The 72,089-nt window shown below is 47.0% G+C and overlaps 1 protein-coding gene and 2 long non-coding RNA genes across 3 annotated transcripts; all 3 read left to right on the forward strand.

The window, feature by feature from the left end:
- Positions 1-16,537: 16,537 nt before the first annotated feature.
- Positions 16,538-24,049, forward strand: LOC144100491 (uncharacterized). The gene is made up of 3 exons (XR_013307686.1): positions 16,538-16,787; positions 20,185-20,374; positions 23,922-24,049. It is a non-coding gene; the product is annotated as an uncharacterized LOC144100491 (long non-coding RNA).
- An 8-nt stretch (positions 24,050-24,057) lies between these two features.
- LOC144100490 (uncharacterized) lies at positions 24,058-40,563 on the forward strand. The gene is made up of 6 exons (XM_077633431.1): positions 24,058-24,157; positions 26,817-26,963; positions 29,802-29,949; positions 31,716-31,809; positions 34,187-34,389; positions 40,476-40,563. Exons 3-6 carry the CDS (start codon positions 29,871-29,873, stop codon positions 40,535-40,537), a joined length of 438 nt encoding a protein of 145 aa, XP_077489557.1. The 5' UTR covers positions 24,058-24,157; positions 26,817-26,963; positions 29,802-29,870; the 3' UTR covers positions 40,538-40,563.
- A 17,272-nt stretch (positions 40,564-57,835) lies between these two features.
- LOC144100844 (uncharacterized) lies at positions 57,836-68,815 on the forward strand. The gene is made up of 3 exons (XR_013307862.1): positions 57,836-57,934; positions 66,037-66,133; positions 68,716-68,815. It is a non-coding gene; the product is annotated as an uncharacterized LOC144100844 (long non-coding RNA).
- Positions 68,816-72,089: the final 3,274 nt, after the last annotated feature.

Consider the following 72,089-nt stretch of genomic DNA (forward strand, 5'->3'; position numbering starts at 1 on the left):
GATACCTTCAAGTATTTAGGCGTCACAATTGCACATAATCTGCAGTGGCATAAACATATTAATAATGTGTGCTCGACAGCTTCCCAAAAACTTTACTTTCTGAGGAAGAAATTGGAACATGCAACAAAAGATGTCAAACTGATAGCTTACAAAACATTCATCCGCCCATCCTTGGAGTACGCTTGTGTCGTCTGGAGCCCGCACCAAAAAGTTCTAAAAGATAAACTGGAACGAATCCAAAGAATGGCTGCTCGGTTTATATCGTCAAGATACAGAAGAAGGGACTCAGTGACGGAAATGTTGAACTCATGTGGGCTCGAGTCACTGGAAAATCGAAGGAAAAAATCAAGACTAAAACTTTTCTTTCAAATAATTCAAGGGCACTTCAAGATAAAATCAGATAGATATGTTCAGCCTCCGGGAAGACGGAGCGCGAGAACAAGCCACACTCGATCGATCAAGCCTTACGACTCACGTATTGATGTTTTTCGTTACTCTTTTTTTCCTGATGTCATCGAAATTTGGAATGCTTTGCCTGTTGAAGTTGTCGAACAATCGGAAGTGCACAAGTTCGAAAGTTCTATCGATATTTTGTGTCGGGGGCACCCAACTTGATGTTATGAGACATGAATTTTTTCTGTTGTACATTGCATTGTATTCCCTCCCTGTAACGACCCTCAAGCGAGGGTCAACAGTATCTATAAAATAAAAATAAAAAATAAATATCTGCGGAGTGTCCCGTATCGTATCAACTCTGAGAACACCTATATAACACTTTTGAAGCGAAAGCTTCACTACGCTAGGTAAAGCCAAGTGAGCCTTAAGTCAAGTGTGGTTATAGGCCTTACCATATGTGGTCCACCATGGTGCCGCACCATTTGACATTTGACCTTTAGATTTGAGGGCAGAGGGTGGTAGAATAGGCCGCAGCGTTCATTAGGTGACCAACCTTTCGCGATCAACCAGTAACTGCCACCTGCTAGGGTCGTAGGTTGGGCGTGCCGCCTATCCAGTGTGCGGAACGCACTCAACGTTATAGACGCCAAAACGCGACTACTTGCCCGATACACCACAGCTTTCGCTCTCTAACCAGGTTCAGCAGTAGTTAAACCGCAGCTAATTTTTCACATTTGCCGTTTTGAGCGCAGCCATATTTCCACTTGGCTGTGTGCGAGCAGCGTTCTGATTGGCGGGTTTTATGCAGGCATCTACTGCGCATGCGCACCACAGTCAAACACGCACGCGCGTTGAATCAGGCCTTAGACAGTGAAAAGTTCTACAGGTCCTTGGCGCTCAAGTATATTAGTCAAAAGGCACATTGTTTATACTTTCTTTAGCACAGTACACATGCCTTGCAGCATAAGGAATGATCAAATTGACGACTTTTGCCATTGAAACCCACCCGCCGCGGTGGCTCAGTGGTTAGGTCGCTCGACTACTGATCCGGAGTCCCCGGGTTCGAACCCGACCGCGGCGGCTGCGTTTTTATGGAGGAAAAACGCCAAGGCGCCCGTGTGCTGTGCGATGTCAGTGCACGTTAAAGATCCCCAGGTGGCCGAAATTATTCCGGAGCCCTCCACTACGGCACCTCCTTCTTCCTTTCCTCTTTCACTCCCTCCTTTACCCCTTCCCTTACGGCGCTGTTCAGGTGTCCAACGATATGTGAGACAGATACTGCGCCATTTCCTGTCCCCAAAAACCAATTATTGTTAATTATTATCATTGAAACCCCGCCTTAAATAACGGAGTCTGGGACTAACACTGGTTACGGCTATCAACTTTGCTGTAATAAGTGGGAACGCCGTACAAAAAAAAGGAAAAATTGAATGTGAAAAATCAGTCGTAACCAAAGTACGCGGTATCACACCTTAGAAAAACGGTCTGTAGACAGTCTATAGACTTATTATACACTATTGCCTTGTTATTTATCCTTTTTGTCTATTCATAGTCTATAGACTATTACCTATAGATAAAATTCTAAAAGTGTACGGCCATACATTTATAGATTTGCCTATAGACTGTCTATAAGATTTGTATTGCCTAAAGACTGTTCTAGCCGATATGTGAGACAGATGCTGCGCCATTTCTTTTTCCCAAAAGCCAATTTAATTTAAGAAGAAGTTTATGTTCCACCGATGTACGAGGGGCCCCTACTCTCCGCCCCCGGCGCGTAGGCACAATGGACAGGGGCCATGACCTCCGCGACTAAAGACAGGCGAAGTTAGTTTCTTCCCGGCTTCCGTCGCTAGGCAGACGACTTGTTGCTGGTCGGCGGCGACTCGCTATATGGAAGAAGCCTTTGTCCTCCTGTGGACGTAGATAGGCTGCTGATGGTGATCACACTACAAACCTGTTGGCGTCACGAGCCTTACAGGTTTAGTTGCGATAATCAATATTGCAAAACCTTGTGATCACCATATTTCTACGCGCACCTATACGTTATCAATTTCTCAATGCCACGAGCTGGTCTTTTAAATTTTATCCACACTTTTAGTTCGTTCTTACTGCCATTGCACCACAAAAATGACACATCATCGTCATCAAACCGCTGATGTTGGTTCCACATAAAAATCCAAATTTGGCTGGCCGTAGCAAACAGTGCTCTGTCGCAAGCAAAGCCAACGCGCGCTTCTTGTCATCGCGAGGCTTGAAAACCGCTTACGCTTGGACATTCTCGGCCATTGAGATAAGCAGGCATCCGTCATGCACGGATTTCCAAGCACAAGGGACAACCCCGCCAAGGCGCCCTACTCTACGCTGGAAGAGGAAGACCGCAGCGTCCCGACCGACAGCAAGCGTCGCTGGAGACCAGCAGATCTGCGCTACCTCATTCTACTTGCCGTGGCTTTCTTAATGGCTGGGGTTCTTGTCGCTGCGGTCGCCTTCCTCATAGCCGACAAGACGAACAAGACTGGAAGTGTCGATGGACACGCCGACAACTCTGGCCATTTCATAGTGGACGACTTCTACTTGGAACTGGACCAGAAGCACCCGACAGATGCCGAACACGTCGTCACCGTGAGGCGCAACCTCAAGGGGTCACGTGGCGGCGGAAGGCTGGGTTCCGTGATAGAGACGCGAGAACAATCAGGCCTGCCTGCTGGCGACAGTTCGTCTTACGCCGATGATGACGACATGCACGCTGATCGAGCACAACCGATTCGGAGACAATCTGCGGATTCTTTTGCAGTTCCAGGAAAGGAAACTGGCTTGCACAAGTATGGAATGAGGTCGACGGGACTTAGCCTGCAGGACGCTCCCACTCCATCACTGGGTGCACTTGGTTCATTACTCAGGGGTCACAGGAATGACGCCCAGAATGCGTCGCAGAGTGAGTGGGCGCGAAACGTCGACCAGATCATCAAGAGCATGGAGGGGGGCAGCATGAAGCGAACTTTTTCACGAATAAAGAAGTAAGTTACTTCAGGCACATCAGATTTGAATCGTAATATCGAGAACGTGAATTATAAGCGCCAGGAGTCAAGAAATGTAACCCAATTCGATTTGTGCAAATGTATTCAGGCTACACCTAAGCTCGGCATTAATTTATGAGTCCCATAGGCGGCCTGGGGTCTTCTTTGTTTATCACTTGTTGCTGTTGCGACTAAAGGAAGAATGAAAAGGGAAGTGCACGGGCCTGCCCACTGTCTCGAGATGAGCCACAATCGCTTAAAGATGTGAGAGGAAAAACTGGAAGACCAGCAGATCTGCGCTACCTCATTCTACTTGCCGTCGCAACAACTGCGTCATGTGAGGCGACGACGACGGCTTAGTAACTGATATCCCCTGTGACAAGGAGCCCTCACCACATGTGTGAGAGCCCCTAGATCTCAGCCCCGTAAGGACAGGAAGCCACTGCGTTTCGTTTGTGGGCGATTCGACGAACGGCGAGCAAGCGGTGACACCGAAGGTTGTCATTAATGTCTTTATTCCATCTCGGCAGCCGTGCAGAAAAGAGCAACGCAGCGCTCTGCCGTGGCGCTTAAATAGCCCGCATATTAGCGCCGCGAAGTCAGCGTTTTTCATACGCGTCATCATGAACAAAAAATCAGCAATACGGTCCGCGCGACAGAGGGTGTTATCACCAGAAGAACGTAACAACCGCCAATCACTTCAGAGATACGGACACTGCAAAACGCAACAACATAAAGAGCAGTGTCTATCACTTCGCAGAAACGAACACTGCTCTTTATATTCTTGTATATTACTTTATAATATTATTCTTTTAATTTTTGTTGTATCCTATTTATGTATCGATATTGTTTGATCTTTTTGAACCACAGACAGCCTAGGACTCCCTTTAAACAAGTCGACCGAATGTTCGTGGGGGTCGAGTGTTGTCCCAAGTGGCAACGGTTCGAGTGCCGGCTGGATCATTTATCTTTCGAGTGGAGGATTTCCTTTGCATTCCGCATCTTTCTGCAGAGGCACTAAGTAATGGTGGTATTGGCCTCACAGACTTGTTTAACAGTGAAGAATTATGAAGCGACATCATCACTGTTGTAGTACATTGTGATCCTTGCGGGGTGTTTGGTCACTTGTGTCATATCATGTGTTTGTGGCATCATGGCCCTCTCGACGAACCTTGATTGCTCGACATTAGAATATATAATTAGGGGCGGTTTTGCAATATAGCATCACGCAGGAATGACACAACAAGAAGGAACGATTTATTCAGGCAGCCCCTTTTATAGCCCGCCGGTGAGGTGACGTTGTGATCACGTGGTCAAGCCAAGGTTTGCCGACGACGCATCATCTCTCCCCCTTTAAAGAGGAAAGCGTACAGGTGGCCGTCGCTGTCTGGTTGATCTTCGCAAACCAGGCGGGCCAGTTTCCGTCCCGGATGCTTCTGGGCTATCTTGCGACGTGGTCGGAGCGTCGTCCGCAGGTTCCCGCTTGCCAACTTCTCCAGGGGCTCTGTCTTCTGATTCAATCCGACGTCTCAGTTGGTCCAAGTGCCGCCGCTGAAGACCTTGCTCCGAGTCAACGGAGACCATCCTGGAGCCCTGTTGACCATGCACTACTCCTGGAATCCACCTGCGACCTGCTCCGAAACTGCGCATCCAGACCGGTTCTCCCACATCCAATTTAGTCGCACCTACTCTTCGCTGGCTTTCTGCCGACTTCTCACCGGGCGTGATGCAATCCATCTTTGTTCTTATCTGGTAGCCGAATAAGTGTTCCGCGGGCGACTTGCCATGCTTAACAGGCGTTCGGCGATATCGGAACAAAAACCGAGCTATACGCATTTCCAGGTCTTTTCCAGGGTTTTTCTTTAGCCCTTCCTTGAGCGTGCGCACAGCTCTTTCGGCTAAACCATTCGATTGTGGGTGATAAGGGGCTGTTGTGAGTTGCTTTACGTTGTTTCGTGCCAGAAACTCGCGAAAAACGGCGCCCACAAATTGTGGACCGTTATCTGAAACGAAGGTTTTTGGAAGGCCGAAGCGTGCAAATATTGACCGTAGTGCGTCCACCGTTGTTTGCGATGTGGCAATTTTCATTGGAATTGCTTCTATCCATTTTGTTTCAGAGTCTACGACGACCAATACCATATGTCCGTCCATTGGGCCTGCGAAATCTGCGTGTAGTCTGCTCCATCTTTCCCCGGTTGCAGCACCCTCTTCAGCCTTGATACATCGTCCTTTTTTCAGCGATGATAATATCATCCAGGTACACCTGAACTCCTGGAATATCGCCCAGCAGCGCGTCCATCCGCCTCTGGATTATAGCTGGAGCAGAACTTATGCCAAAAGGTAATCGGTTAAAACAGAAGAGGCCTTTCTGAGTGTTCAGCACTGCTATCTTTTTGGCATCCGCGTCTAAAGGTAGCTGGTTGTAGGCTTGGCGTAAGTCCAACGTCGTAAATACTTCTCCGCCATTCAGCTCAGCAAAAATGTCGTCCACTCGAGGCAACGGGTACTGTTCCATCACTGTGGCTGCATTCACTGCCATACGAAAGTCTCCGCACACTCGGAGAGACCCATCGCCCTTTAAAACGGGTACCACTGGTGTTGCCCATTCGGCGGTTTTCACAGGCGCCAGGACATCTTGCGCAACCAGTTGGTCCAGCGCTTCAGACATCTTGTCCCTCAAAGCGTAGGGAACCGTACGGGCCTTAAAAAACTTTGGACACGCATTCTCTTTCAGCTGCAATGTGACCGGTGGTCCCTTGCATACGCCGAGTCCTGGAGCAAACACGTCAGCATATTCGTTGAGCAGCTCTTGCAGTTCCGTGCTGTCAGCTTTTATCTCGACTGGTTGCACACTCGCGACCACACGCGACAGCATTGCCACCCCAGCCTCGTTGAATGCCTTGATTGTGTCTCTGCCGCACAAAGATGGTCCGACGCTGTCGACCACTACGACCGTACCCGGAATGCCTTTCCCGTCGCATGTAGCCGTCATACTGAGCTGTCCGACAACTGGAAGTTCGCCCAAGAGGCAGGATAGCTTAAGCTGTGATTTGCGCAACGGCGGCCACAGCGCCTCGTACTTCCGGAACGTCGCTACGGAGATGACACTCACGGGTGATCCTGTGTCCACCAGCATAGTAAGAGGGACGTTATTCCAATTAATGTCCTTGTAAATTGGCCGAACCTTGCGGATGCTGGCTTCTTGGTGGAGAACCGCTGCAATAGTGTACAGGGCTTCGCTGTCGTCCGAGCTCGTGTCCCCTGCTGCTGCCATTGCGTAGGAGCCCTGGCGTCGTTGGCCTCCCGGGTGCGATGCGTGCCGAAGGAAACTTGTGCTGGACTGGCACATTCGGCGCAGATGTCCTCGTTTGCCGCACCGGTAGCACACCGCGTGAAGGTGTTTGCATTCCGCCTCGGTGTGCGACTCGCCACCACACCTGCCACATGTATCGCACTTCTCCAGCCTTGGGCGCGGCTTCGATGAACGACTCTTTTGACGGGCAAAATGTACCTCTCCTAGCTCTGAAGAGTCCATGCTTTTGGCGTTCTGGGAGGCTTTCTGTGCCGAAACAACAAAGTCGTCCGCCTCTTCTAGTGTAACTTTCCGTTGAGTCAGTAAGTGTCGCCGGACGTCTTCATCTTGCACACCGCACACAATTCTGTCCCGTAACATGCGCTCCAGTGACGTTCCGAAGTTGCACTTCTCCGCTAGCCGCCTAATTTCCGCAATGAAGTCCTGGGCAGACTCCCCGTCTTTTTGCGAGCGCCTGAAGAAAGCATAACTTGCAGCGATCTCGTTAACTTGCGGAGCATAGTGGTCTTCCAAATGCTGGACGACTTCTTGGTAACTCAGCTCATTCACTTGTTTTGGATGACACCGCCCCTGCACCACTCGCACCGCACTGTCTGTGAGCGAAGCTATGAGCAGCGCTCGCTTCTTCGTTGGTTCCGCGATGCTATGGGCTTCGAAGTAAGCCTCCAGCCGAACACGATACGTAGGCCACGTACCTTCTGCATCCGTGAATTCCGGTGGCCGCCCGGCACTCATTCTTGCGCACGTAAGTTCGCCTAGCGCCGGCGCGCTATCTCGTCGCCACTGCAATATAGCATCACGCAGGAATGACACAACAAGAAGGAACGATTTATTCAGGCAGCCCCTTTTATAGCCCGCCGGTGAGGTGACGTTGTGATCACGTGGTCAAGCCAAGGTTTGCCGACGACGCATCAGGCTTAACTAAAATGACAAAGGAAATGAAAATTGGTTTTGGGGGAAAGGAAGTGGCGCACTATCTGTCTCACCTATCGGCCGACACCTGAACCGTGCCGAAAGGGAAGGGATAAAGGAGGGAGTGAAAAAATAAAGGAAGGAAAAGGTTTTGTAGTGGAGGGCTCCGGAATAGTTTTTGTCCACCCGGGGTTCCTTAACGTCTGACTCTTGTAGCTACGTGGGGAGATACGCTCGAATTCTGCCACCCTTAAGTTGGGGCCAATCGTTAACGGGCAATGACATCGCACAGAACATCGCCGTCTTTTGCGAGTCACCTTCATCGAAACAAGGCCGCCACGTTTGGATTCGAATCCGGGTTTTCTGGCTCTTTAGATGAGCGCCTTAACCACTCAGCCATCGTGGCGGTCATTTAACTACTGCTGAACCTGGTTAGAGTGCCCCCTTCTACCATCCTCACACGTGGAAGTTAAATTAATGGTTGACCGCAAGAGGTTGGTCACCCAATGAACGCTGCTGATTATCGCTGCAGTGCCGCGTGTCTGCCACAATGTTGTCAGCGCCGGTTAATGCATGAAGCCCCCATCTCTCTCTAACCACCGCCACGTACCCCAAAGCGCGACTGAGGCGCCCACTGACCCAAAGAGCCAGTCATGCGCCCTTCCTTTCCTCAATATGATAGGTGTCTATAGAACGTTGTCAACCCCAACGCCCGTGAATACAATGAACGCCGACGGCCTATAGCTTCAGTGCCGCATTTCTGCCACTTAGTCAATGCCAACGCATGCAGAGCACATCTGTCTCTACCGCCACGGAGCTCAACCCGCCGCGGTGGCTCAGAAGTTAGGGCGCTCAACTACTGATCCGGAGTACCCGGGTTCGAACCCGACCGCGGCGGCTGCGTTTTTATGGACGAAAAACGCTAAGGCGCCCGTGGTGTGCTGTGCGATGTCAGTGCACGTTAAGGATCCCCAGGTGGTCGAAATTGTTCCGGAGACCTCCACTACGGGCACCTCTTCCTTTCTTTGTTCTTTCACTTTCTCCTTTATCCCTTCCCTCACGGCGCGGTTCAGGTGTCCAATGCTATATGAGACAGATACTGCGCCATTTCCTTTCCCCAAAAACCAATTATTATAATTATTATCACGGAGCCCAACGGGCGACTGAGGTTTACACCGTCCCAGGGGGCCATGAATGAATGAATGAATGAACTTTATTCCCGTCATCATGGGGCCTCACGGTCGGGGCGCCGCCATTAGGAGGGGATGCCTCCCGGCCGGCTCTCAGCACCGGAGACCGCGGAGAGAGTCTTGTAGTAAGCTGTCTCCGCCTGACGGATGAGGAGTCTTTGCTGATCCGGGTGGTGGTTCCGGATCACCTCTTCCCAGGTGGCAAGGTCTGGGTTGCTTTGTGATTTAGCCCCAGGAGAATCTTGACACTCCCAAATTAAGTGATTTTGCGAAATCATTCTGTGGCAGCTACGGCAGAGCTCAGGCTCTCCGCGTCTTCATCGTGTAGTATTCAGTACAGAAAGAATCTGCTGACCTGAAGCCTCCTCCAGGCCCTGCACTTCTTTGGACTGAGTGACCTAGTGACCTACCCGGAATTGAAAGTGCTCTCTTATTAAGTCTAGGTGTTTCGGTTATTTCTCTATACGTTATGAGAGGGTCTTTATTCCTACCCAGGGACACTTCCAGAGAAGCTCAGATGTAAAATTCTCGAGCAAACCTGTGAGCAGCCTCATTCCGCACGGGAAAGTTATGTGCCTTTGTTTTGGTTTCGAAGCTCCCGCTCTTTATGTCACGTGGTTCTTGTGGGTTCAAGGTCATATGGAACACACGCCGAACAAGCTACGGAAGGCAGGAGTAAAGCTTTCGCTTTAAAATGTGTGAGAGAAAAGTTTTATGTGGTTTTGCGCTTTCAAGTACTGACATTTTTCCAGGCAACGATATGTAAAACTCCATCGGTTGCTGCCATCACCATCGCTCCTCCTTAGCGAAAGATCCTAAGCCTCGATCGAATGCATGGCCTTAAATAAGAGTGGGGAGGTGCAGCAGCACAATGGCTGGCTAGGTCACTCAAGCTTCGCGTTTCGATTAGTTTCAAGATTACCCGCCGCAGTGACTCAGCGGTTACAGGGGCTAGCTGCTGAATTCGAATATACTCGGGAGCAAATCCTGCCCGCGGCGACTGTTTTCAAGAAGATTTTGAGCCATTGGTTCAAAGGAGAAGTGTGACACTCCTGATAACCAGGATGGCCCAAGAAGAGCCATTCACAACCTACAACGAAATCACAAGAAACTAACCAAAAGAACTCTCCCAACCCCACATAAATTACTGAACAGACACTAACAGGTCACCCGGAGAGAAATAGAGAGACTTACCCTAACTCGACCTATTTTGCTAAATTTATTGGTGGAATAAATCCTCTCTGCTGCTTCCGTACCCTCAGCCTCAGTACCCGCGTTCGTAGCCGACCATGGTGGCCGCGTTTCGATGGAGGTGGAACGCAAAAGCCGCCCATGCGCTGTGCGAGGTCGGTGCTGGTGGCCGAAATTATTCCGGAGCCCTCCACTACGGCACCTCTTTGTTCCTTTCTTCTTTCACTCCCTCATTTATTCCTTCCCTTACGGCGCGGCTACCCCGCCGCGGTGGCTCAGTTGTTAGGGCGCTCGACTACTGATCCGGAGATCCCGGGTTCGAACCCGACCGCGGCGGCTGCGTTTTTATGGAGGAAAAACGCTAAGGCGCCCGTGTGCTGTGCGATGTCAGTGCACGTTAAAGATCCCCAGGTGGTCGAAATTATTCCGGAGCCCTCCACTACGCCACCTATTCCTTTCTTCTTTCACTCCCTCCTTTATCCCTTCCCTTGCGGCGCGGTTCAGGTGTCCAACGATATATGAGACAGATACTGCGCCATTTTCTTTCCCCCCAAAACCACTTATGATTATTACGGCGCAGCTCGGCTGTCTAGCTAGATATGCGAGACAGTTGTATGTAAGTGGTTTTTATTTAAAAAACAATAAAACGGAAGGAAAAGATTTTTGCTAGCCCTGGCATCTGCCATCGATACTGAAGCACCTGAGCTGGGGCAGCGGAAATAAAGGATAGCAGGCAGAATAGAGAAATGAAATGCAAGATGTGAGAGGACAGGAAGAAAGGATAGGTGGAGAGGTAATATACACAAACTAGTTACACAATAAGAAATATGTCCAGGTTGTGCGCGTGATTAGTTCATGATCGAGCAATAAAAACACACGCGCACAGCACTCTGTTGACAACAACTGGAGTGGGGCATCCAGTTGTTAATTGCCTAGTTATTGCGTCATTAAGAGAATTCGGTTCTTGCGAGTCCCTCGCCCACCAGCAGCAAGCCATCCGCCTGGCCGCTAAAGCCGCGAAGAAACACTGTCGCTTCGCCTGTCTTTAGTCGCGGAGACCCCGGCCCCCGTTTTCCATGCCTGCGTGCCGGGGATGGGGAGTAGGGGGTCTCCTACATCGGTGGAAAATAAAGTTCTTACTCACTCACTCGGTTCTTGGGGGAAGGAAACGGCGCAGTATCTGTCTCAGGTATCGGAGGGCACCTCAACCGCGCCGTAAGGGAAGGGGTAAAGGAGGGACTAAGAGAAGAAAGGAAGAAAGAGGTGCCGTAGTGGAAAGCTGTGGAATAATTTTGACCACTTGGGGATCTTTAACGTGCACTGACATCGCACAACACGGGCGCCTTAGTGTTTCGCCTCCATCAAAACGCGGTCGCCGCGGTAGCGTTCGAAACCGTGTACTCCTTTCTCTAAAAGCAATTTTTTTTTAGTATAAGGGGACTTCTATTTGACTGAAAATTCTTCGAAAATATATGGGAATAGCCGCCGAGCATCACCTTTCACTGAGTACCCGGCCAGTTAGATGTGAAGCACATATTTGCCTAGTCACCTACTGTTGTTTAATTATGATTCTGACCCTGTATGGTTGTTTTCTGGATAGATTAAAACAGGATGTATGATGGACGAATTAGCAGGTCTGTGAATGGTTGCATGCGTGTGTGTGTTCTCTTTAAGGCAAACTTGTCTTCTATAATTTTTTTTTAGATTTCTCGCCACCTGGAGCGTGGAATTTCGCCTGTGGTGGCGACAGACTGAATAGGGGACACAGTGCGGAACATAGAATCGTTGCGTATAACCTGAAACCTTAAATCCGCGCGCGCACGACTCCGCGTCTTCCCAGGCCTGTGTACCTGAGGCGGGGAGCGACACGCCTCTTGTCTGATGGAAATAAATGTTTCAGTCTTCAATCAATATCACACACCTTGTTAAACCGCCTAGCGCGTTCCACTCTCCTATAAAGCTGACCCTAAATTTACACACGTGATTTAGTGTTCACGATGCGTTTTTTAGTGGCCTACTTCAAACCACGTCTTCGTGCGTACAGATCAATATTTTAAAGAATTGCAGAGTACCAAGTGATTGATATAGGGACGAAATTCTCACAACAGGAACAGATGATCCCTATATAGGGTGACTGTTACTACAAAGAAACATTAGGAAAGTAGGGCCGGCTTGCGTGAAGCAAATGTCATTGTGTAATCATACTCGTGGTCTGAAACCTCTCTCGGGTTTGAGAGAGAGAAAGACGCATAGCTAGTGCACTTCGTTGGCGGACACCTCAAGCGCACCACGAACGCCGAAATCTTGAAAACTCAGTTTTTTTTAGTAAGCGTTCGTGGCGCACATGAGGCGTCAACCGACAAAGTGGACCAGTGAAGCAAAGCACCTTTATTTTTCCCAAAACCGAGAGAGGTTTTAGACCGCGAGTAAGATTAGACTGGGAATAGACTATCTTAACTGCTTCGTGCAAGCCCCCTATTGTCGTTGTTGTTCCTTCGCCCCAGGAGGCAGAGGAGACCACCATCGCCCTATCCCTTGCACATTCGGATGCCCAATACATCTTCAGCGGCTCCAAAACGGCTCTGTCCAACTTAGGCAAGGACAGGATTCACACGCCTGCCTGGCAATGGTTGAACACTCGTACCCACAATTTACCGCATAGGGTAGAGCACCAGTGGGTGCCGGCTCAACCTGGGAACTCTGGAAACGAGGCTGCCGATAAATTGGCCCTAGGTTTGCTTTGCCGGGCTCAGGACAGTCACGATCTAGGATTCTCGAGGGAGCGGGCGCACACCTTTGCAGAGCTCACGCAAATACCCCGTTTGGACCGTCGGACTTAAGCCTCCTACTCACCCCTGTCTTACGCACTACCAACAGATCCTCTTCAGACGCCTCCAGACCCGCTATATGTCGTCCCCTAAGCTGTCATCCCACTATTGTGGCATATCCCCTGCATGCTCCCTATGCGGTGACCCTCACTCCACACTCTCCCACATCCTTTTCGGCTGCCCTGCTGACCCTCCCCCGCAAGGACAGCACGCCATCTCGAGCTTGGAGCACTGGGAGGTCCTGCTCACGTCTGCGGACTCGACATCGCAGCTTGCTGCGGTGGCTCGGGCTGCCGACGTCATGTCCCAACATGACCTGCATGATGCAGTGCAGGACCGCGCAGTGGCCCAGGGGGCCAGCAGGGTCTTAAACTCACTTACGAAATAAAGTTTTTCTGGCTGTCGATCTGTCTAGGCTTACCTTAAGTGGCTCATAAAAAAAATTGAGGAATCTGCGAAAACACCCGCCGCGATAGATCAATCGTTAGGGAGCTCGGCTACTTATTCGGAGTACCCGGGTTCGAGCCCGACCGCGACGGCCGCATTTCGAAGGAGGCGAAACGCAAATCAACCGTGTGGCGTGGGTTGTCAGTGCACGTCAAAGATCCCCAAGAGCTCAAAATTATTTCGGAGACCTAAGGCCCTGTCGGTGAAAGCTCTGCAGGAGTAGAAATAAAGTTGTTACCAACCAAACCTCCACTACGGCACCTCTTTCTTCCTTTCTTCTTTCAGTACCTCCTTCATCCCTTCCCTTACGGCACAGTTCAGGTGTCCGCCGAGATGTGAGACAGATAATGCGCCATCTCTTTCTCCAAAAGCCAATTTTCAATTTCAATTTATCTGGGAAAACGAATAACAAATTTTGGGAGATTCGGAGGAGATTGGAACAGAAACTGAGGTAACGAGGGATGAGGGTTAAAATAAATTCTTCACTTTGTTGTGTTGGTTGTTTTAGTTCTTGTTTCATTTTAGTGGATTGTCTTGTCTTTGTAGGTGTGTACTTTGTAATTGGCTTATATAAGAGTCACGTGACTAAAGGGTATAAATATTGGTGCCCTCGTCTCGCAACGCGTTCTTCGTATACCGCTTGTGAAATGAGCCTCGTCTCCGTGTGTTCAGATGCTTCTGCCTCCACCGCGTTGACTAGTTAGGCCTCCGTCCCCAGTTTTATAATTAGGTTGTCGCAAATAATATTCCTTGGGTCCGTATGCTTCGGGTGCCACATCAAGCTTCGTCGGCACAACTTCCACAGCAAATGTGAGTCCTTCATGTCATCTTCCTTTGTTCGACTGGATTGAGCGTCGCCATCCAGCAGGAATCCAATTGATCCATTACAGGGATGATCCGTTTCAAGTAATTTGCTTATCTGCATTCTTTTTGTCGGACTCTTTTATTCTTTTTCAAGTTTTCGAGGTCCCTTGGCACACATCGTTCGTACTCGGTGGTAAATCTCAGTGCGAAGGCATCACTTCGAAATCCATGAACATCGATAAGTAGAGCCGATGTGCACCATGAATTGCATAAAGGACTCAGAGGATATACAAAGCCTACTGTCTAGCTACAAGTATTTTTAATAGAAACCCTGAAATTAATGTCGAGTGGTTCGTTTCAATAGCCAGCGTCCGTGGACACGTTTACTTCACGGCGCACAACGTGGCGTCTCATGAGAACGGGCATGCGAGATCCCAGTTCTTCAATCCATACGCATCGACAGAAATTACAGCTGAGCGGCCTTAATTCGAGGCATAATGGAGGGGAAATTAGAAGGAAAGGGCCATGTACAGAATAGTTTTGTGGGGAACCAAAAAATGTTTTTGTAATATTAAGCGGAAAGTGATCGACGACGGCGTCCACTCCCCGACGGGTAGGGAGCGCATGGCGGCAACGGTCAGACGCGAGGCCTAACGGAACCGAGGCAGTTCTACGCTGCGTAGTAGACTCAGAAACTCAGCGTTCATAAAAACAGTGACTTTCCCTTTTCTTTTTTTCTTCGAGGAATACTCCAGAGTTTCTAGAAATGTCTCAGTACGCGGTAATACCGGAATTCCACATCAGCCGCCACCGGCGTTCTTACTGAGGCCGGGCAGGCCTTAGGTCCCGGTTTCTCATCAATTGGTACCAAAGGTCCCTACATGGAGGGTCACGACTGCCAGCAGAGCACAAAGGTGCACTCATTTATCCCCTCAATGATTATAGTGGTGTTATTTATAATGCAGGAAAAGCTATTAAGCCACCATTAGTTTATTCAGCCTTCGGTTTAGTGGATTAATTGTCTTCTCTTTTTAGACGTGCACTTTTCAAATTGGCTTATATTTTTTTTCTGTTTTACTTACTTTGTTTCTAATTTCTTTTTTCTGTGTTATCTTTCTGCGTTTATTTTTATATTTTTTACGGGCACTGGAGCCAGAATCGCGTCCGATGTTGCTAGCGTAGGCTGGTGTGGCCTATGCTGGCGTAAGGGTTCTTTCGTCTACCGCTCGACCAGTGAGCTTTGTCTCCCTCGCTCCCTTCGAGGACTTTGGCCCCCACCACACCTTTTTTTTTTGCTTCAATAAAACTTATTCGAGGAAAGACAAGAGAGTTAGCCTGAGCATGACGCGAGCAAGCGAAAGGGATGGAGTGGTACACTGGGCCACATGCTATCGCGACGTGTGGCGTTCATCCCCACCACTCGGCGCACTCTATCCTCAACTCGGGAACATATTCCGTGGTAGACGCTCCCCAACAAAAATTTCTGAGGGCACTTCTCTGCTTACGTGCGTCTCCCAAAGCATGGAACTTTCTAGAACGCAGGTTTTCTTCCGCGACGCCTGTACCCACTGTTGTTTCTGTTTTACTTACTTTTTGTTCTTGTTTTATTTTTTATTTTTTTCCGGTTATGTTTTTGCGTTTATATTTTCTATTTTTTTTGCCCTGCTTTGGTAAACTTCTGGCTGACTCTACCTCGCTCTATTCGTTGCTTCCTTCTATTCCAAGCCGTGACCATTAGATGTGAGAAATTTATTACCCCCTTACTCCCGTCTTCGTTTCCATCCAGTTTTTATTTTTTTACTTGTTCTGCGTCCGTTATATTTTTAATGGTTTTGTTCTTATTTATTATTTTATTTTTGTGCTTTTTAACGTTTCAGTTTATTTTATTTCATTCCGTTCATTGCATTTTTGCTTATTTGTTTCTTCTCTTTATTCCAAGCCGTGATGTACGAAATTTATTAACCCCCCTTACTCCTGTCTTCCTTTCTATTCCGTTTTTGATTTTTCTTATTTCTTTGCGTTCGTTAATATTTTTGTTCTGGTTGCTTTTATTTATAATTTTATTTTTGTTCTTTTTAACTTTTCAGTTCATTTGATTTCATTGCATTTTCAGTTGTTTGTTTTAAGTCTGCTTGCGTGCAGGAATGCCAAATCATGGAACTTTCTAGAATGTGGGTTTTCTTCCACGACGCCTGTAGGCATTGCTTTTCCCATTCTAATTTTTTTAATTCGTTTCCTTGCTTTCATTCTTTTTGTTTTTGCTGTTTGTTTTGATGACGTCTTTTGATTGACAGGTGAGACGGACACTTCCTGCTAACTGGCACTTCCGGCGGACCATATGAGCCATTAAAGGTTTTCATCTAAAAAGTGCGGAGCAAGTGTCTTCTTGAAGACATGGGCGGTGCTGTTGAGGTCTTCGGCCAGTTGGAGACTACTGGACCTTGGAGGTCTGGAGGATAGAGCGTCGGCATTTGGAACCACAAGACCACCACAGGAACTCGGGATTCTTGAGGTCCACTGAACGGAACATCGGCACACTGGGTCACACTGGGCCGCCGCAGCTTCGGGTCGGGGCCTCGTACCTCAAGATCCCTTTTTGCTGAAGGACCTCGGAGCCATACAAAAACCGGTCACTAGCGACACCCTCCAGCTACGTTGACCATCGCGAGTGGACACGTCATCGCATCAGGTGAGCATTGGTGATCACTACCGAAAGGGCTACCGCGATCACACGCACAAAAGGGTTTAGGCTTGTTCATGGGATATGCTCAACATGGCCCTCTTAGCCAGTCATTACTGCCTGTCGTCGGTTTCAAATAGGTCGGTGCCTATTATTAACTGAGGACGTTCATACATTATGAGGCGATGCAGTCCCACGCAGGATATGTGAACAGTGGGTGCATATGCAAGTATTGTTTTGTACGGAGTAGTCACGCAGAAATTTTCGCTGTGTTTAAACTGGGCTCCTGGTTATTATGCATCGAGTTTTGCCTCTTCGTGAATTAACTCGAGCAGCAACACGCACTTCCTGTTGTGTCCGTCAAGCTGTGGTTGCCATTACATTCGCGTGGCTACCAATATTACTTTTATTCGCGGTTGTGTACAACACTGTAGCACTTTCATGAATTCGCTGCTGCAGCTTTAAGCTTGCTGCTTTCCCGATTGAGTTGCTCTTATCGATAGAAGCGCGTTCCTACCAGTTGTGTTTTTTTTGTGAAACCGACAATCATCACACCCAGCAATGTCCACCGCAGTGGGTGGACGAATTCTACCTAGATAAAATGCCAGCATACTGGTGGGAGTGACGAAGGCTGTCATCAAATTTAGTATAAAAGATTAGCTACGGTTCCACTGCTCTTAAACCTGGTTAGAGAGCGTAAGCTGTGGTGTACTCGTCAACTAGACGCGGCTTGAGGCGTCTATAAGGTTGAGTGCGTTCCGCAACTGGACAGCCAGTGTGCCCACCCTGCCGCCCTGGCAGGTGGCAGTTAAATTAGTGGTTGATCGCGAGAGGTTGGTTACCCAATGAACGCTGCGGCCTATTGTTGCAGTGCCGCGTCTCTGCCACGTTTCCATAATAACAATAATTGGTTTTTGGGGAAAGGAAATGGCGCAATATCTGTCTCCTCGCCGTAAGGGAAGGGATAAACGATGGAGTGAAAGAGGTGCCGTAGTGGAGGGCTCCGGAATAATTTCGACCACCTGGGGATCTTTAAGGTGCACTGACATCGCACAGCACACGGGCGCCTTAGCGTTTTGCCTTCTAAAACGCAGCCGCCGCGGTCGGGTTCGAACCCGAGAACTCCGGATCAGTACCCGAGCGCCCTAACAACTGAGCCACCGCGGCGGGTACAACGTTTCCCGTGCGAATGCATGCAGCCCACATCTCTCACCACCGCCATGTACCTCAAAGCGCGATTGAGGCGCCCACGTTCCCAGGGAGCCAGTTATGTGCAATCATCAGATTCTGGAAAGTTGTCAATGCCAACGGCAGTGAACACAATGAACCCCGACGGCAGTGAACACAATGAACCCCGACGGTCTATAGCTTCAATGCTGCGTTTCTGCTACAACGTTGTGAATGCCAACGCATGCAGCGCACATCTGTCACTACAGCCACGAAGGTTAAAGCGCGACTGAGGTGTCCACTATTCCAGGGGGCCAGTTATGCGCCTTTCCTTTGCTTTAGAAGAAAACAAGATATTCCAAGAAAATTGAAGATTGGTTTTGAGGAAAGGAAAAGACGCAGTAACTGTCTTTCCGGAAGACGAGGGAAGGGATAAATGTCGTTGAGCTGAAGGTCGTTCAAGGTCACTCTCCGGCGCACGCGATGACCTAGCGTAGGGAAGCTTTTCGCTTCAAAAGCGACCTCATCTGTACCAGAGAGTCACTGGATAAGTTTTTACAGTGCGTCGTTCCTTTTCTCCGCCCCTTCTAGCTTGAAAGAAATACAGAAGAAATATGAAATATCTATTCGCAAGGTGTTGCTCCAACGAGTTTACTGTTTCCCCTTTATTGCGAGCATCCGTTCAATGTATCATACATAACAATTCTGGACAAAAGCATTTTTAAGCAGGAAAACTGTTTATGAACGCATTTTTTCATATGTAAAATTTCGCTATAACAACACATCCGCAGGTCACCCGACGTCAGTGTTGCATTCTTTTGCAATTGACGTTTTTGCTATCGTCAAATCTTCCCTATTTGTTTTCCATGGCCGTCTATACTGTTCGATGCGATCTATGGAAACGCTTTAGATTTTGCTACATATCAAAATAACGGACTATTACCTTCAATATTACCGTATCAGTATCTTGAAATTTTCCAATTTTCAGTTTCTGTCCGAAAATGCGCTACCAATTTGCTAACTATCAGGCTTTTTATGTAATTTTATGTAAACATTTTAACTATTACTGTTAGGCTCTTTAGTTATTGAGAGACGTGCAGCCTGCCGTAAGTAATACCCATATCAGTTTTAAAATTTCGAAAATGCGGTTAATATCTGCGCTGTGACCCAACAAATGTTGGCTACGCCAAAATGCATGCGCATTTTAGAAGCTTGCAGGCAAAGCCGCCCCTCCAGTGCACGTAGTCTTCGGAATAGTCAAAATCTGTTGGGCCACAGCGCCAAGAGTGACGGTGTTTTCGAAATTAAACTGATATCGATATTACTTACGGTGGGCTACATGCCTCTCGATAACTAACGAGCCGAGTAGTAATAGTTAAATACTGGACCATTCAATATTAGTTATGAAGCCTGCTAGCCAGCACAGCTTAAAACTCGCGGAGACCTGCCGTAGTAAAGCTCTAGCTTTTTAAAAGAGAGCCGTAGTGAAGGGGGGGGGGTACAATTTCGACCGCCTCACCTTTTTTAACGGGTGCTTTCAACACACAGCCCACGGGTGTCTTTAGCTTTCCGAATCCATTTAAATCCAACCCTCGCGTTCGGGATTGACCCCGCGCCTATGAGCGCAGTAACCAAGCATGTGCAACCACTGAGCCACCGTGACGTCAAATCTTTCTTCTCATAAGCAAATGTGGAATGAAACTGTCACTACTCGGTTCGCATCTGAAAATTGCGTTTGGTCAGAGGAAAGCTGCAGTAATCGCCTCACTCATTGGTGGACATCAAGACCCCACCGTGAGTTGAGTTAAGGGTTCAGATTCCATAGCTGTGGTCTCCGGAATAATTTCCGCCACGTTGCGATTGCACATAACACGGCCGCCTTGTCTGACGACAGTGGACGCTAAAATTACGGGGGGCAATTGGGACTATACTTACGCGATGTGAATGCGAAAACATTTGTGTCTCATCGTGGGCTGCTACTTAACTGTACCTGTTAACTATTCAATACTAGACTAATGTCTCAAGTGATTTTACGATAAATGCCTTTAGGTCAAACGTCTTTCGGGTGGAAGGTTTGCGTTAAATGTCTTATCTCAAGCTCTTATTTGTTATATCCGTCGCAGAAATACTCCCCTACACAACACTCGTCGGCACCTAGCAGTACTATGTTTTCGGTTGCTTCGACACGGACAAATTACTATGCTTACAAACGCGCTAATTCATTCCTGTTCGCCTGCAGGACTCGAAGAGGATGCGGTTTCTTGGTTGTCGTGGAAACAGGCTACAAATACACGTGGTGAATCTCCGTGGAGATCACGGTGGCCTCGATACATTCTCGCACAAAGAGGCTGCATTCTGCTCAGCACGAAGAACATGTCCAAGCGTGCCATCTGCGGCAGCCCGCGCAGCAACTCGGCAATTTGACGTTGGTGAGTATGGGGCTCTCTGGACAAATGTGGCTTCTGCGGGTCTCTGACGATGTCATTGACGTTTAAAGAGGCGAGACTTTCCGTTGATGGGCAGAGAACGTCCGGTCGTGCCATGGCGCCCGCAGAGGAGGAGAGATTTCGTCCACTCTTGGCGTTGGCTCGAACCGGTCGCTGATGTCCAGCATTCTTTCTGTGCAAGTCAGCTTTTCTTCCCATTGCGCTCGACGCTGGTGCATCTTGTTTACAGTAAAAGCGCTGGTGAAACACTTACCAGTGTTAAGCGCGATGTAAATGAAAGTTTCGATACTGGAAATAGCGTCTAATGACATGAAAGACAGTTTAACTACTGCTGAACCTGGTTAGAGAGCGAAAGGTGTGGTGTATCGGGCAAGTACACGCAGCTTGGCCTCTGTAACGTTGAATGCGTTCCGCGCACTGGATAGGCAGCGCTCTCACCCTGGCAGGTGGCAGTTAATGGTTGATCAAGAGAGGTTGGTCACCCAAAGAACGTTATACGTGCGCTCCTCACCGCACTCCTCGATGGCGTCACAACAGCAGTTGCCATCGCACGACATCGCGCGTTTGTCACGTGACTATTCTACCACCCTCTACTGGCGAATCGAAAGGTCAAAGGTCATGACAAAGTGGTCCGACACCATGATGGTCCACAAGGTTAGGCTGAAGGGCTTAGCTGTGTTGCGACTTATAGTAATGTATGACCTCTAAATCTGCGAAGGTCAAATTTAGTGCCCCGCGAGGCCCGGCTGTACCCAGCGTAGCAAAGCTTTTCCTTCAAAATGCCTCTGCGGTGACTCAGCGGTTATGGCACTCGGCTATTGAACCGACCGACGCAGAGGGTTCAATTCCGCCCGTTGCTTTCCAATTTAGATGGATGCGAAATTCTAGAGTCCCGTGTGCAGTGCGAAGTCAGTGCACGTTAAAGAAGATCAGTTGGTCGAAATTTCCGGAGCCCTTCACTACGGCGTCCCTCATAGCCTGACTCGCTCTGGCACGTTAACCCTCCCCCCCCCCCAAAAAAAAAACAGTAGGTTAGGAAACAAACAGGAGATAAGGATGTGTGCCTGCTTATATCGAAATATAGTACGAAACTGATGACAGCAGTCGAACAGAAAATGCATAGTCATCGGGACTATCTTCCAAGAGAAAGGAAGTGTAGCACGTTGTGGCAGGGAATGCGGTGAGCGCGTTCGTTTAAGTACTGCACTGTGGAAAAGCTGTCTTCCTCGGTATGCATCAATATTTGCGTCTGTGTTACGCTATCGTGGCATGTGGGAGAAAAATATCAACGAGAGAATCAAGGGACAGTATTATCTGCACTGAAGCACTAGACACACACAGAGCAGTGCATGCACTAGTAATGCAGTCTTAGCATTACTTCCTGATAATAATCCGTAATAAAGCCAGAGTCACAACAGAGGGAAAAAAATTACAGGACTGCACTTGTCTGCTTAAAAGCGGAAATTCAAAAGCCTTTCTCTTTCCTCTTTCTTTTCTACTCTTTTCATTTCTTGTTTTATTTTTGAAATTTTGTTTGCATAATTTTTATTTTGTACTTTATTTTTCCTTCTTATGTGCTAATTAAGCCTTCTCATGCATTTATATCATTTTTCATCGGATCAGTCACACGAAACCTGCTTGAAACGCAGCATTTACTTTATTTCATTAAAATTTAATTAACTTACTGCAATTCATCAAGCAAACTTTTCCCATTTCAAGATCTCCTCACGCAATACCTGAGAGAATTAAACTTCTGCACATTTATCTCCGCAGAACGACATAATCTTGCGGACAAAATTTGCAGACACTTTTTTGCTGACGCGACATAACCATATAATGCTTTCACATTAATATCTTGAAATATCGCTGGGTCCCCATTCAGGTCAGAATTGCTGACAACGAGCGAACGGAAGTGTGCACTGCACAAGCACGCAACGAGGAACACATGAACATAAATGTGGCTCACAAGATTGCTTGCAGTACATGATAGTCGTTGAAGTTTATGGTGCAGGAACTTCCATGATTATTAGGTAAATAACAAATTACGTCTAGTTAAGCCCATAATATAGCAGATTATCGTTTCATGCAGCAAGCTCGAGTCACTTAGGACGCTTCTCTCACCCTAATAATCAACGTCCCCTATCGCAACAGAGAATACTACTTGGAAGAAAACGCACTCGATGGTGGCACTTCCTGTGTTTTACTAGTTTATAAGAACCACACCTTCTGTATTCACGTTTTATTAAACCTTTAATTATTTTACACAGTGCAGAAACAGCCTTGCGTTTGTCCCGTGAAGGTTTGTTTCTTATGCCCCATGATGCGGTACCTGCCACTTCAATCAGTGGCCTGAAGCAGGGTAGAGGGTTCTCCTAGGGCCTAATTTCTTCGGTCAGTTCACTCCCCATTCTGTTGTGTAATACTGGTTTGCACGACACCGAGCATCTCGAGTGCGAATATCAAGCAGCACGCTAATCCCGCACGTATTCGTCGCATTTCATGAGAGATGGTTTCAGTTAACACGCGCGGTTGAGAACAAGGGAGTTAATTATAAGGAGGTGCTGCTTGACGCTGTTTCAACATGCTCTGGTTTAAGGAGCTACAATTTCGTGTCCTTTATGCCCCTTTAGGCGCATGTTTCTTGAATTAAAGGGGTTATTGTTCAGCACACTAACCTTTATTTGCATGAAAGACGTGGTGGGAGGCTTTATTTTATATGACCTATTTATCTGCTTTGCCGCACACAAAACGATCCTGTATGGTTCATATGGACTGCTCGCTTTGCTCCTCAAATATCTTCCGGCCATTCGCCATTGTAGCAATTCGTTTAATATACTGCACTTCACAATAGCGCAGTCAGTGCAGGTACACAATCGTCCACTCTTAAAACGAACACGCGAGCGTTTGGCCGCGCACTTTGCAGCCGCACTGCATCCCACATGGCCACGCATCGAGGAACAAATGGTGTAGGGCAACATCGAGGTGGCGCTCAGTCCGTTACATCGATTTGATGCGTGGCTCGCTCTACAAAGGAACACCCGTGCTTATCTGAAATATTCGTGTTTGCAACAGGAGCATAAATATATACACACATTAGCTGCCACCTTGGACTGTTTCGTATATTTACGACCACCACGTATGTACCGAGGCGCTTTTAGAGCGAAAGCTCTACTCTTGGTACTACAAGACCCAAGGTCAAATCTTGAGCGCGTTTGACCTTGAGCTGGCGGGGCGGTGGTGTGCAATTGACGTCATACCACGTGACTCGCTATGGAGGGGTGCCGCAGCTGCGCTCGCTCGGAGCCTCGCCGCTGCTGTAGTACCACGTGACAAGCGGAGAAGGGGGGGGTATGACAGCTGTGCTCAGTCGTACAGTCTTGCCATCGATGAGGCGCTCGCCGGACCGACTCCGGCGCCAAACCATGCGTAACCATGCTTAATCGAGCTTTCGCTCCTATCACTAGGTTTAACAAGCGCTAAGCCGCTGCCAGTTTTCAATCTTTTTCTGCCTATCACGCGCTCTTCGCAGCCCGGGTCATTGGCGCGGCTTCTTCGTTGTCTTGGAGACGGTGTCGGAGGCAAGGATACCAGAGACTTACCTCCTCTCCTGGTGCGTGCATGGAGAGGCTTTTGCGGCGGCCAAGCTCGTCTCAGCATGGCGTCCAAGCTAGTCTCAGCATGGCGTCGCTCGAGCCAGCGCAGTACGGTGAACATGTCCACGTCGAGCGAGATCTGCCCTTCGCCCCAAAGAGCGGATTACAAGCGGTGAGCACCTGCATCCCTGGACAAATGTAGCTCAGAGCGGAGGCACTCTCCTCTTTATTCTTGCAAGTACTCAGACCCTGCGAGAGCATATTTGATTATTGGAACACCGTGAAAAGATGGTTGCACCGTAGAGCTTAGGGAAGGGTGCGTCAAGCAGTGTTCTCTATAGACTGTCACCTGGAGCCTGCTGATATCTTGAGTGACTGGCGGAAGCACTCTCGCTGAACCAAAGCACTATTTCGATGTGATGCAATAAGACGTTGAATATTCTGTGAGCACTTTCAAAAGGATGGCAGCTGTGTCAAGTCGAGCTTTCTCTGGCAAAATTTGGAATTTGGAAAATTGTAAGACACTGTTATGGAAATATTGAAGGTAATGGTCCATTATTCTACTATGTAGCAAAATTTTTTCCTTAGTGTTTTTCGTCGTTTCCACTGATCAGTTAAGACTTCCATAGAAAACCAATGGGGAACGCTTTTGATGATAAGAAAAACGTGATAGAAAAAAATACAAGATTGCCGTCGGGTTATCCGCGAATATATTGCTTGTTATCGTGAAATCTCATGTGAAAAAAATTGCGTTCATAAACGGTATCCCACTCAAAATGTTTTGTTCCAGAATTTTTGGGTATGAGCTTGAAGACAAGTTGCTGCAGATTGATAGTTGACAACAGCGCGGTTGACAACACGGATTTGAAAGGAAGGCAGACTGGAGTAGGTCTTTTCTGGCATGGCTGTTCGTGGCTTTGTTGATGTATCTACTGCGGTAAAAAATCATGCGTTCATTGCCGAGACAATCAGGTTTTAAAATTTTCCCGCCCCTTGGTTCAAACTCATGACTTCAAGGCCTGAACAGACTTCCACAAGTTAATAGCAATGCAGTCTTGCCTGCAGGATCCGTGCAGCAAAACACTATCTTGACAGCTTGCTTCTGAAACCTCCCGAATGTGGCGACACACATATTTGATGTTTGCTGCGCAGCTATTAGGCGCCCGTTCCTATGTGTAGCGCTGGTGGCATTGTTATGACTGTAAGAGCTTGATGGGCAGAGCGCCAAAAGGAGCGTAAGCAGCGAGCATTGGAGCAAAACACGCAACGCGAAGAAAACCATACGAACACCAACACTGACTACGCACTTTGATGCATGGCAGTTAGTAATTGAAAACTAGCTATGCCTAACACACAAGAGCCGCATGGCAAAACTGCGTCAGCATGAAGAGGCCTGGCCGCGTAAACTGCACAAACCTGAAACCGGATATACAGAGGAAGATTGTACCTATTGTATCAGTGGTGGGTACCCGGCGGCACTGGGGATCGAACCCCGCACATCCCGCATGCGAGGGGGATGCTCAACCACTACGCCACTGCTGCGGCTGTCCAGGTAAAAAGGCGATCAAAATAAATTCGAACAGTGGAATGCGTAGACGACGTATTGTTCGCGTTTCTTTCCATCGTGATAGTATAAGCGACACGAAGGCCCTCTCGCTGAGTGCTCCTGTACCAGCAAAAAGTTACCCGGAAAATTAACTCGTTTCAGCGGCCATTCATTTTCAACCCAAGCTCTCACAGCATGTCACTGGAAACTCTCAAAACTCTCGCTTCATTCAAAACCGTTTACATGTTAACATCAGGAAACACCTGATGACCGGGAAAGAGCTTCGACGGTGGAACCTTTTCCTATGTTAGCATGACAGTTTGCTCAACATGATTGCTTAACCGCGGCATATACCTTGAGGCTACATGCCCACAAATTCTGTACAAGCACAATTTTCAACCAGAAGTTTTTTTTACACGTCTTTTTTTTCGCATACTCTTAAGTTTCTTATAATTGTCATATATCTACAGATCTCCCTTCTGTAAGCTTGCATTTTTTTGCTACTAACGTTATTGCGACAGTAAAACGTGTTCGTCATACTATTGATGCAAACAGAAGCTTTGGCATTATGTAAGCATTATATGTGAATAATTTATTACATGTAAGCGTTTCTAAGTTAATAGCCAGAAAACAGCCTTCTAAACGCAAAACAACACGTTATCTTTGCGTTTCAGGAAAATATATTTAGTTATTATTACGCCTGCAACGACAGTTTATACAGTCTACACACTACCATACAGTGACTCGCCTGTCTGAATCGTCAAAGAAGGCGCATTTTCTATCCTGCTTCTGAAAACTATATCATACTTTGTAGTTTCAATGGCTACCTACCCTCCTAGTAGGTCGCCACAAAGTGTGCTACGCCGTCGTGGTGGCTGAGTAGTTATGGCGCTCGGCTTGCTGACCCGAAAGACGCGGGTTCGATCCCGGCCGCATCGGTCGAATTTCGATGAAGGCGAAATTGTAGACTCCCGTGTGCTGTGCGATGTCAGTGCACATTAAAGAACCCCAGGTGGTCAAAATTTCTGGATCTCTTCACTACGGCGTCCGTCATGGCCATAGTCGCTTTGGGAGGATGAACCTCCGTTAACCGAACCTAAGTGTGGTACTACAGCTTCAGAGCCATCTCCTACATGCGATGTGTATATGCACGCTTGGCAAACTCTCTACGCGCTTGTTATTATACTGCACGTAATGGAAGATTTGGCTAAGCAGGCGCCCGAAGAGCTTTACAGCTGCTGTCCGGATGGGACGAGTCAGCTTTCGATTTTGTCTTTTTGTCCAGAGGCACCAACGCCAGCGGCGACGGCTTAGAGCAGCAACAGCGGCGGTGGCCTCGAATGGAAAACATGCATGGAAGTGCAGTCTTCACGTGGGTGCAAGGCGGGACTCCGCAGCAACCATACTCAAGGCGGGCTTAAAGCGGGGATGGGTGAGCACGACAGACTCATCTGTTGTTCCCTTACATAAATGGTCTATATACAGTCTATAGACTTCTTATAGACTCTATTTCCTTCCTACAGAAATTTTTCAGTCTATTCGTAGTCTATAGACTGTCTGTAGACAAGTCTCCTAAAAGTGCATGGCCATACATCTATAGATTGTCTATAGACTGTCTATGGGATTTGCATTGGCTATAGACTGTTATCTAGGGTTTGTTTATAGAGTTTAAAGTCTTCGTAGACAGCAGTCTATGAATAGTCAACAGACTCTATAAAAAATATGTAAGGGTTAAGCTCCTGCCCCATGTCTTTACTCGTAGTGAAAATGGACGAGCAGTAAGCATATAATAAGGCAGTGCTGCCAGAGTGCAGATATAGGAAGTTTTATTTAGGAGTGCAGTTTTCATAAGCTCAGCGAAGCAGTAATTGCGAAGCTTTGTTTTTGCATTCAAAGCGTCCTGTTTTCATTCTTACGGTCTTCCCGACGTTTTCCTGGACCTGTTTGGACTTCGAGGGTATCGTGTAGGCGTGCACATTTCCCGTTTAGCAAAGCACTGCGAAACCTGTTCCTTTAACGCCAAACTCCTTGCCTTGTGGAGATGCACGAGTGACACTGTGTGACCGTGTGTGATGCACGGTCACACACGCCTGGCACCGTCATGTGTGAAGCACGCTTAGCATGAACATATACCTACGCCCGCGCCCCTACGCATACCTTATATATGACTGGTTCTGCATAAGGCTGCTCCAATACTCATTACTATAGGGACGTTCACTATAAATTGATCATAGCATCATTAATGCCATAGACAAAAAAAATCGTAAACATAGCTTTTTTGCACTCTCTTTTATGTGAATAGTACGCACGAGTCCGGCATTTTATGCCATCTGCACAATGCACAGTCAAGTTGTTCAATTTTGCAGGCAATTTACACCTACTTTATTGTCATTGGAGGTTACTCAAGGTAATAGCAATCCGATACCTTACCATAAAAATTTCTGATCACGACATCATAGACTGTCATTTATATTCATCCATCACCTCAGATACTTAATACCTGCTTCAGAGGTTCATTACCGTGGCAGCACACAGCCACCTATTCATATTCCACCTCACCAATAACTTGACGCGAGCGGAACCACCTGTCTGCCGCACTACCTGCTATCACAGACACCGATCATTTCCGCGGCGCACTTGGAGATGCAATGATGCAATATACACCAGTTTCAGTCCTTCAACTATGAACTGCGCTTATATCACGTTACAGTTCGTTGCTGTCATTTTCGGCCTTCCATTTTTATTTGTATAAACACAATTAAAACACAATTAAAAGCGAAATTAAAAATTGCCGCCACCGTCTGCAAGACGTTGAAGTAACGAGCGTTAGTGGTTTGGTTTACTAGAATAGATATGAATTAGATTAAAGTGAGGTACCCCAATAGAAATACGAATTCGACGTCGTGCATTATCAGAGATGGCACCAATCAATCAACAATTCTGTATGTAAATGACTTCAGTAATCTATCACCAATTGGATTGCTATATCAATTTACTACAGAGGCCGCCATCTGGTAATCCATGGACTTTGAAAATTCCACGCCGAAGGGAGGTGGTAGCACATCCAAAGAAATCGAGAAACGTGACGCGTAAGAACTAACGCTCTTGAAAGAATTCGCCTAATGCATTTCTACCGCATCGATCATCTATTTTTTTTGTTTAATGGTATTTTCTTTTCAATATCTTGAGGTTCTTCAGCCCCTGCCTTCTATACCTTCCTGTTAACCGTGAGGGTGTATCTAAACCCCTGGTAGTCGAAGCGAATTCTCGAAAGCCTCCACTAAGGCGCCTCTTTTCACTGCTTTTTAACTGCTTCATGCTTCTTTAACGGAACAGTTAAGGTGTTCACCTATAGACATTATTCAGGTGTTCACCGAGACTGTTACTAAGCCTTTTCTTTGCCTGTAACCAATGTTCAACATCGCTGATACCTGTTATGTACAGTCGGGAACTTAACTAGGGTGCACCGCGCACTGCTGCGTGACTGTCTTACGATGTTTTTCGGCTTATTCGCCGGGCAGGAACAGTGCACGGGTGAAATGAATGATGCGCCTCTAGATAAAAATGGCAGGCAATCTGCCTGCCATATCGCCATATTTGGTGCTGCGTGAGGGTGGCACATCGATGCTACCTAATCTAAGCTAGCGTGGTAAGGTAAATCGATGTGTGAAGAATGTGGAGATGAGCTCACGGTAAACCGCATACAGCTAATGTCGTGTTCTTTAGTTCCTGAAAAGCAGTGCACCCAAACAGGCTATAATATGCAAAAATAGTTTCATACAAGCTTGTTCACACTGCAAACACAATAAATCTCGCGTTTGGTGCATGGCAGTCTTTGGTGTTTGTGTCATTAAAGATACCACAGCCGCCGTGGTGCCTGCTGGCCCGAAAGACGCGGGTTCGATTCAGCCACGGCGCTCGAATTTCGTCATCGGCGAAATTCTAGAGGCCCGTGTAGTGTGCTATGTCAGTGTATGTTGAAGAATTCGCAGTGGTTGAAATTACCTTAGCCCTTCACTACGGCGTCTCTCATGGCCTGAGTCGCTATGGGACGTTGAACCCCCGTAAACCGAACAAAAACAAAGTGTGTTACTACGGCTTCAGAGCCGTCTCCTACATGCGAAGTGATAATGCACGTTTGCCAAACTCTCTAACGGCTTCTCATTATCATGCACATAATGGAGGATATGGATGAGCAGGCGCCCGAAAAGCTTTTATAGCTCCTGTGCTGATGAGACGAGTCAGCTTTCGCTTTTGTCTTTTTGTCCAGAGGCGACATCGCCAGCTGTGACGGCCTCGGAGGAGCAGCAGCGGCAGTGTCTTCGAATGTAAAACATGCATGGAAGTGCATTCTTCACGTGGGTGCGAGGCGGGACTTCACAGCAACCCAACTCAAGGCGGGCTTACAGCGGGGATGGGTGAGCACGACTGAAGCATCAGTTGTTTCCTTACATAAATAGTCTATATACAGTTTATAGACTTCTTATAGACTCCATTTCCTTCCTACAGATATCTCTTTTTGTTTATTCGTAGTCTATAGACCAAATACCACTAATAGTGTATCACACATTAATCAAACATTAAGCCTCGCGTTTGGGGCAAGATAGCCTTTGGCTTATGTGTCACTAAACCCAATACACGCACTTGAACTCCAACCAGTACCTCACTACATGCAGGTCGAAATCATTACTACTATAAGACAGTGAAAAAGTTTTTACTTTTTAAAATGCAATGTTCGTAAGGGCAAAACCTTGTTAAGGCTGTCCATATGTACTAGAATTACGATCCTTTCGCAGAAAATGTTACCGCTCTTGACTAACCAGTCGATAAATAAGCCATTGACTCACGCGTCGACCCGCAAGCCACGAGTTTGTCAGAAGTGCCCCGAAAGCTGGATCCAGTCACGATGGAACTACAGTGCTAGTGTCTCATCTAACTGAAAAATCTATGAAAAAAACACTTGCTGACACACGGCATGTTCTTTTTAACGAAGTTTCCTGCTTTTCTGCGTGGTACTGCTTGTGCGGTAGGTATTTCTTCTGCAAAGGAGTTTTGTAGAACGCTTGGCTTGCGAGCGGTAGTAATTCTTGCAAATCATGATAAATAAGATAATTGGGCGAAATTTGTCATTTAGTACAGCACTAAATTTGTCCGCTTGACACGGGTAAGTGTTTTCCAACCACGGTCAAGGCGTTCGCGTGTCCTGCAGTGTGGTGTCCTCTTTGTCGACCGTGCATTAAAGCAACAAATCTTGCATTCTTATAGGCGAGATTGAATGCTGGCCCTGAGAGCTGAGCTGACGCACAACAGATGTGGCTCCAACTAGCTCTGCAGAAAAGGAATTCAGTGCGTGGATGCATACGATTTTGCCTTAACTGTGGAAAAAAAGCTGCCGCCACCGTCTGGAAGACGTTGCAGTAACGAGCGTTAGCTGTTGGGTTTACTAGATTTCATATGACGTCATAATCACGTGGTTTCACTTCTGTACGCCACATTGCATTTTGACGCAGTCATTGGCGCCCGAATTTTCCCGCCATCTTGGATTATGACGTCGCCCAAGTCGGCCACCATATTGGAATAGTTACTGAAGTCATCAATTAATTACCATTATTGGCCGACATCTTGGATTTATAAGTGACGTCACCAATCAATCACCAATTGGATATATCAGCGACATTATCAATCACCAATTTTGCATACTAATGACGTCACAAATCAATCGCCAGTTGGGTTGCTATATGTATTCACTATTGGGGCCGCCATTTTGAATTCCTCTGACTTGGAAAATTCCACGCCGAAGAGAGCTGGTAGCAGAGTCCAAGCAATCAAGAAACGTTATGAGCAAGATGTAACGCTCAAAAGAAAACTTTTTATTAACCACCTGGGATCATCACAGCTGCCATCACACATAACAGTAAGCAGCTGTCGACTGTGAATAATTTCCAGGGCAGCAGCTAGGCAGCATTCTTTAGTTGCCAGCATTTATATTATGGTGCCTCAGCACCGTCCCAGATTTTTTTATATATTTGAACGCGCTTAGGCATAATTAACGGCGTACCACAGAAAAGCGACAGCTCTAATTTTTAGGAACAAATTTAATTCCACGCTGGCTAATGGTAGGTGAAAGGCAATAGGCAATTATACTTCCATGTAGACGCAAATTTCTTTCAATGCCTTCTCGCAGTCGGCGCTCTTCTGGGCACCGTGCATCGATGCCAACCTCATCCCGGGACCGAAGGCAATGCCTTGGGCCTGCTGAACATCCTCCTCAGGCAGAGGTAAGTTCTCTCCTCTTATTCAACTGAGTCAGGCACAGCTTACAAACAGGAGTGCGGTTGTTCCTGGTGCAAGAAAGAACCGTAACTGTATCGGCCCCTCCTGCGAGTCTCCTGCAAAAATTAGCACCTGCTCAGTCTGTGCCATTCTTTGGGTGCACACAACAAATCATTCAACATGTTTGTTTAGCGGCTGCCACTCAAGCTAGAATAGGCATTGGGGTGACAGGTAATAGCTGTAATAGGTCTCGTATTCACATAGAGACCTGCCGCAGTTAACATCGAATTCGAGCAAGACCAAAAATTTTAGCGTCCACGTGTGTCGGTAAAAATCGTACCGCATGTGATCGCCGACGCTTCAGAGGCTAGAGTGAGTGTGACGTCATGCATGCGCCGCCCACTAAGGTGCAGCCAGAACCGAAACTAATAGCAACAATAAATAATTCACAGTTCGATTACTACAGCGTAACACAAGATTCAGCGAAAACTGTTTAAGACCACTGGTGTAGTGGTCACATGACGCACCCCTGCACTGGCAGGCGGCTTGTTCCAAACAGAGCCACCTGGAGGCTTATGCGACCCAGGGTGACCGGCGAAACCGGTGGGTGCTAACGCATCCTTCCTCCCATCGCTTACGCTGACGACGGCGGACAACTATGACGCAGAGCCAAGGAATGGCCGCCTAACAGCTATCGCTGGAAAACTCAGCACCGTTGACGCCCTTACTGGAAGTGACGTCGTTTCAGCTCTTGTGACGTCGCTCTCCTCCAGCAGATGTCATTTATCCACTCTGGTGACATTAATTCCCTCCAGCCATTGAGAAATATTCGGTCTGGTGAACTCGCCAGACGGGAGCATTCCCATTGGCTGGAGGAAGGGATGTCATCAGACCAAAGTGACATCACGGGTAGAGGCATTAACACATGCTAATGCCACCGCATTGCCAACACTTTGGACCACTAGCTGTTAAGACGTCAGCTGACATCGAGCACCGTAGTGCCGCTTTTGCATTTTGCGTACGTGGCCGAAGCGCACCAGTCAAAAAACGCAACACGTCCCCCCCCCCCCCCCCCCCCACTCCAATACTTCCGGCGGGAATAGCAAGTAAAAAAGCAGCGTCGATGTCAGTCAACCTATAGCTTATGACGTTATCTGGTGATGTTGCTGGGATATTCGTACAGAAAGCAATACTCGACAGCTTACAGTACACGTCCGGTCTGTGTGGTCGGACGTGACAGTAGGCTGATGGAAATAAATTTCGCCGGGATTGAGCAAGCATTCACGGCGGGGCATGACTAACGGTCGTTGCTGGGCCGTCCGTTTGAGGCGCCCTTGTTGAAGCATCTGGGCTACCTGCACTGAGCTCAAAGGTTACCCGCGTGACAGCCGTGTGCCTTAGACTAACAGAACCAAGAAAAGGGAGACATCGCGACTTCTCGCTCGAAAAAATACTCAACCATGGCGGAAGTAGGTAGGAACAGGGACATCATGACACCTGTGCTAGAACAGAGCAAGAAACTCATAGAGGTCATCGAGAAGAAAAGCGAAACGTTCCACGTAATGCCCGATTTAAGAAAGGTTCTCCCGGACTTGGGGACTGTGGGCGCTGCACACATGGAACCTAGAGTTTGCTTTAGAGTGTCGCCACGATGACCACTTTGCGTGGTCGGCCGTTGTTCTGATCGCTTCAGACTAAAAACGGCTCTGTTGCATATTAAGGGGCCAGCTCGAATTTGTCAATGGGCCATCGCAGAAAGCCTTGTTGCTTGGGAAGAATTTCACAGATGTCGCCGGGGGTTAGCGAAACCAGGAACGTGGTCTGGGAACAGTGGGCAGTGATCTATTTACATGTACGATTTATTTACATGTAAGACGGCGTACGGCACGGCGCGTCCTTTTACATTCTCTCTCTCTCTTTGGAATGCAGCATGTAAAATCGTCTGGCATGCTTAAAATAGGCTACACACTTTGTGCTACAGATAGTAGTTTTTTTTTATTCGCCTCGGTTGTAAGCAAACTTAAACTACGCTTTACCATAATGATGTTAGTGCAAGTGCATATGAAGTAACAACGTGCTACTTTTGAATGGCAATAGTTTTTGAACTGTAGAAGAACTGAGAATTGGGTGAGTTGGTTGTGATCCATCGCATTAAGAACCAGCGCTAAAAAACACACACGGAGGACGAGACGAGACATCAGCGCCTTCGTGTGTCTCGTGTCGTCCTGTGTGTGTGTTTTTAGCACTGGTTCTTAATGCGATAGTTTTTGATACGGATAGGTACTACACATCAGGCCGCACGGTATTGCATGTTTATGACAATGACATGAAGCAATACAGAGGCACTTTAAAGGTTTCTCTGCATATCAGCCACTCTTGCAGCAGCCCAGGCGACCGGCGCGGCTTTTTCGTCGTCATGGAAGCAGTCGTCGGAGGTACCAAGTACCCCAGGTGTACTCCGGCACCTGGTTCTGGCCAGGAGAGGCGTGAACACCGACACAGCTTGTTGCGTCGCTCGAGCCAGCTGAGTTCGAATAACATGTCCGCGCCTATACATGCTGTTGCGCCGAAGGAAAGAGCGAATGGTGAGCCCTTGCTTCTCTACCAAAACATAGCACAGAGCCGACGCGCTCTCCTCGTTGCTTTGGCACCAAGACGCTAAACTACCAGAAGAGTTTCATTCCGTGAGCGCAGCGATGGTCTAGTGGTTGAGCATCCGGGAGGTGCGGGGTTCAATCTCCAGTTGCACCGGGTACCCACCGGTGATGCAATGGGTACAAGCTTTACCCTGGCTTGGTGCTCGGCTTCTGCAGGGTGAAATGCCTGAAAAATGGGTCTTTGACCCTCCCTTGAGTAATCGAAAATGCCTTCTGCCATGGAGCTCTTTGGATAGAGATGCCCTTGAGCCATAAAAACCCATCATGATCATCATCATCGAGTTGCATTTCATAAACCCCATATCACACACATATGGGGCACCAGAATGTGCAAAGGATCCTATTTCTTCGCCAACACGTGAACTAAGCTTAAGAAAACAAAACAACGCAGAAGCGCGGGACAAGAAAGAAGCAATTCGTATTTATTTCGCCAGAAGCGAAATATATACAGCTGAAAAAAAAACGAGTTGCTGGTCGGCGCGTAGTGCTGCCGTATTGTTTCTCGTCCCGTGTTTCGCCGCAGTTTTTTCTTCTTAAGTTTGTTTAGGCAATCAAGAACCTACCGCATTGATCCGGTCATGTGAGCAACTTTTTGACTGAGATGCGTCCGGTCAAATTGCATTTGGGGAAGTAGGAAAAAAAACTGCTTGATTATTTTTTTTTTCGAAACGAATATACGAACTTGTGTCTGATGAGGATAATAACAATGCTGAAGGTCATGGCGTAAATTTTTTGGGCGAGCTCCTTCCGTAGCATCCGCAGTGCGGTACGGAGTATTCCGTCGCTGTGGACCCATTTCTAGTCCTTTCTGCTCAGAATAACAACACAACGACCGCGACTGAAGTCGAGCCAGAAAGGACCGGTACCAAACCTTGAATAACGGTGATCCTGTGAAGAAACCCTGCAGGAGAAAAAAAGTCCGCCACCGTCTAGGAGACGTTGAAGTAACGAGGGTTAGTTTTATTGGCCGCGCATAAAACGAGTCTTTCCGCATCTAGCGGGGCCAGTGCAGAAAACCCTGAGCGGTTCGGAAAAGTAAACCAACTTTTCCACCTAGCGAAGGGATCGGTGCCTAGCGCCATCGGCCAGAGAAATTACGATCCACATCTACCCGTTGTCGAGTTGCGCCCCCTCAGGATACGTCCCAAACGAAATCTGCTTCGTTTGGGGGGGTCAAGCTGGAACTAGAATTCGGCTTGCGGTGCGATATGGTACCTCTTCAATTAGTAATTGCCTGCATACAATGTTTACTTATTACTAAACTGTGGTTTTATTTCTATACCACAATTCATAGGGCTTCACTTGCCTACCAAATTCGGCACACAGCTGTCCCCAGATGGGTGCCCCTTGCTGTCGGAGTATGTATAGCGGAACGAATTTAAGAATTGTCAACGGCTCTACAAGTCTCAATGCGAGATGTGCTGCATTCAAGTTTCTGCCACAGATAGCGCTGTGATCTCAGGGTGGCAGGAGGCCCCCACGAAATCTCGAATCGTGATGAGCGGTTGCTGCAACAGGTGGCGCTGTGATATCAGGATGGTAGCAGACACCACGAAATGTGCAAACGTGATGACAAAGAGCTAACGTTCTAAAAATTACTGGTCATAGTTTTTGCTACATAAGCTTGAAATAAATCGAATTTAAGCGAATTGCAGCAGAACTTTTACCACTCCTCTAGCAGACACGGCGCTTGTCACTTTACAAACAGGGAATAGAATCTAAACCTGTGTTTAAAGCGGATAGCAGGTGCTTCTGAGAGCAAGAAATTAGTGTTTAGTTCTGCAAGCATTGAATGTCTTGGTTACCTGGGAGTTAGATACCTTTGGCTAAGCATCTCGAATCTATTAAACCTTTTCACTAAGACATGTAGTACAAAAACTTTACGTGGGTGAAAATGTACAGTCTTAAGTACCTCGATGTGTTTGGAAACAGGTTGCTTTAGACTGCCGATTGGTGAGTGCAATGAACAGAAGGAAAATCTGAGCGAAATTCTTGAATCCTACTGTAATGATGTGCTTAAAAATCGTCAAATGTTTTCGTTCTGGCCCACGTTGAAATCACCTTGCTGCCCCGTGTCAGTCACGACAGTGCAATCGCATCTGTGCAATGACAGTGCAGGCAAAGAGACCTCCGCTCATTGCAGACCGCTAATTATTTGGGGTGAAGTAGAGATCGGAAGTGAAATTTATTATTTGGCATAGAGCAATGTAATCTGGCATGCTTATTGGAGTAAATTGAATAATTAAATGCAAAGGTTGACTTAAATACCTTGAGTAGCCTCACATTATTAATTCTTCTGAGCTCAATTCTCATACAAGTACAAATCGGATGTTTTCTAAGATCTGAATTGTTTTCCGAGACTTCCGCCACTTGATGCCCACGTCATTTCAAATCCAGAACCTTTAGTTATTATTTATACCTCAAATGGAGTTTTCTGTCATTTTTACGTAAGGTTTCTATGGATATTTATTGTTAAGCAGATGTCATATTGTGGTGTAACCACCTATTCTTAGGATGCAGCGACCATATCCCAAGCTATCTTATTATTACCCGCCATTCTAAATTTCCCCAGCCAGGTGTAGGCAGCGCATTGACTGGGCAGTTTTTAAATTACTTATGGAGGCTGCTTGCACAGAGGGCTTCTCTACCGGTCTTGAACAAAAAATTAAGGAGGCCATGGAACACGCCACCTGCCCCTTTAACCTTGTCACTAAATACATAGATTTTGACTTCGAATTGCAGCGACTACGATCACAACGGCGCAGGGCAGAGCGCAGATACCGACGCACAAAGTCGCGCCTAGATCTAAGAGATGCTAGGCGCATACAGAAGAAGATTCAGCGCAGAATTCAGGCACTACAAACACAACGCTGGAGGACGTTTTGCCAAACACTTGATCCACGGAAGCCTTTGTCACGCGTTTGGAGTCTAATTCGGTGTCTTCGCATGTCCCCTATACAGCGCTACCCGTTCAAATCCGTAGCGCTCCACCAAAGGCGCAGTGTGGTTGAGGTAGCCGAAGATTTTTGCGCAAGAATAACAGGCCCTCCGAATTCAGGCGCAACGCTGCACTGCAACAATGTTCCACCCTCAAGAGATTCTCGGATCGATGCACTTTTCTCCATGGAAGAACTTGATGCTGCGCTTGCTTGTTGTAGAAGGTCATCCTCACCAGGGCCCGATGGTGTGACGTACTCCGCACTTGCCAACCTTGGCCAAGAAGCTCGATGGGCTCTTTTGGAAACTTACAACAAGTCATGGATTGCTGGCATAGTTCTCATGATTGGAAGACCGGTCGTCTGGTTCCACTTCTTAAGCAGGGGAAATCACCGCTCGACCTTTCATCATACCGTCCAATTGCACTCACCAGCTGCATCGGCAAAGTCATGGAAAGAATGCTGCTCACACGCGTGGAATGGTACTTGGAGCGATATCAGATTTATCCAACCTTCATGTCTGGGTTCCGACGGGGCCGCTCTTCTATCGACAACGTGGTTTACCTTGTAACGTCGGTACAACACAGCAAAAGTTTGAAAAGATTGACCGTGGCATTGTTTTTGGATATCAAGGGTGCGTACGACAACGTAACGCATCAGGCCATTTTGGACGCAATGGAAGCTGCTGAGATCGGAGTCCGCACGTTCAGCTGGATACATAGCTATTTATCAGAGAGGTCGTTTTTTGTCCTGACAGCGGACGGACCAACATCCTTACACCGAAATTCGCGCGGAGTCCCTCAGGGTGGAGTGCTGAGCCCAGTTCTCTTCAACCTTGCTCTCATCGGCCTGGTCGACGTATTGCCTCAATCTGCTCAGATCTCTGTATATGCAGATGATATCTGTATTTGGGCATCAGAGGTGAGCCGTCCTCAAGTTCGTGCAAGACTTCAAAAGGCGGCATCAATATTGACATCTTATCTTCGATTGCAGGGCCTGAACATTTCGACCGAAAAGTGTTCACTTGTGGCGTTAACACGCAAAATGTCACGCTACACCATTCGCATTAATGGTGCAGCCATTCACTATGAGAGAAGCCACAGATTCCTTGGTGTTGTCATCGACAGGAACCTCTCGTGGAGTCCACATGTCTACGACATGAGAAAGAGCCTAATTGCGATTGTCCACATCCTCTCCTTCCTCGGGGGAAAGTCCTGGGGCGCATCAGTGCGTTCTATGCTGCAACTGTACCGTTCCTTATTTCTGGGCTACATGCGGTACAGCCTTCCGATATTCAGTTCCATTAGAAAGACAAATATCAACACTGTTCAAAGTGTGCAAGCGCAAGCTCTCCGTATCTGCATTGGACTGCCTAAATGTGCATCAATAGCAGCAACTGTTCTTGTTGCCCGGGAACATCCTGTTACTACATACATTGCTGTTGACAACATGAGAACACATATTCGGCACCTAACACGGATTCCCTGTCATCACCTCGCAACACTCCCAATAATTAGGCTGCGTACTGCATTCGTCAAAGTCATTGAAGCTCATCGCGCATATCTTCCATCGGAGTTCACCCTGCGTCAAGACCGTGCTCACCCTCATGGAGTCTTCACGAACCGCGGGTTCACCTCTATATTCCTGGAATTACGAAGAAACCTGGTGTATCACTACCCACTCTCAAACAACTGACATTGAATCACCTGCATTCTTACCCAGTCACCGCATACATGTTTACACGGATGGATCAGTTCACTCGACCAGTTCTGCGGGGTCGGTGGTGATACCGGCCAGATCCATCTTCATGAAAGTGAAGACGACCTATCCAACATCTTCAACTGGTGCGGAACTCGCAGCCTTACGGGCTGCAGTAGAGTTCATCAGTCAAGAACCTCCACATGACTGGACGGTTTTCACCGACCCTAAAGCAGCCCTTCAAGCCCATTGGCGCTGGAGCTCACACTTTTAGCGTGGAACACGGGAGAGTTTTGCAACCTCCGCCTCAAGGCACTGGACCCTGGACTGTGCCTTCGTCTTCCACGTAACTTAGCACGTCGCGACGCAGCATTCTTGTGTCGTTTATGGATCGGTGTTGCTTTTACCAACCACTATGCTTTCCGGATGGGGATGGCCGACAGTCCTGCCTGTGAAAGCTGCGGTTGTGAGGAGACCATCGCTCATCTTCTCTGTGAGTGCCCTGCATTTGCGAGTGCAAGACATACACTGTGTTGTGCCCTGGACCACCTCGATCCTCGCCCATTAACAGAGCAAAAGATCCTCGGTCCGTGGCCACAGCAGTCGACTGCCCTCAAGGCATACAAGGCACTCTTTGCCTACTTGAGAGCGACTGGATTGAGTGACAAATTGTGACAGCGTTGTGCGTGTGTGTGTGTGTTTATGCCTTTTTCCCCTTCTCTCTTCCTCCTTTAAGCGCCCTAATCCCTCTTCCCCAGTGCAGGGTAGCCAACCGGAACCCCTTTCTGGTTAACATCCCTGTCTTTCCCTCCTCCGCTTTATCTATCTATCTATCTATTCTTAGGATCTTTTAATTACACCAATTATTCCTTAATTGCGTTCACTAATTAACGGTGTGACATCATTCTTCATAACGGCATATAAAATCATTATTTATTACTAATTATATAAACTTAGAACTCCTGGTGGCCGAAATTTCCGGAGCCCTTCTTTACGGCGTCCCTCAGCCTGAGTCGTTTTGGGACGTTAAACCCCCAAAACATTCGTTCGTCTGGAGTAGCGGCAGCTGCGAACATTCAGTGTGCCCCTTCGAATAAGCAGCAGTCAGTTATGTTGGGAAAAAAGGCTGGAAACGAAAGGTTTTTATATATTCATTGCATAAAACAACTTGTCAGCCCTTTTAAATTTAGACAAAAGGATTTAAACTAGAGCATGCTGTTTCACCGGCCTGATCGAAGATAGAACAGTGCCACGAGTCAAACTGCAGCAGTCAGGCTGTCAATCTTTGCGGTTTCAGTTATGGGAACGAGTGCTCGTGAGGAATAAGTTACCAGCTCCCCGGAACCCTAATGATCTTCCCATTATTTCCTTCACTTACAGGGCTTGACACCGTGCCCGTTCAGCAGGCAGCCAACCTGACCTTACAACCAACCCACCGCTAGAAACCACCACAGACGCTTGCGGCCGCTGTTCACAAGGTAACCCTCTTTTCGCCACTGTTTCGGTGCATGGTGCGAGCTACAGGGGGCACTGACTGCTCCCAATGGCTGCTCTAGCGCTAAGCATGAAGGTGCCAAAATAGGAACAACGTCCGGTGGGAAGGCCGGCGGCGGAGATAACCTCGTACCTTTGCCGTGCTCTTCCCTTAAAAAAATTTTTCTAGACAGTCAATAGACTGTCCATTAACATCTGTCGATAAAATCTATGAACTCTCTGTAGAAAAACCCTATAGAACAGTCTATAGGCAATACAAATCTTATACACAGTCTATCGATACATCTATAAATCCATGGCCATGCACTTTTGGTGCATGGTCATAGTCTATATGCATGGTCAGTACATGGCATAGTGCAAGGTCATAGTCTATACGTAATAGTCTATAGACTATGAATAAACAGAGGAATATACAGGGAGGCAATAGTCTATAAGAAGTCTACAGACTGTCTATAGACCATTTTTCTAATCCTTGGTACCGCGTATTTTGGTTATTACTTTTTTTCGCAATCAGTTTTTCTACTTTTTATTTGGTATTGCGTTTCCACTTATTACAGCAGCGTTGATAGCCGCAACCCGTGTTATTTCCAGACTTCGTTATCTAAGGCGGGGTTCCAAAGGCAAAAGTCGTTAATTTGATCATTCCTTAAGCTGCAAAGCATGTGTTCAGTGCTAAAGAAAGTATGAACAATGTGCCTTTTGACTAATATTCTTGAGTGCCAAAGATCTGTAGAACTTTTCACTGTATACAGCCTGACTGAATGCGCATGCGTCTTGGACTGTGCTGCGCATGCGCAGTAGATGCCTGCATAAAATCCGCCAATCAAAACGCTGCTCGCACACAGACAAGTGGAAATATTGATGCGCTCAAAACCTCAAATGTGAAATAGTAGCTGCTGTTTAACCCCTGCTGAACCTGGTTAGAGAGCGAAAGCTTTGGTTTATTGGGCAAGTAGACGCGTTTTTGCGCCTATAACGTTGAGTGCGTTCCGCACACTGGATAGGCAGTGCGCCCAACCTATGACCCTGGCAGGTGGCAGTTACTGGTTGATCGCGAAAGGTTGGTCACCTAATGAACGCTGTGGCCTATTTCACCACCCTCTGCCTGCAAATCTAAAGGTCAAATGTCAAACGGTGCGGCACCATGGTGGACCACATATGGTAAGGCCTATAACCACACTTGACCTAAGGCTCACTTTTCTACCTAACGTAGTGAAGCTTTCGCTTCAAAAGTGTTATATAAGTGTTCTCAGAGTTGATACGATACGGGCCACTCCGCAGATTTTGTGCCCGCAACGGGCCATTGTGCTACAGAATGGGCGGTACAGCTTGTAGTCAGTGTTCGTGCAATTCAGTGGTGGAAGCTCACGTAAGACGCTCTTTCCGCAGCACGGCCGATGTGGACGACCACTGCGTCGCAAAAAAAACTTTCGTCGCGTCTGGGGGAAAGTCCCAAGCGACCAGCCAGCCATTGACTTTCCTAATTTCACTGCAATGGTCGGGAGAGTACTTAGTTCTCAGTGAGTAGCGTACGGCAATTATCTCAGCTGTAGTGTGGCTGAGAACTTGGAATATCAATACAACAGCGCATACTTAACTCCCTGAATTTTCTTCACTGTGAGCACCACACAGGGTGAAACATATTGTCTATGCTGGTCGCGTCAACAGATCTACCTAAAAACCCTGCATCGTATGCAGTATTCCTTGATGTACGATGGCTAACATAATAAGGGAAGGAAATATAAGGAAATTCAGAGACAACTCCAGTGTCTCTGAATTTTCAGGCTTCGACACATCAGAAGCCGCTGGCTAGGGTACTACTTTCTTCGCCATATTTTGTTTCCATTGAAAGCGAGAATTTTCAGCCTGAATACATTGTTCAAGCCTCAAGGCTCGAGAGACGATTTACCAGTAAGCGTTTTAAGAGACGTGTAAAAATTTGTGCATATTGGCCTATTGGTGAAGTGCATAACACCCATGGGATCGTGCGCAGTAGACTCGTAATTAAAAAAAGAGCTATGTATTATTACTGGAGCGTAAACCTGACTGCATAAAAATGGTTGATGCTGCTCCCTCAAGCTACTCATTTTGTGAAATATTTTTTACTGCGTTCGCCAGTGGACTAAAAAAAGCACGTCGGTGTTGTGAAATATGTTAAATTCGACTTAAACAGGATAAATCGCTGCTAGATGTAGCACATCCTTTCTGTACAATTTTATACAAAACACCTTAAAACGTTAGCCTGGATATTTATGTCGCTTGCACACAAAAATTCGCTACATTCGAATCATCCGTAAACTGCTGTAATCGTTTAGGAATGAAGCTCAAGAAATGTGCATGACAAGGCTCGCGTCTGAGAAACGTTGGTGCCTTCACGCCACTGCGGCAATGCACAGTTGTGACATTTAACCAAGGGGTGCATTTCCTGGGCCCAGTCGTTCTTGTATCATATTTCAGGGATATTTGCAATTGGAGCTGAGCCATTCCTGCAGGTGGTTAACACCTGTCGCGACCACCTCTACGTTCGCACATCTCAGTGGAGGTTTCGTGTCTATCTTTGCTGGACAGGCGACATTGTAGCAAGTCTCCTAGAAGAAATTTATATCCGACACTACCAGCAGCCTTGAACTACAGTGTCACATGCACATCATGGTCTACGTGATAAACGACACAAAGGTAACGAAAAATACGTGATATATAGTGTGTACTTATACTTGGCTTTAGCGCCAGCTGCAAGCAACCGAATGCCGCGCCCCCAGTCGGCAAAGCAGAATTAGAGTAGGGCAAGGAAGGCATTGAGACAAGTGGGCGCGCGAAAAATGGTCTCTGGGCAAACTGGGTCTTTGGGCACACTGCATTCATTGGCATGTATGTAAGTATACGTGACCGAATACATGAGCTTCTTTAGCCGATTGGTGAGGTGCTTAACCTGCAGCTGCGAACACAATGCTTTGCGAATGTGTCTGACCTTTTTGAACAGAGCTTGTCGACTATCTTGCACAAGAAGTCTCCAGACTGCATTTCTGCAAAACCGGTTGCGGCATGGAGTCTACAAATGTGCACGAGACATTTAAAACTTCCTATTTAGGCTTCTGGAGCTGTTTTCTCGAAGTTAGTGAAGCCGGCCACATTGGAAATATCTGCTGGACAGAACTAAATGATAGAGCCGTTTCTTGGCCACACAGAAGGATCTCTTTTCAATAAAGGCAGAAGATAATGTGCTGTTGTTTTTTTGCAGTGTTTTATTAAAGGACACTCTAGCTGTCTTTTTATGGAAGCAGCTTCGGACTGTGAACAAAATAATTAATGGGGCACAAACGTATATCTTTTAAAGAATTGGGCAGCAATTCTGTTGACGTTGAAGTGTGCGCCGTGCGCCAATTCGTAATGTTTTTGAAGTAATCATGTTATTTTTTTAAACTGTAGGTTCGTGACACATTCACAAAATTTCAGGTATTTCTTGACTGTAGAACATAATGCTTGTCTGCAAGAGATAAAGTAGATTTTACTGGAGTGAGGACCGTCTTCAATTAATCGTCAAATGGACGCGGGAAGCTAGCGATATGTACCGATGAACTACTGGGCAAGACGCGCCAGATCTTCCGACTCGTTACAGGTTATATGGGGAAGAAAGAACCAGTGAGAAGTCATTAGGAGTATGCGTCCGAGGGGTGCACATTAATGATAGATGTGCTTTTTGATTGTGTGTGGTTTCAGTTACCATGATGAAGTCTCATGTAAGATGTTCGTTGCGCAGTTCTGACAGAGCAGAACAGCTCTGCGCCTGGAATGCCTGCAACGCGTATGGCTGCCAGCCAGCCACTCAGCCACGTGTGTTCAGCGCAGCCACTGTTGCACTACAGTGGCCCGGTGAGTGCTCGCTGTAGAATGAGCGTTAATTCAAATGTCTGTTTCCGATTCTTAATTTTTGATGATGATGATGGATTTTTATGGCGCAAGGGCATCTATGGCCAAAGAGCGCCATGTCACAATGTATTTTTCAAATTCTCAAGGTGGGGTGGAAGACCCATTTCCCAAGCATTTCACCCTAAATAAGCCGAACACCAGACCAGGGGAAAGCTTGTACCCATTGTATCACCGGTGGGTACCCGGCGGCACTGGGGATCGAACCCCGCACCTCCCGCATGCGAGGCGGATGTTCAACCACTTGGCCACCGCGGCGGTGATTCTTAATTTTTGTTATTATTTTGTATATTATGTACACATTATTCAAAGAATTTTGTTTTGTGAAAATATTAATATTTCGGGGTAAAAGAGGTACGAACAAACGTCGTGGCAGAGGCAGCATTTTCGCGCATAACGCTTTTTCGGAACCTTCCAATGAGGTACAAATAAAGATATACAAGTTGTGATGGGTATGATTTGCGTGCGAAAGGCAGAGGTTAGGAAACGTATGTCATGTTTATTTCTGCCATTGCGAAAGTGTTATTGGCTCGTAAAAGGAATTTCCAGAAGGCAGCAAGTGTAAATTATTGGAAAGATTGCTATCAACTGATTTTATGCCAGGCTAGAAATCGCACACACATGCACCTAACACACAATTTATTGTTTTTGGAGCGCAGTCACCGACGTGCCAGCACTGCAGTGGCCCACTTTCAGTTTTTGATAATTTTTGCGCATCGTCGCACGTATTTTAGAAAATTTTATGATTTTTACATACCATTTCATCCTTATCATTTGTGGGGGGATGATCCCATTGTAGCATTTGCGATGTCATTGATTATTTAGATTGAATTAGAATTTTTTGTCACCATTTAAAGGTTTCATTTTTTTGGTCAGCATAACTTACTGAATCGAAATACCTTGGCACTAACAGGGCGCTGTAGCCAATGACGCTGGAAGGGAACTCCTCACATCCATGCTCCTGGCAACACAAAGTTATAGACATTTCTCTGGCGCTCTTTGGCCTTAGTTGCTCTTGTGTCATTAAACTCCCAACTAACTTATAACGCAGCAAGTTTCAAATGAGGCTGACTTTAGAATTTTTTTTTTTCCCCGACTCTGGGGCGCACCTTTAAATTTGAAAAACTGTGGAGCGTCTGGCACTAAAAGAATTTTACGGCTTTCGTTTCTTAAACACGAGAAATATTGTCGGACATTCTCACCTGAAATATCTGAATATCATCATCAGCCTGAGTACGCCCGCTGCCGAACAATGGCACCTTCCATATCTCTCTAACTAAACCCCTCGTCAACCAGCCGCGGCCACATGATCCCCGCAAACATCTAATTCCCATCCGCCCACATAACGTTACTCAAAAATGAAAGAAGCATGAATAGTTTCTATTAAAATTCGTGATTCGAATTCGTACAAATGCGAAAAAGAATACGAAAGAACACGTTCAATGGTATTGTTTCGAACAATGCTATCAAAGCTCTAACCTTTAGCTGTTCTATAACCAATAATAACCCCTAAATATATGCGCGAAAGCAATAGATGTGCTGTCTGCTGTTCTGAATTTTTTCCGAAATTCCAATGCTGGCATTTTATCCGCCAAGCATGCCTATACCTGGGAAAGCTTCCAGTGTCTACGCATTGGCAGCTGCGTGACGCCAGCTCACAGGCCCGAGTCTTCGGCTCGTGAGCGCTTGCGAACAGCGCGCTTCTGGAAGCCGGTGTCCCGCACTCGTAGCTTCCACTTTGTTGCCCTAGAAAGCTGTCCACGAGTATTACTCTTTAATGCGCAAGCACTGTATGGCTACGTTCGCGGTTTCGTTTCATCCCGAGCTTGTCATCACGATAACGTTCGAATGAATTGAGCTGTAAGGGAAAGAATGATTGCATTAGACAGGACATCAAAATATCATGCAGGGGAAATCATGAGGTGCATGTGGGGTAATTAGAGCTAAAATGTCCAAAGTGGGCGGGGCCAGATCAAAAGTGGCGCCAAAATTCAAAACATCGGAAGTGGGTGGAGCTAAAGTGTGGCGCCAAAGTTGAAAGACCAGAAGTGTGGGCGGAGCGAAGCATGGCGACAAATTTGAAAACGAAGCATGGCGCCAAGTTTGAAAACTCAGGATCGGCCATGATGTAACTTGATTAATTTAGGCAAACGGCAGGCAAAGACGGGTATGGAGGCGTCAATGCTTACGCATTTCTCCAATGCGGGTGCCGCAGTTACCTCATAATTTTTATGGGCCAACATGACCAGGTTCAGAAGCAGGATGTGGTGGCGCCGGTGTCTCCAGGTGCGTCTCACAGCGGTGGGTGTGGCCCATAGAAATGCATGTAAACAAATTATTTAAACAGCGTCCCCATAGCCCATGTTTCGCACAGGGACGTTGAACCCAACAATTTAAGATATTTTTTTATTTTTTACGCTGACGAAAAGGGTTCAGCTTAAGCGCAACGCAGCGAGCTATGTAAACGAGTTAAGAGCTAAGAGAGAAGAGAGTTAAGAGAGAGATGGAAGTTAAGAGATCGAAAGCGGGCAGAGTTGGTGAGGGAACAAACACGTGTTTATGACATCCTAGTCGAAATCAAGAGAAAGAAATGGGATTTGGCTGGGTATGCAATACGAAGACAGGATAGCCGCTGGTCCTTATGAGTAGCGGAGTGGATTCCAAGAGCAGGTAATCGTAGCAGAGGCCGGCAGAAAGTTAGGTGGCCGGATGATATTAAATTCGGTTTGATTAGGGGGTATAACGTCCCAAAATGACTCAGGCTATGAGGGGTGCCGTAGTGGAGGGCTCCGGAAATATCGACCACCTGGGGTTCTTTAACGTGCAGTGACAACGCACAGTACACGGACCTCAAGAATTTCGCATCCATCGAGCAGCAGCCTTTTTTAAACGCGTCCCAAGATGGCGGCTGTCCGGCTAGACGTCTAAGTAGCCGTGTACGTGTAGGTATTGGAACGCACCCTACGACACCGTAGCGAAGCGAGCCGTATATATGAAGTCGATGCGAGAAAAACCGGTCTCGCTCTGGCTCTGTCGGGGCCTTGTGAACTCCGCTTGTGAAGCTGAGGATGAGTTGTGGCATGCAAAAAGGTATGAACTCAGACGACGCAGTCAGGGGTGCTTTGTTTATTGGTTAGAATTTTCGTAGTTCTCCGACATCTGAAAATTGGAGAGGTCGTCATGGCTTTCGTTTATGCCTGCTTGGACAGTATTCACTTTAAAAAATAAAATCTGATTCTCGTTGCTCGCGCTCGCAAGCGTTTCTGAAGCCGCTCTGTAATATTGTTACTTTCAGTTTATCGAACTCATGGCCTTTTTCTCCGAGTAGCTTCGATAGAGGGAGGTTGGGGAGGGACTGAGGGGCAGTGACCAAATCTGAATCGGAAGGAATTGTCTGTTTGGCCTACGTACTGCATTCCTCACTCGCCGAGTGTGTGGCGAGTTTCGGCCCCGGCCGAGACGTCAAGAGCAGTACAGTATTTTTTCACTGTCTATAATTTCTCTCACGTATGTGTACTCTCTATGCAGCAAAATCAACTCGGGCCTCTCAAGAACGCCGGCTACAGCAGCGGCCTGTGAATTCCAACATGCGACAACAGGCAAGTAGCCACAAAGGTTTGCCGCACAACAGCGTTCTCGTGCTCCACTTTTCACGCACTGTTTCCCATTCTGCGCAGTTGCCAGTGATGTGTAGGTGCCTGTTTGGCTGGAAGTTATTGGATATCGTTAACATCCAGCATATCAGCCGTGCGGTCTTAATGAAGACACGCTTTGCCAATGCATGCGTCACCTTGGTGCAGTGACATGCTCCCGTGTTGCATGCCGGGAGTGTGAAGTGGATGTGGCACAAAAGCTCCAGGTTCGTTCCTTGAAAGGGACACTTTTTTTTTAACCAACCCTACTGCTCAGCTGCTGTCCAGCTTCTTCGGGTTTGAGTGTTTAATGAACTTTGTGCTTCAAGCTTCAGCAGTCTTCTGATCACACATTCAACTAACTTCAATGGCAGGATAAGGTAACAATTCGGAATTATTCGGCACTAGATATTTTGCTGCCCCAAATTAAGTAGCATGCAATTAGCTGGAGGAAAACCAAAATACAAACAGCAGCTTTTGTGAGTATTCTCCTTTTTTAAATCGCAAGTTTATATTCACACTTTGCATTATAAAACCGAGAGCATAAGCCCAAATGTCTACGACTCCCAACAAAAACAACCGTATGCTTGATCACTGACATCCATATACTCGAGACTACTCGAGACTACTCGACGCCTCATGTTGGAGAAAATGAGGCGCCTATTTTTTATTACAGCATTAATAAATCTGAACGATCCTGAAGTATACTTGGGTGCTTCATATTAATTCGGAAAGTTCGGTCTTCTTCGTATGGACCGATATTAGTACACGGGTATATTAGCGTTTCGGCTGCATCGTAATGACGCGTCCGCGGCCAGAAATCAGGCCAGCGAACATGTGCTCAGCAATAGAACATCCGAACCCCTGAATCATTTCGGAGGACCGCTTTTGTAGCGGGCATAGCTTGGGAGCCGGTGCTGCTGCTGGCACACATTAGTCACCCCTGAAGAAGGGACCAAGTTTGTCCCGAAACGTTGGGTAAAGTTAAATATACTCATTGGCGTCAGTATACGGTATTAGTTATATGTGTTACCATTCGCGGGGGTATAAAAAATACTAAAGGTTAGTTGCGCTGATATTCTAGTCGTGCTTAGTGATTGTCTCTGACAGCGACAAGTAAATCATTTCACGCAAACCTGGATGGTGAAGGCCATAATATATATCATCAATATAGTGTAATGGTTGGGCAGCGCCAGTGCTCTCTTGTACTGGGTACGCCACCAGGAAAACATGCACACTGGCTGTACGGGAAAACCTGCACGGGTCTCTTTGTTTAAAAGCTTGCGTTCTGAAAAATTAAGGTACATTTATTTCACTTAAGTGCATAGGCGTGCCTTCACAAGAAACCCTGTCAGAGCTGGGGAAATCGCTTAGAGAAATTTCTCCATGTAAGACAAAGAAACTCGTCAATGCGACTCAGGGCTCGAACGTAGTACGTTTGGTCAAGCTCCATGAAGCTGCATTCTCAGATAGTAACTTTTGATTTGAGAGGCTTCTAAACACCAGCCAACAACTTTCCACGGCGTACGTTTTCGGCTGCCTGACATGCCTTAATTACTGAAGCATAAGTGTCCGAATCTAGTTCTTGCGTGGAACGGCTTTGTCAGGGAACATCTTGTGTATGCCATCATGACGGGGGGTACCCTTCTTCGTCACACTGAAAAATTCTAAAACAGAAGCCTCTGTCATTTTCTCCAAGCAAGTCTAAATTGCCAACGCAGATTTACGGAAGGTAAATGTCTTATTACGCGTCTAACATTCATCATCATCATCATCATCGTCCCCCATCGTGACCTTCTTTTATCTCCTCTTCCCGTCCCCCAGAGCAGAGTAGCAGGCCAGATATTTATTTTTCAGGCCAACCTCTCTGCCTTTCCTATCAATAAAACCTCTTTCTCTCTTTATTGGTTCTATAAACCCTGCCAGCTGATATTTTTTATTCTCAAGCTAAGCAACGGTCCTGAGTTGATTACCCTGCAATATCAGGGCCTCCAGCTAACATCAACTTTCCTACACTATACTTAAAGTGTGATCGTCTTACTTCCAGTGCTTTTATCTGAATTGCTACCGTATGTCTCAACCTGCACAGGCAAGCTCATCCTTTTCACACCGGATTAATTGGGGTATACAACTTACTGAACAACCATCGCAAACATCCAACGTAATAAATTACACACATTTATTTTTACACACCTCGCATTTACATTGCATTTACACTTACACTGCGCAGCGGTCGAATTTCGATCTTATAAAAGCCCGTGTACTGTACGATGTCAGTGCACATTAAGGAACACCAGGTTGTAGAAATTTCCGGAGTCCATCACTACGGCGTCTCTCATAGCTTGAGTCGCTTTGGGAAGATAAACCCCTGCAAGCCCCCCTAAACATTTACATTGCACTCCGTATAGTGCGCACTCATGATTTCCGTACTAGGAGGAAAGTAAACTGCAATCCATTAGCAAATCCAATGCTTTCCGGGCTTACAAGTCTTTCTTGATAGGGTATGAACAGATGTTTCGTGAACTTTGTTTGATATCTACAAACAGTGCGGCAGAAGTACCTGTACTGTGGGGCAAGCGAGCGTTTGCCTTTCAAGCCGAAAGCCTTTCTTGGCTAATGAATGCCGTGGGCGGATGTTGTCCGCACGAACTGTCAATCATAAGTTGTGTGGCAGATAGAACAAAAATGTAAAAGTTGATTAAGCAACAGTTCTTAAGCAAAATATAGTAGTGAAATAAAGAAAAACCAGAAATTTCACAAAATGTTACGTGGAAGATAAAAAATTAATAACAAAAAGGGAAAAATATAATGATAGAAAAACAGACGATCGAAAATTAAAGAAAATAAATAAATGAAAAATAAAGGGAGAAACAGGGCATGGAAAGGCGCTCGCATTTGCGCTCTTAAGGAGACAAGTGCAATCCTGTAAATTTTCAGTGCTTTCGAAGTGTCTTAAATCATTCTTTATTCACAATTTATGTACTGCGCTGGGGACCTAGCGTCTTTGTTAAAGGGGTTCTGCAGCTTAAATCAAGGTTAAGGTTGTTATCCTTTGTATGCAGGGTGTATGCAGTGCATGCAGGACATTGTGACTCCTGAGCGACGAAAGAGATTTCTGAAATAATAGCTAATATCTTAATATTCTCCTGAAATGCCAGTCTCGAGCTGATCGTGTCGCAACGCAGCGGCCATTTTCGGCAGCGGAAATGAGGTCGTATCTAAACTGGGCGCTGCCTTTCTGATTGGTTGCAAGTCAAATTTGATCCCAGTTGATCCAAAATATTACATTCTGAGTGCTATAAGCTTCGCGCATGCCACAAAAAGTGAAAAGGAGTAAAATCCAAGGAAAATTAATAGGAATAACGCTTGGGGGGGGGGGGGGGGGAGGGCGACACTTTCCATTTCTCTCCAGACACTCGTTGAGGCAAGCACCGCTGTCCACATAATACCCAAAAATATGAAGAGAAAAGCCGGATAAGCGACAACAGATGAGCGTGAGGTGGGGGGGGGAGGTGAAAAGAGTAGGACCGGTGGTAACCTTTCAGTCCTACCTTCAAAGAAACATTGAGGAGCTTTGTTTGTTCAATTAGTCAACCATGCCCTGTCTATTGGGTGCGCACAGGGGGGACAACACTGTCAAAATGCCTAGCTGTGGGCTGTCCCAGCAAAGCAACAAGTGAATGCTAGCTTTCACTGCCTGTGTGTTGGGCGAGTTCTCGTTGGTAGCACCCAATCTCAACACTGGATGAGAGAAATTGCCGAATGAAATGCGTCTTTGTCCGATATTTTTATTTAAAGTTTTTCCAAGAGGAATAAGTTCCGTTTTCATGATGAGAGTAGTGACAGGTAGTGACAGCTGATCCGGATCATGAGAGGGAGATAACTAGAAGGATAAGAATGGGGTGGAGCGCATATGGCAAATTCTCGCAGATCATGAGTGGCAGTTTACCAATTTTCCTCAAGAGGAAAGTGTACAACAGCTTAATCTTACCGGTACTCACCTACGGGGCAGAAACGTGGAGGCTAACGAAAAGAGTTCAGCTTAAGTTAAGGACAACGCAGCGAGCCATGGAAAGAAAAATGATTGGTGTAACGTTAAGAGACCGGAAGCGGGCAGAGTGGGTGAGGGAACAAACACAGGTTAATGACATCCTAGTCGAAATCAAAAGAAATGGGCTTAGGCAGGGCATGTAATGCGAAGGCAAGATAACCGCTGGTCCTTAAGGGTAACGGAGTGGATTCCAAAAGAAAGTAAGCGTAGCAGGGGACGGCAGAAGGTTAGGAGGGCGGACGTGATTAAGAAGTTTGCAGGCATTGGGTGGGCGCAGCTGGCAAAGGACAGAGTTAATTGGAGAGACATGGGAGAGGCCTCTGCCCTGCAGCGGGTGTAGTAAGGCTGATGATGGTGATGATGATGAGAGTATATCTGGAGCGCATGATAATCCATTTATTAAGATTAACCGGTGCTGAGGAAAACATCATGGTGGCCATTCAGTGCATGGGAACTGCAGTTTCTTTATCGGTGATTCTTTAGAAACAGATCTGAGGTAAATAACCAATGGACCCGACCTTCGAGATCATTCCAGTGCTGTCTGCGCGCATTGGGAAGAAAGGGTCAGTGAGGGGTTGTTATGACTAGTGCCCAAACACTGCACCTTTTTTTATGCGCTTCTTCATATTCAGTGGAATTTCTTGTCAAGGTGGAGGCTTACGCAAAATGATCCTGGCGCTGCACTGCCTACGTGGACCTCTCCCCAGTGTGGAGTATACCTCCGTGGTGGACGGTCGCAATGCTCCCCTCCACACTAATCCATCGCAGTGTTTATTCCACTACACTGGCTGGGTGAGCGCGCTTTGCTCAATGCCTAATGGCGAGCGGATTGTGCAAGTCCTTGCACGTTCGAAACAAATGGAACGACGTTACTTCACAACCACAGGTGGTCAAAATTTCCGGAGCCCTCCACTACGGCGTCCCTCATAGTCTGAATCGCTTTGGGACGTTAAACCCCCAAAAACCGTAATCATGTGAGGCTGCTCGGGAAGAGCAATCTGGGTCGCAACCCAACCAAAGCCCCTCCGATGGTAGCACCTGCCACAAAAGGGCAGTGGCGCTTTGCTTGACGGCTGCGCCAGGAGAGGTAGGAAGACTCCCAGGCGTCTATGAATGCAGAGAGAGATCAATTGCGCATATATCCGAACAACTGCTATCCGCGAACACTGGATCTGAACACCGGAATCGAAGTGAAAACCGGACTGCTAGCTCACCTAACTAGCATCTGGCCTAACTATGCTAATCAACGATCTTTTATTTTTTTGTATCCTCTTGTTTTCTCCTACAGTTTTGTACTCCTACAGTTGCCATTTCGATTGTCACCTCCTGCCCTTCCTTACAGTCTTCCTGGATACATTCTTTCGCGTTCATTTTTACATGTCTTTTTCTTGTGTTTCACCCTGTTTCATCCTTTTTCATTTTGTTTCTTTTGCATCTTGGTCTTACTTCCTTAAAAGTTTTTCCTTCACTAATAAATCTGCTCGTGCGTGGATTTCATCATCTCTATGTGCTCATGGAGACGTCATGAAGACCGCGGCCCAAATTTATTTTTTCCAATTAGCTTTCGATTCAAACGTTCCACTTTTGGCCTTCTTTCCGCCCTGTTTATTTGCCATTGGTTTGAGCCAGCCAGTGCCTAACATGTGCAGGATTTTACTTGAGGCACTTTTCTTTGTTTTGGCCGGAGGCACTACTTTGGGGCAACTGACCACAGGGATCGGTGGGATGGGGCTAGTGTGCATGTCCATACTGTTATCAGATATGAGTTCACGCATGAACAGATTGCGATGGCAGCGCCATAAGACGCAAACGTGATTAGGCTTACGATATTGCTGTCTACAACCATATATCGCCTGCTATTGTTCTTTCAGGACAAATATATTCGGTTAACAGTACTGTCGAGCGCATTTTTCAACGGGCAGTTGCTTATGAATGCAAATTTTTCTGCACATCGTAAGATTGCACTATAAAGCTCAATATATGCGCACATCCCCCCTTAGGACATTTGTAGCTATCTCCTATTTATTGTACAAAACACACCCCATCTGTTTCCTGTGGCAGTTTTAAGAAAACGCCGGTCATTGCGAAAAACAAAAACAATTCTTCTAAGAACGACATTTTTGGAATCTTGAGGTATAATTCTCGATGTCTTGCAATTATTTCATTCGGGAAATCAGTATTTTGAGCATAATATTAAATTTAGATATCCTCTGGGCGGCATTTGCGAAGGAGCCGACGTTTTAACAACGTTCCATTTTGAGATGTCTGTCTATTCTCCTAGGATGCTATCGCCATATAACACACATAGAAATGAAGAACAAGCAGAGATAAAGAGAGGTGAGCTGAAGGCGCCATGTTTCCAGTAATTAAAACATATTCTTCTATCACGGTTCAATAAAAGTTGTTAAACTGGCTTGAATGTTGAGAGCTTGAATGTTGCCATTTCAAGTGCTGTAAAATGACTAATAAGGGTAAACTGCAAAAACAACTTCATTACAGTCCTTGCTCATCAGATGAAAAAGCCGTGCATTAAACGGTATTTTCATTGCGCCTTTTTGTGATCCTGGGCACTGAACGATCGCTCATTAAAATCAGAGTATTAGGATCGAACTAATATTACATCCCGGCCGCGGCGGTATTTCATTGGAGGCAAAATACTTAAGGCCCGTGCACTGTGCGATGCCAGTGCACGTTAAATAACCTCAGGTGATGGACATTTCCGGAGCCCTTGACTATGACGTTCCTCGTAGCCTGAGTCACTTTGGACGTTAAGCCCCGATTACCAATCAACCAGAAACGTGAAATCATTACGATCAGTATGTTTGTAACAGTATCTTTCAATATTGCAAAGATTCCTCACAATTAAAAGTGATGGCCGATAAAGCTGGATCTGTATCAATTGCAACATGCAGCAACTTGGTACGCACCTTCCTTAATTCATCGGTAATTTATGTACTGCACACATATCAGTCACCAATACAATGTAGGAAAGAAAATCAGTATCGTGCATTCTCATGAAACAGCGCGTGAGGTCGGTCGTTGTTAGTAAGGCGAAATGGTCTACAGACACACTATAGACTTCTGAAGACTCTATTGCCTTTTTACAGATTGTCTATTCATAGCCTATACATAGACTGTCTATAGACAAAAGATTCCTAAGTCTATGGCCCTAAATGTATATATTATCTGTAGACTGTCTAAAGGAATTGTATTACCTCTAGACTGTTCACTAGGAATTTATGACTTCACAGACAGTCTATGTACAGTCTATAGACTGTCTAAAGAGATATTTGTAAGGGCGTATAGCGTCAGGTATTGAAGAACAAGAAGCCATACTGGCTCGATCGAGCCAGTATGGCTTCTTGCTCTTCCATCCCTGACACTTTACTGCCATATCTTGTCACTTTTCAAGATGCCAGCTTTGATTTGCCCAAGTTAATGTTTGTTTTCACAAGCAGCTTCCTTCTCTTAAAGCTGCAAGAACCAGTGGCGAGGCCGGTACCGGTGTCGGACGAAGAACTGTGGCCGGCTGACAAATCTGAAGTGCATTCGTCACGTGGGTGCAAGTCGCCTCACCGACAGCCAGACCCGCCTGCTGCTCAGCTGATGCGGCGGGACAGAGCTGTCGTGGTGAGCGAAGTTTCAACCGGAGAATTGCATATGGCTAACTGTATACCCTACTCTTCGAAGAGTAAATGTGTAACAGTAAATGTGTAGCCCAAGTGTTTTCGAAAACCCTTGAGCTACACGTTTACTGTTACCTAGTACATTATACTTTTAGATTATGGGATTTTAGATGTGCGGATCAACGAGATCGTCTTGCGTGAAAGAGCTAGACCAGGTGCACAACTTGAGACTGCGTCTTGCTATAGGCGCGTAGAGGACGTCACCCGTAATTAGCCTTTGTTGAAAACAATGAGCCTCCCCTTGAATTTAGAGGAGCTCTGATGACATGCGCGTACGTCTATAGAATCAGATCACTTCCAGATCACCTCTAATAGTCACCCAGTGCACGTCCAGATCTATATCCAGTAATAAACAAGCAGACAGGCCATTACTAATGTGATTTGAAGAAAAATGCTTTGAACTCGAGTTACGGCGCACAAGCTCAAATCACTTCCTCCGTGGTACAAACTCCCCGCAGTGTGCGATCTGTCACTTTCGTGCTTTCATAAGAAACAAACCCCACAGGAGCGCATCATACAAGAATGCCTTGCACTTGCGAGAATTACATTGAATTTTCCCCAGAAGGATCAAAAACATGCCTTTATGTTGGAAGCGCAGTTGTACAAGACAACTTGGAGGCAACAATACGATTACTGCAGAGCTCATCGATGTTTACAGCCGAGTGTTACGTTGTCTGCTTCACAATCTAAAATATTGTGAGAGGACATCAAGAAGAGTATAATCTACACAGTCACTAAGCATACCAAAACCCCTACACTCAAGACACACAGTACACCCGTTAATATAACATATATTCCAGAGTATAGCAACAGCAGAAATATATGGGGAAGAAAAAAATTATGGGTCCCGAACCCAGTCATTATAGCCGGTAGCGAAAGAGCCGACACTTGTGCGGGACGAGCTCACCAAATCAAACCAAACCAGAGAAAGTAAACATTCCGCACAAAGATTGCTTAGAACCAGAAAACAGGGAACCAATAAAGAAATGGCAGTCAACTTGGGAATTCTGAAATCAGCCAACTACATTTGGTAAAGCCGATTCTTGGCGAATTTAAATCGTGTCAGCACTAAGAACGCTCTATTGAAGTGTTCTTTTGTCGCGTTCGCCTTGGACATATCCATCTTATGCACAACTTCGTACTGATTGGCAATAAAATCCACTTTGTGAATGCGATGAAGGGGTCGCAGTAAACCTTATTTTTTTTTCATGCCGAACACTAGAAGTACTAAGGAAAAATATTTCATAATATTTAACAACAAACATGTCCCATTCTATCCAAGCTTGCTCTTAGGTGAAAATGCAATAGTAGACTTGTGGCGAGTAGATATGTTCCAAGAAAAAAGAAAATCTCTTCAGAAAATGGTAATCTTTTTTTAAGAACTCCAACCATATGTCTGGCACATGATAGCCTCAGCTGCTAATGTGCCATAAAACCCAACGCACGCAAGCACACAAACACCCACAGAGACACACACGCACACTCAAGAGCTTTTGTGAGGACTGCGGAGAATGCAGACACCCCCACCATCCCAGGGAATGAGAGCTTATGCTGTATCACAAAGAGACTAGTCACAGTGCAACCGGAGCCGCATTGCTACAAGGTAGCAATGAAACACGCTGAAAGCAATTACGGCCGAACTAGTTTCGCAGTCCTAAATGATTGTGATAAGTGCGTGGTCATTACTTGCGTGTATACGCCGGTATACTCATTCATAAATAAACGTAGCTAATTATTCTGTGCAACCGGACGTGCGTTTGCGTTCTGGCAAATTTTCGACGAATCTCAACATTTGCCGACAGTCAACACTTTTTTTTTGTATTAAGTCTGAAATTTCGAGTTCTCATGAAGACGATGGTAAGAACAAGAAATCCCTTCTGTGCCGTGACAGATGCTGGCTCTGGGTTCTTTTTGTACAGCATCAGAGGTGCCTGCAACCGCAACCAGTGTTGTGCCGTCAGCGATCCGGACCGAGTCGTTTGGAATGTCCGCAACGCGTGCAGACTCTACTGGAAAGCACTTCTGCAGCGTTAGCTACACTACTGTGGCAAGGTGAGAAATATTCGGCGACAATGTTTGTTCCAGTTGCCTTGTGACTGCTTTGATGCTCCAGGATGTCTGACGCAAAAAGAAACCTGTGGCTGGGTTGCATTCTCAAGCACACCCAAGTTGTCGTCTTCAAGTTTAAGTCGAGACAGCGTTGGCCATGAACGAAACTTTCGACTAATTGCTCTTGTTGAAAACATTGATTAGGAATATAAAGATTTTATGGAAGAGTACTAGCTGGTCAGACCCTGGGTAGTTCGACCAGTGCTCGCCGACACAAGCAGCAGATATTGAAATAAACAGCCGCAGAGCCGAAGGCCCCAAGCAGTCGCGCGACACGTCTGTGGGCGGGGCGAAGGGATGTTGATGGTGACAGTGCACTCGCACAATATTAGGGCGAAAGCCTTTCTTTGCTCATGAGTGTGCGCAAGACCTGTCCGTAGGACACATGTACAAGAAGTATACGCTTCTTCACCTGTCAATCATGCGGCATATTAAAAAACACATGAAATATAAAAAATAAAAAAGAACAAAGAAAGTAAGGTGATTTGATAAACAACAAAAACAATGAAAGCGAAAAAAATAAAAGGTCAAAAATAAAAGATGATAAATTCAAGCAGAAAAAGAGGGCAAGGAAAGACATTTGCATTTCCGCTCATAAGCAGACTTACGGGCAAATAAATGAATGAGCTCTTTATTTAGAAAGGATGAATTTTTTTGTCCTTAGCTATGCGAAAATACCAGCTATTTTTTCGGCAACACCCCAGGGACATGTAATAGGGGAGTACTTACTCATCGACAGCCACCCGAGACTGGATAGGATAGGAAAACTTTTATTGAATCATTAGTATTTAGGCGATCAGAAGTCTTCTTGCTTGCTTCGCATGTCGCTGTCTTCACGCTGCGCTGCAGGGAAGGCTTCTTCAGCAAAGGGTGGTCCCTCAGTCCAGGGCTCCACTGAGTTTGGCTGCATCCCTTGCGTGCTCTACCATCATCTTTTGGACGGCGAGCTCGCAGCTGACGAACCGGCTCTCCCAGTGCCCCGCACTCGGGGGTTTGTGTTCTCGGAATGCGTTGTTTCGTTCGCATTCCCATGTTATGTGAAATAGTGTGGGTGTGGCCCCGCACCACGGGCATGTGCCCCTATATTGCGTTGGGAACATCTTGTTGTATATAAAGAGGTTGGGGAAGGAACCTGTTTGTAATCTACGCCAATCTGTTGCCTCCTCTTTTGTTAGTGCTTTATGCGGGGGCGGATATTTATATCTCACCCCTCTGTGATGTTGGAGTAGTTCTGAATAGCTGTCCCCGAGGATCATGGCGCTCAGACCACGGCTCTCTTGCTGCTGTCCGACTCGGAAACAAAAAGCTCCAGCTAGACCATCCGCCGCCTCATTGCCCCTTATGCCCTCGTGCGCAGGTATCCAGATTAAATTATGTTGGACTGTTATGCTCTCTGAGAGGTTGCACTCTCTGAGCACCTTAAGAGCAGCTTTGCTAATTCTGCCCTTCGTATAATTTCGACAGGTCTCTTTTGAGTCCTTGAGAATATTCAATGATTTGTTCTCCCTATATCCTTTTGCTGCCGCCAGCGCTACGGCTAACTCTTTGGCGTCCGTTATACTCCAGATTTCCGTGGATGCCCCGGAGGTTAGTTCCCCATCTTTGTTTACTACCACTGCCGTACCTATGTATTTGCTGCTGCCGCTCGCTACTTCCATAGCGCTTTCGGCCGTGTAAAAGGTGTTATTCTTCCCCGCTAGTGTTCTTTCAATGTGTGCTGCCCTGGCCTTCCTTCTGTCTTCGTGGAGCCTGGGGTCCATGTTCTTTGGAATGGGTCTGACATAAAATGTTTTCCTTATTTCGGTAGGCATGTCTTCGTACCGCTTTGTGTCGATGTATTCGCAGCCTATTCTGTCGAGCAGTGCTCTTCCAGTGTAGGTCCCTCCTAGTCTTTTAATTTGCGATTTTCGTTGCGCTTCCACCATTTCTAGGAAGGTGTTGTTGACGCCAAGCTGCATGAGCTTTTCGTTGGGTGTGTTTCTTGACAGGTGTAATGCTGTCTTGTATGCTTTCCTTAGAATGGTTTCGATTTCTTCATTAGACGTTTTTGTCCTTACGTGGAAGGGAAGCGAGTACGTAACTCTGCTTACTATGAGGCTGTTGACCAATCTTAGGTTGTCTTCTTCTTTCATCCCATGTCTTCTTTGAGAGACTCTGCTTATCATTCTGCTGACACTTTCTGTTGATTTCTTGAGTAGGAAATCGTGTGGTCGCATTTCCTACTACCCTGCAGCCACATGCCGAGGATGCGGATCATTTTGCATTCCGGTATGAGTTGTCCTTCGAGAGTGACTTCCAGTTTCGCCTTAGTCTGGTGTCGGCCCACTCTCAGGAGTTCAGACTTTTCGGTAGAACAGTTGAGGCCTCTAGCTGTCACGTAGTCTTCTACGCATCTCGCCGCTTCTTGCAGTGCGGCTTGCTTTTCTTCTAAGGTCCCTCCGGTAGCCCAGACCGTGATGTCGTCCGCGTACATCGCGTGTCGGACTCCCTGGATTTGCTCGAGTTTTCTTGCTAGGCCAGTCATCGCCACGTTGAATAATACGGGCGAGATTACGGAGCCTTGGGGCGTACCTCTGCTAGGCGTTGCAAAGATATCGCTCCTTAGTTCTCCTAGGCCTACTGTGGTCGTTCTGTTTAGAAGGAAGTCCTTCACGTAATCGTGTTCTCTTCCCGCAGTTCGCGTTGATGAGACCTTTCATGATGGCCTCGTGGCTTACGTTGTCGAAGGCTCCTTTGACATCGAGCGCCATGACCACGTTTTCGCCCTTTCTTGGCATAGTTTCTAAGACCTCCTTCTCGAGCTGTAGCAGGATATCTTGCGTCGAGAGGTTGGCTCTGAACCCGAACATTGAGTTTGGGCAGTACTTTTCGCTCTCCAGGTGTTGTTGGGTGCGTTTGGTGACTATCTTCTCGTAGAGTTTGCCCAGGCACGATGTGAGAGAGATCGGCCTCAGATTATCGATTTGGATTTTCTTGCCGGGTTTGGGGATCATCACTACGACGGCGTGTTTCCATGCCGCCGGGACTCTCCCTTCTTGCCATAATTTGTTTAAGTAGTGGACTAGCTGGTCTATCGCTTCGTCGCTGAGGTTTCTAATGAGGGAGTTCCGTACTCGATCTGCTCCCGCTGCTGTGTTCTTGGTGGCTGATCTAATTGCCTCAATGACCTCTTCCCTAGAGATGGGTCGATCCATGTTCGGGTTTTCTTCGCCTCGGTATTCACCGTGGTATCCCTCCGGTTCTCCCGTTCCGTAGCATTTCTTCCGAACCTCTTCGAGCATCTGCTCGTCCGTTCCTTGATACTGGTGTATTAATCTTTGGATAGAATTGCTGCTTTCCCGTTTGCTCTTGCTGGGATCCATCTGGCTTCTGAGTATTTGCCACGTTCTGGCTGTACTGAGGGTGCCCTTCAGCGAGTCTGTGAATTGTTGCCACCCCTGTCTAGCCAGTTGCGTAGCGTACTCTTCCGCCTTCTTACTGATCTCCGCAATCTTCCTCTTGAGTTTCTTATTTAGTTTGTTTTTTCATCGTTTGGTGAGACCGCGCCTTGCTTCCATAGCCTAAGGAGCCGCCTATCTACCTCCGGTGCTTCCTCGGTCCTGTCCACTTCTCGGGTGTACATCTCTTGGATCTGTTTTAGCTGGTGGCTCCATTCCTCCGGGGAGGTTATGTTGCCGCTCATCCCTCTGCAGTGTTCTCGAAAAGCGTCCCAGTCCGTTAGCTTGGCTGTGCCGATCTCCCATTTCGTATGTTCTGTCTCCAGTTTCAGGCGTAGAATGTAGTGATCGCTCCCAAGATTCTCGAGCGTATTTTCCCATTCCACGTTTCTGGCATTCTTTACGAAGGTTAGGTCAGGGCAGGTGTCTACACTGACGCTGTTCCCTATTCTGGTTGGTTGGGCTTCATCGGTTAGGAGGTCGCATCCTACGTTTTCTGCCGCAGTGCTAATCTCTCTACCCTTTTTGTCGTCTTCCGCGTAACCCCACTGTGGACTCTTGGCATTGAAGTCTCCTGCTACGACTAGCGTGTTTTGTCCCGCTAGTTTTTTAGCTTCGGCGAAGAGCTTTATAAACTCTCCGTTCCTCTGGTTTGGTGAACTATATACGTTAATTACGACAGTGCTTTTCGCTTTCCTCTTCTTCTTCGGAAGGATCTCCGTTATTGTGTGTTCGATGTTTGTGTCCTTAATCTCGTCGTGTGCTATGGTGACTATCTTGTTGCTTATGAGGGTTGCGACCTTGCCTCTCTCCAAACACGTGTAGCCCCTAAGTGTCGGAGTGGTGAAGGTTTCTTGTAATAGTATTAGGTCTGGCATCGTACCTTTGTGATTGATGAATTGTTGCAGGAGCCCCTGTTAATGCCTGTAGCCCCTGCAGTTCCATTGCCAAATTTCTAATTTGTTGCCTCCGGCCATATTGGGGCGTTGGTATTATTGTGAATATTAGCGTTAGCTATTCCTGGGGTTTCTGCGTTCCCGCCGAAGCGGCGCTCGTTGTATAGTCTATCTCTAGAGTCATGGATCTTTTGCACGTTCTGGTTCTTTATGTAATTGCGGAATCCCTGTTCTTGTAGGGCTACTTTTTGTTGTGTGGTTTGCATTTTCTTCTGTATGTTCTGAAATTGTGACTGCAGATTTAGTAGCATGTTCTTGATTTCGCTAATCCCTTCCGCTGCCTGTGGCTCGGGGCTAGGGGACTTAGGCGGCGGAGTGGCCACCCTTATGGGTGCCGAGTATGGTGTTGCCGGTGTTAGACCCTGTCGCCTGATCTCTTGTAGTTCCTTGATTGTCATTTAGATGTTTCCTCAGCTGTTGATTTTCCTTTCTTAACTCGTTTATAATTTGTTTATTATTGTTTGTGTGGTCATTTGGGTTTGAGTGCGGAGTATCTGGGTGAATTGTAATGGGAGGGCCGGCTCCCCAGCTCACCTTCGTGCCGCCGCTTTTCTTCTGTGGCTGTTTCTCTGCCTGCTGCTGCTGCCCCTTGGGTGGCGGTGTCCATGATCCGTCCCGGGCTCGGCTGCGGCTGCGGCTACGGCTGCTGCTCCACCCGCTATGGTCCCCTTCTTCCCTCGAGAACCACCTCTGGCGTCTGGCTCCGCCGCCTCGGCTTTTGCTCCGGCTGCGACTTTGCCTCTGCTGCTGCTGTTGGGGTCTCCCCCATCTTAGCTCGCTCGCTGTCTTCAGTCTTTGCTTGCAGTCCCTGGTTCCTGCCACGTGGCCACCGCCGCACAGCAGACACTTGGGTATGCGCTCGTGCTCCTCGATTAGATTCCGTCCTCCGCATTGTCGGCAGGTTCTGGAATCTGGACTTGGGCAGACGTCCGTTCGATGTTCTTGCTGTCCGCAGGTGTAGCAGACTTGCCTCGTGGGTCGGTATGGGTAGCACCACATCTCCCCGCCGTAAGAGATGACTTGCTTGGGGAGACACGGGCCGTCGAAAGTTATGACTGCGATTCTCGAACGCCCGAGCATTCTCGCCGCCAGGATTTTGACTCCCTGGGCGCGTACTCGCCGGTGTGCCTTTAGTTCTTCGGCCGGGGTTCCCGGGTCTACGCCGTGGATGACCCCGCACAGCGTTCCCTCCGGTGCCGCCATATGGCAGTTGACTGCGAAGGCTTTCCCGCCAAAATTCAGCTCGGTGATCCGTCTGATATTTCGGGCAACCTCTTCGTTGTTAGTGCTGATAATTATCATGTTCGATCCGTTTCGTAGCCGTACTATAAAGTCTTCGGTCTTGCAAGTCTGGCCGGTGGCAGTGATTACCGCTCGCGCCACTTGGTGCGTGTGCAATTCCTTGACTGGCAGTCCCCTCGGTCTCATGACGACCTTTAAGTCTTCGCGTGGAAGCGGCGGCAGTCTTCGCCTTGGCGGCGTCTGCAGCTGCGCTCCTTCTTTTCCGCCTTCCCCGGGTGCGGGTGGCGTGTTGCCTGACGTCACGCTCGAGCTCTGTGGTTGGCTGTTGCCATGCGCCGGTCCCGCCGAGGCCGGCCCGTCGCGCTGGCGTTTCTTTTGTCTCTTCGACATCGCGATTTCCCAGTCTGCGTCCGTGTCTTGAACCGACTGGTGCGCCTGCGTGCTTGGCCCCGGCCCAGAGGCCGGCGCTGAGGCTGGGGTGCCGCTCAATAAAGCCTGGGGTGGTCTATGGCCTAGGCCTAGCGTGGCCGTCGCCGTCGACGTGGCAGCGTCGGCGGTGTCGGCGGTCGCTTCTTGCAGGTCTTGATCCATAATATCCTGGGTTTCCATGCCGGAATCCCTTGAACGTGATGGGGGTGGGGGTCGCAACTCAGGTTGTCGCGTCAGGCCTTCGCTCGGGTCCGCTTCCCCGGCCGACCGTCGCCGGGGGTAGGCCTCCGGGCCCCGTACTCGTGCTAACCCTCGTTAGGCTTAACGCCTGGCCGGCCTCGTGGGAAATTCAGAGGTCGGTAGATTCCAAAAATCTGGACGTACAGGCTTGAATTTTGTGTCCTCGTGGTCCTCTTCCTCTTATGCATCGGATCCAGCAAGAATTTGGTGGATCCAATAGGGTTGACCTGGTCAAAACACCCGAAAATCGCGGAGCGCATGCAACACGCGTCCGCTCGCCTCGGCTGCTCGCAGCGCCCCCTCCCCCCCCCCCCCCCACCCGAGACTGGCTTCCCTTAGAATTAGTTCTAAAAAAGGGGGGGTTATAAGTTGGCATGTCTGTAATGTTATCACTTATTGCTCGCACATCAATTCCATAGTCAAGAGCAGCACTACGAAGTTTCTGAGAAAGCTGTATAGCTTTCCTTTGTAGCCGCATGGCTGCGCTTGGGTGGATGCCAATGACTAATTACTCCCTTTTTAGAAATCTACTCCACCTGGGGGATTCCCTTAAACATTTGACCCACCCCAAGGCCACTTAGTATTTGTGTGCAGTGGTTTTACGTAAATATGTAGAATATTAACGGACTCCGTTTGATTTCATAGCACGCAAACTTCGGAGGAAAAAATGTATTGTCGAACAGTTCCGAGCAATAACGGAATACCGAACAACACAGTTGTATTTATTCATTGAAATTTCTCACCTGTGAGTAAAATAAATTAAATCGAAGTTAGACGCATGCCCAGATTGAAATTCGAATTGTTTAAGGGTGTTGAAAATGCACGTTTTCCATGTTGCTCTACATTCTACTGTGGATGAGCTTTTTAATGAGTTATCTGAAAACGAGCAGAATGGAAATGGGCCGCTACTTAGCGTAAACATTTCTCACTTCTTTCAATACTCGAATGTCTTTTATTCCTTTATACTCAGTTCTCAAGAAAGGGTTTATTAGTCAGCATGCCTGTAATGTTATTATATCACTCTCATATCAATTCCATAGTCAGGACCAGCAAGTGAGCCCTTCAGATTCTCAGTTAGTTTCCCTATCGTATCCGGTGATGTTTAAGGAAGGACGGTTCTATGCAAACACTCTAAAAAAAAATTCGCGGTGGCTCAGCTCTGGTTAAACCTGGAGCGCCGCGCCGCCGGCAGCTGCTCCACACCACGTGACCAACCACGAGACAGCGTGGCAGCGCAGCCACAGGGTGGCGCGCTTCCACGCTGAAGGCTCGAAATACTACCGTAATGTATCTATCGCTACAAAAAATTGCGTCAGCGAAGACGTCTCGTGGGTTATTTTAGGCACAGCCTCACAGGTTTTTAGTTCAGGAAATATTTATCAAGATCCATTGCTTTCTGCTGTTAGAGCCACTGCACCAGATTTCATATGCATACCCCCCTGCATAGGCTCTGTCGCGTTGGCGTTCGGCTGCTGATCCCAATACGTCGCGGGTTCAATCATGCATGGAGTGGCCGCCGGGTGTTCCATGTAATTAGGAGCACATCACTAAGTCATACCTCGTAGCCCGTATGGCGCTTCGGCTGTTAAGCGGCACGATTTATTTTATTCTACTTTCGTGCCATTCTGCGGTGACGCATACTCCCTTGGCATTGCACAACATTATTTCAGGCTGCTTCTTGCAACGCAGTTTTTCTTACAGTGCAGTGATCTGCGCTCACGTAAGATACCCCTTTACGCAGCCGGCTCAGATCGCCCGCCAGCATGGAATACTCGCACACGTTTGGAGTCTATGCGACGACCAGTTCCTGACAGTCGTAGTTCCACCACCATGGCCCGGTGAGTGATTGTTGTTAAGCGGTTGGGATCAACCGTGTAGTACTGCAGCTGAGAACGTTTGGCAATTCTTGAGGAGAAAATTACCTAGAATGTGGCAGCCACATTTCGACGGAGACAAAATAGGAAAGCACCCGTGGGCTAATGCGTTTTTGGTGACCGTTAGAGACTGGAGGCCTCCACTGGCGCATCCACCAATGCCTACGAGTAGCCTCAGACCATCTAACATAACACGCCATACCATGCCAAAAACTCTACTGCCCGAAATCTCCCTCCCCCCCTCCAAAAAAAATAGCGTTTTCACGTTGTCTGCATGGAAAAGCTCTTTTGTTAGAGTAGAACACAGTTTTTTTTTTCTGCTGATAACAAGGGATGCCGTTAAGAGAATCGTAGCTAAGAAACTGTAACTTTAGTGGGTTTTATTTTTTTCACCGGGAACCGTCATGGCTCAGTGCTGCCGGGTGCGTATAGTTTCAGAGTTATTGGGGCTGTCGGGTCTCTTCACTAAAAATGGGAATACGCCAATATAGGAGCAAAAAGGGAGCAAGTTGTTCCCTAGCGTAATCCCATTTATAAACCTAGGGGAGAGACAACCATAAACTTAATAAACCAAATGGTCAGGCAGGCTTTCGCAAATAATACTCGAGAATAGACCGTATTCGCACTGTCAACCAGGTGATAGAATAATGTGCACAATATTGCCAACCCGTTGAGTATTTTTTTTCGCAGCAAAAGAATCATTTAATGGAAGTGTGTGGCAGTCAGACTTGTAGTATCTGGTGCAAAAATGGTATACCACACTTGTTGTTGTATGGCTCGCTGCTTTTATGGCGCTATTCGGTGTTTGCGCAAATCTGGAGCGCCACGCATTGAACACAGCAAAATGACACATGCCTCTGGAAGAAAACTTCCGCCTCCTTGTTGGTCTGTACCGTACGCGCCGCTGGAAATTGGAGTGTAAATCGAGCATGACTGAACCACTAGTGTTATACACCACTTTTGCACCAAGCAATATGGCTTATGGCTTATGGGGCTTAACGTTCCAACGCGACTTCGCCTCCATCGAAATTCGACCGCCGCGGCCGGGATCCAACCCGCGTCTTCCATGTTAGCAGCCGAGCGCCGTAACCAGGGAGCCACCGCGGCAGCGCACCTGGCAACACGTAACGCGTTACAAACAATTGATTACTGCTAATAATATACTTTTTTTAATTTCATAATGCGCTGATTAATGGTTTGTAGGCTGTAACGTTCGCGGCAATCAATTTACTTCAACAAGTTGTAACCAGTGGTATATCACCGTAAACTTGGAGAACCAGGGGCAAACCCTTTAGCACCAAATTCGCTCGCATTACAGCGACAACGGAGTGGAGAAACCCCATTGATTAGATTTGATTTGATTTGATATCGGCGAATGGGGTCTCGAGTTGTCTGCATGTGAGTAACCCCGCCTGTCTTCCGTGCTTCGCATATCAGCACGGCGGCACAACAGAATGCCATGATTAGTGAGCTTGACCTTCTGCCCTCAAAACGCAAGCAGCAGCGATGCGCGGCACCTCTCGTAACGCCAGGTGGCGCGCAATGTGGCCGCATGTCAAGCAACGCACTTCACCGGCGCGTTGATCGAGGCTATCTTCAGCGTCACTACTCGTGTGGTCACAAGGAAGCATGAAAAAAAAAATGCCGAACAACTTCGAACAACAATTTCAGTCGAAAGAATTGGATTTTGAGGAGCGCAAAGGCGCAGTAACAGTCTCACTTGTCGTTGGACACCTCAAACGAAGGCTCCTCGAGGAAAGGGAGGAAGGTGGGAGTGAAAGAAGACAAGAGAGAAAGAGGTGCCGTAGTGGAGTATTCCGGAATAGATTCGAAGGGCGGTACTTTGCGATGTCGGTGCACGTTGAAGAACGCCAGGAAACACCAACGCTCCAGTACAGTGGCGCATCTGGTAACCGCTGCGCCACTGTGTTCATAGTGGTATGAGGACTTGCCGCCATCTATGAATTTTAAATAGACAGTGACTAACTCTGCATATATGGGCACTAACCCATAAAGCCTTTATTGCAGTGCTTAAGTGTCCTCTGCTTCCGCATGTGTACTCGATTCTAAAACGTTAAACCCGTGCCACTTTAAGCGTAAATGTACGTTGAAGTGGAATTTCACGATTGGTTTAGATGGAAAGTGGAATAAATTACCAAAGTATGCGGCATACTTGAGTGAAAAAGAATGGGTTTGGCAACAGAACATTGCCAGGCGGCCCCATACTGGGCACATGTCGTCAGGATCGGATTGCTCTTACGACAATACGGACGTTCCTTCATTGGCAGTGTTCAAGCCGTTCCTAATGTGTCTATATATCTGCGCCTGTAACTTGTTCACACCGTCACCGTCAGTCCAAGGTTTTCGCTGTCCCCAAGCCTCTGTTCCAGTGCTTAGTAACAGGCCTAATTAGAATCTGGAAAGCCGTGATTCTATCATAACATCCCCCGCCCCCGTTTCTCCTCTATCATCATTGTCCAGAGTGCGCCCTCTTCTAACATATCTCTATAACATAGTTTTTTTACGTTTATCACACAAATGCGCAGAGGAAGAGAATTCTGATTCCGAGGCAACCAAGCACAGGGACGTGGAAGCAAGTACAAGAAGCAGACAAACACTGTTGCCACATCGTCCACCATAACTTCTCAAAAGGTAAAGTTCTGGTAACGTCCATCTTGTGCAAAAGTTGTTGCTCTCTCACCACTACATACTACAAACCTATAAACCTGCAGTAGCCAGTCATTTTCCCCATACTACCTGCCAATCAGATGAACCGTATACAGTTGTAAAGCGTGTGACTCGGCATCCAAGTGCATGTCCACCGCTGCTGACCTGCTGGCAGTCACCTGAGGCATGGCGAAAGTATCCTCCTTGGAAGGCTGTTCATGGTGCTGTGTTGAAAGCTTTATTGAAATGCACTGCTCCTGGGCACCCCAGACACGTCTTTGACAGTTTACGCGCACTTTCTGAGTGCTTCCAACTGTTGAATTTTTGTTCATCACAACATGATCATTAATCTCTGTAAAGTTAACAAGAAGCATTTGTGAGATAGCGCTCGTGTTGTTCGTTTCGTCTTGTGTCCTGTCCAACTCTGCGCTATATTCTATCGCTATGATCATGAACCAACCCCAAAAAGAAACGCTTTTGAAGTATTTGTGCTTTGCAAACAACACGCCCTTAAGTACGTGCAAGGGTATTTATGCTCCATTTTACATTCGCCCGCAGTCACTATTAATATTGAATCGTGCATGTGAAAGAACTCCAAGTGGTCAAAATTTTCAGAGAACTTAACTACGGCGTCCCTCATAGCCTTAATCGCTTTGCTCTGGGACGTTAAACCCCATAAACCAAACCTGAAGGACCCGAGTAGGTTCCGAAACGTCGTGTTACAACTTGGTTGCCGTTCGTTTCGCACATATTTTCCCCAGTCAAACAGAACTATGTTAAATGTTTTCTTTTCAGTCTATAACGAACCAAGCCCAGACACAGAAGACAAAAATCTTCACAAGAAATTAGTGGACTTTGCTTCATCTGCACTGTCTATTAAGTGGTACTAAACCTTTGCAGATTTCAGAACCGCACAGCAAGCGGTAATGACTGTCCCGCTCACCTAGTGAGGAGCTCTTACGAGACATGTTTCTTCCGAATAGCATTGAAAAATTACGGCAATCCTGCCACTATTACGAGAGTCTACAGTCAAGTGAACATAGTGATGTCAGCTCAAAGCACTAGTACCATTTTATTTGAACTGTTTTCTTCGTATAGATTATTTTACAGTGTTAACAATTACCTTCGTAATTCGTGTTAACACGCCCACATTATAAAACTAGGAACTTTTGCTTTCCTGCTAAAATCTGGAACTCTTGTACATTGTGAATTCATTTCCCTAGGCGCTCAATCCATGTTACTAACTAGTGGAAGTGATTCCCACCATTGATAATTTTTTTATCGACTGTATGAAAGAAGAGCTTATATTGCAGAAGGAATTTTAAAGAAAAGCCGTCTCTTCCCAGTCCTCACAAAAATTATCGAGAACTGAGCAGTCTTTTTTGAGCAGGCCTCTGCGAGTAGTGCTTTTAATTATCCCATGCGCTTCTCCAACGTTTGTGGTAATGCTTGCAACTTCCATGCAGTACAGTAGTGGAGGCTCAAGTAAGATCCTCTCTCGCAGTACCGCCGATGTTGGAGACTACGGCGTCGAGTGGGATACCTGCATCGCGTATGGCATAAAGCCACGCGCATAGCTGGCGCCATGGGTCAGTGGACACCTCAATCGTGCTTTCATGTACCTGGCGGTGGCGTCCACCTGCAAAAAACTGCCTTCGCACAGTATTTCATGCCATGATAAAATGCCGGCCATTTTTTTTTCTCTTTAGAGGACATGTGAGTGGTTGTTGACGTAACAGCAAGGTGTTATCCGCACCGTATTAGGGTTGACAAACTAACCTCTCTTTGCCTTTGGTCGAGTTTACGATGTGCTCTTAATCTCCTATTACTAATATTACCCCACAGATTCAAAGCTAGTTTTCTCCCAGGGACAATTTTTATCATCACAAACAGGCTTCAATGTGAAACCTCCGGATCGATAGCCAGAATCTTCTTGCCTTGCAGTCCGAGTTGCTCTTCTGTGCGAAGCATTTACTGGGCGTTGGAAGAGCACTAGATATGCATTGTCGGCAGCGTAGTGCATGAGAATACAGCCAAGAGAGGCTATCTAGCTGCTGGTTAATTAATAAGGAATAGTTTATTGTTTAGATGCTAACTTTGTTTAGATGCTAACGAGTCACGTCACCATGCTGGTGAGTAACGTCACCATGACGTTACTCACCAGCATGGTGACGTGACTCGATTACGACCGACGCTGAATACCGATAGGGGATGTAGAGATAGTTATTCCGTCTAATGCCTCTGGGATCTTGTAACCGACAGAGCTAACACCTTTCCAAGTGTTACCTCATGTATAATATCTCGCACGTTAAAGCTGACCCAAGTGGTGGCTTTATTTGATGCGTCAAATTACACGTGACCAATGAGCAGCGCTTCCAAGAGATCGTCCATGTAACAAATCATTCTCCTATTTTCTCAAGCTCTACTACGGACGAGCTTTCGAAATCCTGAGACTGTTTTCGCTCTGGGAGGATGCTGCTAGAAAGGTGACCGACGGACTATCCCTAGACGTGCAGAGAATCTGTGAAAGAATGCATTCAGAATTCATTGCCATGGCCACATTATTGCCGTGAACCAAAATGATGCACCCCGTAGCGATCTTTGCACGCATGAGATGTACAGCGTGGCGACGAGTAGTGTTAATAGAACTTTGCTATTCGAACCACGCCAGACTCTTGAAGTGATTAAAGCCCAAACTGGGCGTTGGGTGAACGGCTTATGCGAAGAGCGTCATGATTTCATGTGCATGCGCTAACAACGATCTCGAAATATTTAGGAGCCCTGGCTTTACTGGATAAGTGGTGCTCGTACAAGATTAACTTCTATTTTACTAAACTTTACTAAGCTCTGCATTTGAATGACCGTTTTTGATAAGCTTTTTCCGCTCTATGCTCACTCTTTCGCCCTAAGTAGCAAGGCGCGCCAAAGTAGTCTGCCCTGCCCTGAGCTCTCCAATCGAGAGCTATAATAAATCAGCACTATGTGACCCGTATTTGAAATCCTCTATTTGCGCACAGCTCGAGTGCACGCGTTTGAATTTTTTCTTTTGCCAGAGGTCTTGCTTATTCCACGGTTTCGCTTTTGCCTGCAGCCCTAAAATTGCTTTCGCTGCACCACTGACGGGAATGGGATTTTAGAAAACAGAAACTGATATGGGTGCTACCGTGTGCGACTAGATAAAAAGCTAAAAGTTATTTGCTATTAACTATACAATACCTAACGTATTTGCTATTAACTATACAATTTACTAACG

This window comes from Amblyomma americanum, chromosome 8 (genome assembly GCF_052857255.1).
Source record: "Amblyomma americanum isolate KBUSLIRL-KWMA chromosome 8, ASM5285725v1, whole genome shotgun sequence".
NCBI lineage: Eukaryota > Metazoa > Arthropoda > Arachnida > Ixodida > Ixodidae > Amblyomma > Amblyomma americanum.

Coding starts and splice junctions, on each gene's coding strand:
- LOC144100490 (XM_077633431.1), top strand. CDS start 29,871: ATGGAAGTGCATTCTTCACGTGGGTGCGAGGCGGGACTTCACAGCAAC. Junction 31,810..34,186: donor AACATCCTCCTCAGGCAGAG/GTAAGTTCTCTC, acceptor CCACTCTTGCAG/CAGCCCAGGCGACCGGCGCG. Junction 34,390..40,475: donor GCCGAAGGAAAGAGCGAATG/GTGAGCCCTTGC, acceptor CTTCACTTACAG/GGCTTGACACCGTGCCCGTT.